This window comes from Amborella trichopoda, chromosome 4 (genome assembly GCF_054954075.1).
Source record: "Amborella trichopoda isolate Santa Cruz 75 chromosome 4, AtrichopodaSantaCruz75HAP2 v2.0, whole genome shotgun sequence".
Taxonomy (NCBI): Eukaryota; Viridiplantae; Streptophyta; class Magnoliopsida; order Amborellales; family Amborellaceae; genus Amborella; species Amborella trichopoda.
Genome location: NC_142339.1, coordinates 55,824,054 through 55,886,374, shown reverse-complemented (window position 1 = coordinate 55,886,374; position 62,321 = coordinate 55,824,054). Strand labels below are relative to the sequence as shown.

Genomic DNA, 62,321 nt, shown 5'->3' with positions numbered 1-62,321 from the left:
ATGTGCCTATGCAATTTCTATTTTACTTGATCTCATGTGGTCTTGATGATTCTCTAAAATACTTTGTACCTATGTGGCCATAGTATATGCAAAGTGAAATAAAGAATCAGGGGAGAAATTCTGGTTTTTGGTTCTTTCTCTTAATTCTCTTTTGTGTTTGTTAATGAAATGTGCACATTGAGAACACCACTTATTTGGCACAGTACCTTGACACAAATCCAGCCGTCAAATGTCAACAATAATGGCCTACGGGGATCCTTGTTGACATCTAATAGCTAGGGATCTATCATGGGACTGTACAAGAAATGTAAGCCTCTTAACTGTTTACGACTCAAACTTAATGACCCTCAAGCTTATGTATATGGAAAAATGCAATAGCCCCAGGTGGAGAGATACTTACATTTTGTTTGTGCTTATTTTTTAAAGTAGTGAGAAAGAATAAATGACAGCAAGGGAGATTATGATTTTGGGAAGCAGGGAGAAATAAAATAAACGAGAGAGAGATATATATATATATTATTAGGAAAGCACGAACCGGGAATGGAACCTGGCCCGGGTGAGTATCCAGGACAGGGTTTGAGTAACACAGCCCCAACGGACAGGCAGTCAAAAAGCGTTTAAAAATGTATAAAAAAAAAAAAAATTCAAAAGATATAAAAATATGTTTAAAATAAAATTAAACAAAACATATCCTAAGTTAAAAAGTAGTGAAAAAAATGGATTTTGAAATATCAATTTGTGGCTACAGGTATTTTAGAAATGAAAAAGTATAGAATGAGACATTCAAGGTGGTCACATCAATGGATGTGAACTTGGGTGGATGCAATTATTCTATTGACCAAGCTCAAATATTAAAAGAAATTTTTTCCGACTTTATGACACATCCAAGTTATCAAATTTCACATCAAATGGTATGGTTGTAAAGAATTGTGACCACCTTGTATCAAAAATAAATGGAAAAAGTTTATATAAAGCCAAGGCTCTAAACAATCAAATTAGAGCCCACCTCAAAAATTTCATTGGAAGAGAATGTTTTGATGCCCAAATATCCTCAAATTGATCATCGCAACATCTAGATGCATAGACATGAGAAAAAAATAAATTTCAAGTTTAAAAAATAATGTATCTTCTAACACATTTTTGAACAGTCAATTTTTCAAAATTTTCAAGTTTTCATAAATCTGCACTATTTTGGAAGCTTTAAATTTTATAATTAAAGATGAAAATATATTTTAACACTATAACAAAGATTTCTAGTATTGAAACCATATTTTTTTACACTATTTGATGGTGCGCTTTACTTTGATTGTTTAGAGCCTTGGCTCTATACGAACCACACCAAAGGTAATTGGCCTCATTGTATACAATCCTTCTGAAATAATCTTAAAAGAATGGAAAATGTAAAAATAGGTATTTATAGCCAAAACATTTTTCAATCTTTTGCTAAAATGATAGAAAATATAAAAATACATTACAAATCAATTTCTTCTTTTTATTTTTTTTTATTTTTTTTAAGATCCCACCTCCAAACACGGGATGTAATTCAACTAACAGGCCGGGTTAAAGGAAACTCGGCCATGTAGTAGGAAAAAAAATGCCTGGAGTAGGAGGCCTTAGGGAGTCCAAATTAGACCCCCTAAACCAGCTCGCCTAGTTGGCAAGTCCGGGTAACCCAGACAGGTCCAGTTCGACCCGGCCGGATTTTCCTAGACTGGATATTATATTGTTTGCGCGGAGAAAGTGAGATCTCTCACTCTAAAGCATAACGGCAAGGTCTCCTCGGTCTCTATCTCCTTGGAGTTCTTCGTCTTGCTCATAAAACCCTAGATTTTGTCCTCGACTTCCAGGATGGATGGAAACCGCAATGTTTTTGGTCTATCTCGACATCGAGGGTTTCTCGGTTCACTTTGCCATCTAGGGTTGCTTCATCCTTTTCAAAATTTAGTCTCTCTTCATATCCCCCGTGAGAAATGGTCTAATTTTCTCAATTTTTTTGAAAAGTTTCATCAAAAATTGACTCACCCACAAGATCTCATTTTTCATCATACATCGAACCAAGCACGGGATCGAAGAAAGGTGTGGCACCTATATCAAACCTATAGGTGTGACACTAATAGGCGATAAGATGAAAGACAATAGGTAGGCTAACTATGTATGGCATCGAGAATAGACTTAAGTGGGTTGACCATGCGTGGTGTCGACCAAATACAACACCTGTTAGGGAGTGCAAGTTAATTCAAGTAGATTAATGAAAAACAGCAAAAAGTAAATCTAAAAGGATTTAATTAATTGGAAAAAGGCTATAATGATGATAATCGAATAAGTACAGAATCGAAAAAGATCGTGACTTAAACTAAAAATTGGAAGACATGCCTGCAATCAAAGTTTCCTTATGAGACTCTTAATCAAAAATAGGATCTTGAATGGTATTTCAATTGATCTCTCTAAAAAATCGGCGCAAATCCGAACGTAAACACCTCCCCATCCTATTCTAGCGATCATCACACAAAATTGCTGCATATCAGGCGCTTTGAGAGATACAACCTCCTCTACCAACTAATGTAGTGGAAAATTAAAGAAAGAGCCTACAAACCAAGCTTCAATGACCCTACAATCTGCATTGGTTAAACAAAAAACACAAAAGAACCACATAACTCCAAAAAACACAAAACTGAAAACCCTTATTTTCTCTCACTCACATACCTCCCTCCTTGATTTCTAAAATTTTTGGATTCCTTTCACTTAACATCCATGCACCTCCCTAAGACTCACCTTTGAATTCTCGAACTTTCTCTACCAAATCCCATCAAATAGAAAACCCTATTAAAATAGGAATCCTAAAAATATTTCTGAAAATAAGGTAATAAAGATTGTACTACCATGTCCCATTACAACAAATTGAAACCCATATTAGTCCTCCTACACATTTGATCCCTAAATTAGCCAATCAAAACAACAAAAAATATCCTAATATATATATAATCAAATAAATAAAAATAATTAAAAAAATGGGTTGATTGCTCTTGCACCATTGCATTCTCTGATATAGCATCACTGCCTCATGGTTTGTCATTTCGAGTAAACCTGGAAATTACAGCAGCACAAGGAATAGAGTTTGAAGCTTGTAATCCAGAGAAAATGTACTGGCACTACACTTCTTTTAAAAAATAGGGTTTGCAAAGCTATGCCTTATTTTATCAGCCATCCATGGAGTTGATCCTCTATCATAAGCCTCAAATTAGTAGTCAATATACAAACCACATACTGACAGATAAACGCATATCTCAAAGACTTAAAACAGGGTTGGAAGCCTCTAATACCTGGGTTTATACAAATACATAGAAAATGAAATCATATACAGATAGATCTATAAAAATCAGCAATTCGCAATTTAGACACAGAGACACTTACATCATATTCGCCATTGAAGTTTTGCTCTTAAAAATCCATGTTCCTATGTGTACTCCAAAACTTTGTCATGCCAAAGAACTTCAAAACTCTCATTTCAAACTCCAACAGCCACAAAATTAAGCCTCTTTACTTCAAAGCTAATAAGAGTTTAATCAAATTCAGCACCTATCCCTATGTGATGAAGCTATTCATCTCAATCAGTAGATTTCAGAGCAAAATCCCATGCTTCTTCAGTTAAAAAAAAAAAAAATCCAATCCAATCAAATAGTCATACTACATAATCAACCTTTCCGTCACCGATCAGCAAAGATTTTAGGCTAATATCACAGAACAAATATAATACAAATACACTTATATCACCGATAAAACCATATTGGTAGCACCATTAGCAAGGACACTTTAAGTAACTCTCATATTGTTAGTTATTTTTAGCATCCCCCCTAAATCTGTCTCCAGAACATTCAAATGTTTCTTACCATATTTTGTTGGCCTAAATCTCTGCACTTTGTTAAATAATGGACACTTTACCACACAAGTGCACATGTAAACTTTATATTCGAAACTCACTCTCTATGATATAATGGTTTGTAACAATATTGGCTTTCTTTCATCTAAATAGTCCTAGCAATAGGGAATTTGTGACAGACCTCAGTTGCAGAAACCATGGAAATAACATGGACAATACCCCCATTCTGAGACTAATGGTTCCATAGCAATACCTAGGAAATCCTGAAACCTTTCTTCACTTACTTCCATTCAATAACTGGTTTTAATAACTACAGACCAGAAATTTTGTTTTAAGGTAGAATGATAAAATATGATTCCTAGGTTGTTACTGATGTATGAAATCCTACAATTTCTTCCCAATTTGAGACCAAGTATTTATGTCAGCCATTGACAACAACAGTAGATACATGAAATTATCTTCCATGGAGCAAAACAATCATCAACATGACTTTGATCGGAGGTAACAATGGCAGTCCATGTTGCTTTATAAATGTAATCATTCTGTGAGAGTATGTATGGCAACTCAACTGAGATATGTTACACTTCTAAGGAACTCAACTCCTAAGGAAGAGGTTGCCAACACTTGCAGAAGAGAAGTCTCATTCAAAGAAGTCTTTTTTCCAAAAATTACTCATCCACCTACATTGAAGACGCAGCACAAAACCCGGATCTTAGAGAATATTTCTCAGCAGAGACTTTCCACTTTGACAGAATTAAGAACATTAATCCTACATATTAATCATATAAAGAGAGATTTTCATGGTCTTATTAACATATTAGTTCTTCCAATTTCACGGTGGATAAAATCTTAGGAACTTGTCAAAATCAAATAATGAAATTCATGATGAAATGTTTCCATGTGCAGATGCAGCAATTCAGGTAATCCAATAAACACTAATATAAACTCTAGCTACTAGCAGATATTACAAAAAAAGAAAGAACCCATGAAGATGAATCAGTTTTTCCAGTTTGTTCCTTAAAAGAACCAAACAAAAACCTCTCCATAGGAAGCACACTTAAACTCCTACCAAAATTTCCACATGTTTGAGGTGAAGACCCAGAATCATGGCTCCAATGCCGGTTAACCTGAGCAAGAATTTCAGCAGTAGAGGGACATGAATCCATCAGCAATATGCCAAATTCCTGAAACACCATTTTTTTAAACCCGAACTCATCTTCTGGGATAAATAAACTGTCCAAGAGCCTTCTATGGACTGAACAACTAAAGCTCTTTGACATTAGATATTTATCCTCTTTTACTTCAGTATCATCTTTGTAAAAACTAACCTGCAAATTTCAACCTCTCAGACAGTTTAGGAGAAAGAGGAGATCAAGATAAAGGAGGCAAGGCAGCCTCGCCGAAAGCTACAGCCATAGCCCCATTCTTGAACTCACCTTGATTGTCTTCTAATAGTTAGATAAAGTGAGACCCTTAGTTTCAAGGAAAGGACTAACAATGAACAAGTGAGGGTCTAGTTGTATTGCTATCGTATATGTGGCTCCATTGGTGATCTCTCTTATTGTTCATCATATTGGGGTATCAGGATAGTTTACCCCATCACTATGATTGGAGTCCTTATAATCAAATCATGCTCTGGTGAAATTCCTATCTGGCATTTTTAGGGTTTCCCCTCCAATGGTGGTGCCTAACTCATCACCCTCAGAAGTATCTGGACTAACATCGCACTAAGTGGGGACAAAATTCGTTTCTGACTTGTGAACAAATCAAACTGGCCAAATTATCCAAATGACCAAAAAGTAATCTGATACATTGAGAAACCTCATTCTGATACTATTGTCAAAACCCGGGACACTTGAAGTAGGCAATTGAATACTTTGCCTCTCTTTAAATCCTACTTTCTTCGCAACCATGTGTGGAACCTCAAGACCAAAGTTCTTGAGTATATTAAACCTTCTGTACCTTTTAGTAATTCTACAGTGGATTTTCGAAGAAGAGCAGGAAACCCTTGACTTTGTACAGATAACCCTGCCATCCTATCACCCATATCTATTGGTTCAATCCATCCAAATGATAGATACTTATACCACCATATTGTAATGGTATCAAAACAAAATTATAAGCTTCATACCAAATTCAAAACATTCCAAAAAGAAAATGATCATTTATCGTTTTCCCAATTTACTTCATAGAGGCCAAATAAAATGAAAGAAAAAGAATGGCAATTAGAAATTGCCACTAATCAAAAGCAAAAAAACAAAGCAAAGTTTTGAATTCCAATTTTTATTTTTTTGACTCAAAAATGAGGACTCTCCTTCCTGCAAGTTGTATACAAAACAAAACAAAAAAAAAGTACAAATAAAATGAAATAAAAAATCATAAATAAATAGAGAGAACTCATTATAAGACAATAGTTGCAATTTTAATGATTGTTGAGAAATACTCTAGAAATAGACAGACGAAGACATTGCAGTAGAGAGAGAGAGAGGGGGGACGAAAATATAATACTCTTAGTATCAAAAAATTTTAAGAGAGAGAAAATGGACACCTTCTGAGAGATAGAGATACGGTCCAAACTCCAAACCGTAACTAGTTACAAGAATTTGCTAAACCTTCACAAATGCAACTACAATATTTTTCAATATTCTAGACACGGTTTTAAGAAGGAAAACGAACCTTATACTCAGAGAAGCCATAGATATCCATAACGAAACCGTCATGAATGTCTAAATAGAGCTAGCGAGACATTTCATATTTAAAAAAAAATCCTTTGCAACTTCTAAAAAAAGAAAACTTCAAAGAGAGAGAGACAGAGACAACCTGCAATCGATGGGGGAACAGCAAGTGGCAAGGTGAATGAAGAAAGCAAAATCATTTTTGCAGAGGGAAAAGCAGGAAAATTCTGCCAGAAGATCGAAAGAGAAAATCCATACTCATACTCAAGAAATTGTTGTGTCGAGCTTTCAGTGATTCTGTTTTCATGCACCTAAAAAAGATAGACTCCATGTGTTCTCTACCCTGCATATACGCTTATCATCATCATCATCAAGGCTTTTTCGCAACTAATTGGGGATATATGCTTATATCAGCACTATAAAAAGAGGGAACCAATATTCTGTAGTAAGAACTCAATACACAGCCAAGATTGAGAAGGGGCTCTAACAATGAACCTGTGCCCAACCACCAAAGACAATTGTTAGCTGACACATGGTTCCAAAGGGAACTCATGCATTATATAAGAGTGTAGATTGTCAAATACTTTAAAGAATTGTCAATTTGAGTAAACCTCAAGTTCCATTTTATACTTGGATTTCCATAACGAACACCATTGAGAAATCCTTGCAATCACGAGTTCAGAATGACCACCCTATTACAAAATGTTCTGAAATTTTTGCCCATCCATGTGTGTGTGTGTGTTCTTTGATTCATTATTTGTCAAAACGTTTGGTTGCATCTCATTACAATCCAAATATTTCCAAAATCTTAAAATTGCGAATATTTTTCCAAAATATCAAGCCTCACTTTTCATGCACCCACAAGGTTTCCAATGATCAAAGCCTCACACTATGCATCCACATTAAAAGAAATCCAAGAAATTATTAGACACAGAGTGCTTGAAACTAGAAACATATATCAGCGTCTGTTTTCATCATATGTGCACAAAATTATTCCAAACACAGTCACAATAAAAGTCAGTTTAGTGAAATGCATCAACATCATTTGCATGACTATCTACTGCTGCTTGACAAATCAGCAGAGAAAAACCATTTGAGGAATTAGTGGAAGCAAATCCGTAAGTGCTTGGACAAACAGATTCACAGCCCAAAGCCCACCATAAAAAAGGCTTCAAAAAAACGAATGCTATATGAGGGAGAGTTTTCATCCTGTTCATGAGCAGGTTGTATGTACTGCTCAGTATTAGTGACATTAGACAAAAGAAGATCAAAGGGGGAGTGTTGTTATCAAAATGGGGATTTTGTGTTTTGGATGGAAGTAAATGAGTAAGTCAAATGCATGCATCTTGTGTGTGAGACCCACGAAATCTGGCACAGACAGTTCATCAATAAAAGGGTGTGCAGTGGGAAGAGAAAGGGAAGACAACAGAGCCTTTGAGAGAGTCAGCGATACACAGACTGATACATGGAGAGCACATATAACCAATCCCACGAAATTAAATAAATGCCCAGTCCACAAACTAGCCTAACGGTGATTCAATAAGAGAGATAGAATCTCAAAAGAAACCAGAATATTTTTTTTTGTGTGTGTGTGTGTGTGTGTTCTGCACAAGAAAGTGAAAATCCTGCCAAAAAGGTCCAGTAAGAACAGTGGAGTATGGAAGGCAGAGCAAGTGGTCAACTCCATAGAGACATACTTGGACATTGCACAAACATATATACATACATACATACATATGTATACGAGCCTCCTAGAGAAAACAGAAATTCAGCAGGTAAAGCTCCCAAAGAAAATAAAAAAAAGCAAGGACTGCAAGAGAATATGAAAATCCTTCCAAAAAGGCCAAGTAAGAACAGTTGAGTATGGAAGCAGAGCTTGTGGTCAATTCCATAGATAAAAACTTATATATATATATATATATATATATATATATATATATATAGGAAGAGCCTTCCAGAGAAAACAGAAATTCAGCTGGTACAGCTCCCACCCCACCCCAAAAAAAAAGGAAAAAAAGAAAAGCAAGATCTTGACAAGAAAGTGAAAATCCAGTCAAAAAATCCCAGTAAGAAGAGTTAAGTATAGAAGGCAGAGTAAGTGGTCAACTCCACAGACATACTTTAGCTTCAATTTAGAAATTTTAAGAAAATTGGACACTAATAACCAGTCGTACTCTAAACAGATTCAAAAAATGTTATTCACTCCTTGTAGTGTTGAATTATTCCCCAATGCCATATAAAAAGTATCTCTTCTAAATCTGGCATTGTACAGAGGCAAATCCTCTCATTGTGATGTTATGCTTCAAGCAGAATGCTACTGTGCCTAGCATTAACACCACCAAAAAAACTATCATTGGAGAGTTCACAACAACAAGTACATAACATGCAACAATAAGTTATGAGATCGACAATGAAACTTGGTACTTAAAGCATTGATATAAGTAATCAGAAAAAATCATATTTAAAGTGACAAGTCATTTCTTATGCCAAACTCACAATTTCCTTTCTGTGATCCAAAAGATGGTGTCTCTGACAATCTCATAATCCGGCTAATGTTTCTGAATCCCCTTTAAAATCCAATAAACCTTAGCATCCAAGTTCTTCCTTTTGCCTCAATAAGTTACACCAATTCATTTTCAAGATCTATTTTTGTATGTTGCTGTACAGAAAAAACAAAAGTAACTCCAATAAAAGTGATCCTCATTCTCCTAAGAGGATAACAGGTCCTAACATACCATACAGCAAAAAAATAGAATAACACTAAGGCAGTAGAAGAATAATAACAAGATGAATTTCATAATTTAATTCACTATAATTTGTAAAACAATACACGGCATTGCCTACTAGAGAGAAACAGTGTGCCTGTAAAGCATCTCGTCATCACTCTCTTCTCCTTCATCCTCAGAAGCAAAATCCATTCCGGGCATCTCCAATGGCCCACCCATACAAAATGATGGCCCCACACTCTCAGTTTCAATAAAATCAGCCTGCACTCTCTCCTCAAATCTCCTATCACTGCAATTCAGGAACCAATCCAAGCTACACCGGATCCCCTTAGTCACTAACCTATTGTACCGGGGCTTAATCCTTGACTCTAAACTGTATGTAAAGTATGAAGGAAACTGAACCAGCTCTTGAACTGGTCGCTTCATCTCACTCTTGAAGAAGTAATAACTATTCTTCATCAGCTCAACTCTACAAGCCAATATTTGAGGGCAAGCAACTACCATCTTTGCCACATCTTCAGTTGATATACCACGACCCCTAAGAAACTCCACGGGCTTCAAAATCACTGATTGGTTAAGGCTCACAACCTGAGGCATCTTCTCTACGACCCGAGCAAACCCTTCAGGATCAACGTTAAGCTTTAGTTTGAAGAAATATTGTTGAGAAGAAAGCTTCACCTTTAATGGAAGCCCCAAAATTTGTGGGTATTGCGCAATCACAGTAGCAAGACACTCTCGATGAACCCCAAAACTTAACAAGCTTTCCACATTGGGTTTCATTGATTCCTCCAAATCATAGCCAAGAATATAAGCTCTTTTCTCAAACATTCTTGCTAGAACTTTCTTGGGTAGACCCAAAGAGACCAAATAATCAACAATTGGCTTGATCATGGTGCCTACTCTCATTCCCAATATATATGGGAATTGGGTCATCATAGGACCTATATCCCTTGGACTAACACCTATGCTAACCAAGTAAGCAACCGAAGTACTCATCGTTCCTTCTAGCTTGAATCCAAGAAGCTCCGGATACTTCTGCAAAACATAAGGTATATCTTGTCTCTCTATATCGAGGCCCCGAAGGAATTTGACCACAGGTACAAGCTCCACTACAACACTGGCAAGAAGGACTTGTGGGTAGTTCTTCACCAATTCCCCAAGTTTCGATCTCTGGATCCCAATCTTTTCCAAATAACCCAATACTGGGATCATGTTTTTTCTCATACTACAACCAAGCATAAGTGGATAGGCGTTTATATCATCAATTGTGAGGCCAAGTTGTTGAAGAAATTCAACCCGTTCTCTCATCACTTCAACAGTGGATGGAAGCTCCAGGTGCTCTAATTCATCAGGGATAATACCTAAAGACTTTAGATAGTCGCAAATTATGACCCGAGAGACTAATTTCTCTTTGCGCCCTTGGATCACACCCCATGTCACAGATGGCATTTCATATTCCGGGAATTTACCAGACTGAGTTGACATCGTTCTTCTATGAAGGGGAAAGAGGGAGATTTTCGGTATCCATTGAGCTGCAGATGAGAGAACCCTGACTCTTAACTGCTCCTTTACCGGGTCCTCAGTGCACGAATGGGTTATTCCCCTTGTTGCAGAAATCATTCCATGTTTGGGAAACTGTTGTGAATGCAAAGACAGTGGTTGCAAAGAAATGGAAGTTTTCTGATTCAATTGAGAAAGTGAAGAAAAAGCCCTAATTTTTGAGAAAGCCTTTACCAGCTTCCCATCAACCCCCTGACTACAACCCGGTTTCATTGGTGCCAGTTCGAGGATGAGGAACTTACCAGACTGTGTCCACAAATTCTTTGTGGAATGGTAAACCAAAAACTTATTTATATTCAAATGAGGCAGGGAAGAGAACACCCTAATTTTTGACAGACCCAACGTGAATAAACCATCTCTAAACCATGGGCTTAAGAGCTTTAACACTGAATTAGAGTCTGCTAAATTTGGAGCTTCTCTAACTGACATTGTTGTGACATAAAAGTTGTTCGAGTGGAGATTGAGACCAGGTTTCAAATGAGAAGTTAGGGTTTTTCTTCTAACAAAGGTCGAAACCATTGCAGAAACCCTAGATGATGAGATGAAGTATCAGCAGGGGAAAATAAAGGCCTAGCATTGCAAAGAAATGAAGAGAGGAAAAGATAGGAGAAAAATTAGGGTTTCGATTTGCACCTGAAGAGCAGAGAAAGAGAGAGAGCTCTCTTCAAACTCGGCTCGAGTCATGGGCATGGTGTTCCAGTCCCAATACATTTCACCGAGAGTAAGCACTCTGTTCCCGTTCTAACAACGGTCTAAAGTTTAGTCCCGCGAGTTCAAACTGTACACAACATGAGCGTACTCCCCCTCTCGATTGAACGAATTTAATGTAATGTGAGGATGCTCCGCGCTCTCTCTCATTCATTAGCAAGTCGGGGCATAATAATACATGGGTAGCAAATCGGTTTTGTTTTAGAAAGTCTAAGGAAAAAATGGGACAAAAATAGGAATCACCCAAAAAAAAAAAAGAAAGATAAATTACAAAATTTTGGGATTTATCTCAAAAAAAAATAGAGTGAAAAAAATTAGATATGTAAAGATGGCGTAATACAAGATTATGATTACATTGTTGCCGCAATGCCAAACATATTACAAATTTATTAGGGGCATAAAATGGAACAAAAATAATAATACTTAATGGGAAAAGTTTATATAACATTACAACCTTAAAATGCAGAATCACAGATGTACCTGAAAAATCTATCGGAAATGTTGTTTTAATGTTGAATAAACCCTCTAATCGATCATCTCGACATTGAGATGTATGAATATGAAGAAAAAAAAAGTTTTTGAGTTCCAGAAATATTGCATTTTGTAAAACATTATCTAGACCGTCCATTTTCAAGATTTTCATATATCTATAGATCTACTTGATTTTAACCATTTTTGGAATTTAAAATTTTCTAATTAGGTATGAAAATAGATTTTAAGATAATACTAAGAATTTTTTATAACAAAATTACATGTTATTATAAAATTTTAAGGTGCACCTTAATTAGATTGCATCCATACTTAATACAAGAAGTATATTAGTAAAGGAAAAAATTTATATAAGGTTGCAAACTAAAAATGTAGAATTACAGATGCACCTCAAAAATCCATTGGAAATATTTGTTTTAATATTGAAAAACCCTCTATGGATCATCCCGATATCGAGATGCTTTAATACGAAAAAAAAAAAAAAAGATTTTGAGTCCCCAAAGTAGTGCATCTTGCAATATATTATCTAGACCGGCCATTTTTAAGATTTTGATATGCTCATAGATCTACTTGATTTTAACCATTTTTTGTGTTCAAAATTTTATAATTAGATATAAAAATATATTTTAAGATAATCTTATTAACTTTTTACTCCAAAATTATATATTATGATAAAATTTGGAGGTGTGTCTTACTTGGATTGTTTAAAGTTGAAACTGCACCCATTAGTGAATGACAAGAGCTGTAATTATTCAAAAACATGAAATGGAACTGAAGATGTCAAGTTGGGACACCCAGCACTCCAACCACCTATGCCTTGAGTCCATTCATGAGATAAGGCATTTGGTAATAAAAACACATAAATCATTGTAAAACACAATTAAATTCCACATCCCTAATTTTTATACATTGTCTCCACAAATTTTTATATTTTTTGTTTTTTTATTTTTAATATGCTCGAGTTGTGCCCAAGTACTAGGCTCAGCCAAGGGCCGACTCCAAGTAACTCGTTTGAATCCAAATGGTCCAATACTAAATACCAGCATTTCGAGACTCGACCAAGAGCTCAGGCCTGGGCCGAGTACCTAGCCCGAGGTGAGTCTCGAAATGCTGATGGCAAAAGTACAATTTTTCTTTCTTTCTTTTTCTTGGAGGGATAAATTTGCTGCCCTTTTTTGGTTATTGAAGTTAGAAATTCTCTACCGTTTTTATTTTGGTTTTGCTTATTTGATGAAGGTGAATTTATTACTTGCTTTCCATTTGCAGGAGGAGGTGCTTCTGAGGAACCTAGTTGCATTGGGTAAAGAGTGTGAGAGAGATTTTGGATTTCTTTTGGTCCCACTGTTTCTCTCCTTTCTCTCACTTAAATGAGGCCAATAATTGTTCCTCTGAATTCTCTTCATACTGGGTTAATCCTTTTCTCCCTTTGCCTGTTTTCATAGATTATGAATGTGATAGGAACTGAAATTTCTGTGTGTTACCATGAAGCCAAGAGAGAAGAGGCCTCCCTCTTTCTCTCTCTAAGAGGCCTCTCTCTCTCTCTCTCTCACTCTCTCTCTCTCTCTCTCTCTGAGGTGGGAATGGCAGTTTACTGAAGAATTATGATGAAGCCCACAATGAGTTACTACTCTTGCTGGTTGGATAGAATGTTGGCTTCTGGATCATCCTCATTTACTCAACCCCAATTTTGGGTAGTGACCAAAATGCCACCCAGTACCATGACTGAACAGTAGGGTGTATCATATAGGCTTATGGTGTAAGATAAGGCACAGACATCACTTTGGTGGAGATTCACCTGAACACACTCATCACAGTTATAGTTAATCTCGACCATTCATCATCACGAATGGAGGGTGGCTCTCCCAGTGGTGTAGCACTTATCATAGACCGGTGTACTTTGGACAAAAGAGACTAAGTTATGAAATGACCAAAATACCCTACAATCAGTTTGTCTGATTTGTGGGGTTTCTTGAAATCCTCGCCTCTGTGTTAACGGGTCGGGTCAGGTACGTTATGAAGGGTTGCACTGGAATCCTTGCCAATTCCTACATTTTTCTATGTATGGTGTCTCAAAACAAGTCTGGTAGATTCAGCCGATCTACAAAAAAAAAATTGAAAACTACTCATATTGTGTCCTTCCGATGGTTTTGATTCAAGCTACATGTCAAGTCCAAGTACTTCACCCAGGGGTGGCATTCAAGTTGGGTTGACTAGCCAACCCAACCCGCTAGGTCCTGGTCTGAACCCAGAGGTTGAACCCCATTGATCAAGTCGGGGGACCATTGGAGTCATTTCACTTAAACCTAAACCAGGTGGGTAGGATTTGAGTCTAGATCCATCTTGGCTCTTATCAAGTTAGTCGAGTCCTAGTCAAGGTTTAGGTCCGATGACCTAGATTGGACCACTAGGTTGAAGTTGGGTCTAAGTCAACCCCACCTGAGTCTAAGTCAAAGCCACCATAATTTTATTATTATTTATTTATTTAGATACTAAAACTTCACTAGTGGGCATACATTAAAAATGGGTGAAGGATGCTTTGTTCATTTCAACTATATTGCAAGGGTATTACTGTCATTTCATATTTAGGGCACTCACGTGCGAGGGTTGTAACCATTTATATGGGCTTCCATTAATGCAAGGAAGGTCTCACTCACGCCTTGTTTCTTCTTCTGGTTTTCAAATTTAATGAGAACTGGTCTCCATTCAAATTTCGAAAATAAGTAAATAAAAAAATTGAAACACTTCTCTCTTCAAATTTTAAAAATAATTAACTAAAAATAAATTAATAAATTTAAAAATGCTTTCTGCCGTGTGTAAATGCCCACACGTGTTCTCGTGATTTCATGTGAATCCTTTACATGGTCATCGTCTTTCATGTGATCACATGACCCCAATAATTAATACCCATTTTCAGCATTTATATTTCATTTAATGCCCCCCTCATTCTTACAATCTTCCTTCTATATATATGTGAGTATACAGATGTTTGGCTTGCTTCTCCTCACAAAGCTACTTGCCCTGTTTTTCTCTTATTTTGAAAAGATAAAAGGAGGTTTTTTTTTCCTTGTCAAAAAGGAAAAGGAGTTTTCCTTGAAAATAAATACATTTTGGGTTGAAAAAATAATGAAGCATTTTATCATGGTTAAATTTTCCATGACTCTGATCGTGTCGATTCTTCTACCTTTCTCAGCCGGAAGAAGTGTGCACAAGAATGCAGGTAAATATTGATTATTTTTTTGCTTTTTTCCTTTTTTTTTGCAAAAATTGTTTCGGGATTATCTTTTTATTTTTTTATTTTTTTTGGGGGGGGAATTAACCATTTGTTTTCCATGTTTATTTGGCAGATATCCCTTTTGTTGGTAATGTAAGACATGGCACCGAGACTACAAAGGTCTTAAACAAATGCTTTATGTTATTCTGTAATGAAAAAGGTTTATATAACGCGGAACTATTCGCAGAAGTATGCCCTCTCTCTAGTTCAGTCGGAATGAAATAGATAGTGTAAAACATTACAATCTTATTTTTACAAACAAGATTTCAGCCTTATACGATCCATACATTGTTCTATTATGTTAAAAATAAATACATACATAGATACTTGTGTCATGTTGAATGACCCTAGCAAGTCCCTACCCCAAATGACCTCAAGTAGACTTGGGCCGGGACAACTCTAGCCTATGTTTGGCCCGGACAAGGCCAAAGAGGCTGCGGCCCAAACCCAACTCCATCCTAGTTAGGCCAGGCTAGGTCAAATACAATAAAACTAAAAAAAAGGAAAAGATAAGAAAAAAAAAAAGGGTCAGGCTGTTGTTGACCTGACCCTATCCTCGAGTCGTGGTGTTCAACCCCTCGAGCCACTTTTTGCGGCAAGACCCTAGGTTTTAGTGCCGAGCCAGGGCAGTGCCAACTGTAATCTCCGGGGCAGGAGACCGTAGCTACTCGCAACCCAAATCCTTGAATACACTGATACTGTCTTCATGTGTGAATTATACAGGGAAGTGGATTAGAAGAAAGGAAGGTGAAAGAAAGCATAGAAATAGATGCTTCAGGTTCTAGCCTACCGGATTGCTCTCATGCATGTGGAGCTTGTTTCCCTTGCAAAAGGGTGATGGTGAGCTTCAAGTGCGCCATCGCAGAGTCATGCCCCATTGTGTACAGGTGCATGTGCAAAGGAAGATACTTCCATGTCCCCTCTCACTGACATAACATGCATCCCCCTTTTTCATTGCCATGCACCTGCCTTCATCACATCAAGAGAAGGCCCTCCTCTCTCTCTCTCTCTTTTTTGTTCATTTTTTCCTCTTTCTGTACTTCTTTTCTTTTGAAGACTGTGTACTATAATCCGGGAATTTTGGTTATTTTGAAGTACTCGCAAGTTTATGTATAAAGCTCAGTTTGAATGGAGATTCTCTTTCTCTCTCTTCTTTCTTCTTATTTTCATTAAAAGTCGGGGTGTTGGGCTACCTTTTATTCTACAATTAAAGTTGGTCCTACACTTCAAGTGCCACACGCAGCTTCGGTTTTATAATTCAGGACAATGTGATACATGGAGTATTGAATTGGCCTCGTCATTTATGCAAACTTTTTAAAAAATAATTAATCCAACGTTCCAAGTGCCAGACCGATCTTATCCTCTAAAAAACATTTTAAATGAACTCTCGTCTGGTACTCAAGTGTCTTACAAGCCTAACCTTCCGAAAAAAAGCTTCTTTGAAAACAAGGCTGCAAGGTTCTTGACCACATGCATTTATTCATCAAAAACTAGCCTATATTCTTCCTTGGGGCTGGCTGCATAAAAATACGATAAATGGGTTATTTGTGTGATTGAGGAAGTATTGGGGGCCTATGCCTATGGTCCAAAGGAGGAAATGTAAAATTCCCTAAAAATAAAGGGTACGTTTGGTTTGACAGGAATCTCTCTCTATCTCTCTATGGAGAAAAGTAAAAATAAGAGAGTATGCTTGGTTCCATAAAAATCTATCTCCAAGAGAGAGATTTGTCATTTGTAAGGTCCACCCATGTGAAGCAATTTCATACTATAATAGTTATGAAACTGATTTTTCATATTTATACATTGTTGAGATGTTAGATAGGAAAGTGATTTCCCATGGCAGTTTGCTTTCCCATAGTCTCGTATTTCAAAACTTGGATCGGTGGAGCGGATTGTACATACTTAGATAAATGTCGAATTGGTAGATTGTTGATCTAGATCGCGACTGCCGAGTCACTGGTCCAAAAAATATCAATTAATAAATAAAACAAAATAGAAAATAAAATTATTGGGTGGTATTTAAGGGGAACCAGTCCAGTTCTAACTTATTCCCATCCGAATCAACAATTTGGATAAAAAATCGCTAGATTTGGAAAGACTGACATGAAAATCTGGTCGTCGGCTGGCAACTCTTTTTCGGATAAATATTTCGCACAAACCACCTGTACCCAAAAAGATAATATGCTTGGGATATAAGGGTGAGGCTCTAAACAATCAAATTAAGACGCACTTCAAAAATTTAGTAGAAGGAATGGTTTCGAGGTTAAAAAAACCCTTAATTCAATCATTTCGATCTCAAGATGTATAAATATGAGAAAACATATGTTTTAAGTCTTGAAAACAATGCATCTTGTAACATATTATCTAGACCGCCAGTTTTTAAAATTTTCAAGTGTTCATAGATCAGCTTAGTCTCTATGATTTTTGCATTTGTAAATTTAATAATTAGATATGAAATAAATTTTTAAGTATAAAGATTTATGATGCTAAAAGAATATATTTTGGTACTATTTAAAGGTGAGTCGTATTTTGCTTGTTTAGGGCCTCGGCCTTATACAAACCCCACCCAATTTGCATATCCCCCCAATTATAGAGTGGAGAGTTTTCACAGATCCGAGGTCATTGCAAATTTAAAAATTATGGAAGTGCCCCTAAGAAAAGAGAAATACTCCTACGCAATCGAAGTTTGGGCTGGTAATGAGTCGGGCCTGGACTGGCCCCGCTAGCCATGGCTTTGGGCTGACCTTGGTCCTTATAGCATTTACCCGAGCCCGTCTAAGACTAGGATGAGGCAGCCCTAGGGTTAGGGCTGGCAATGAGTTGGGCCTTGACTAGCCGGGCTAGCCTTGGCTTTAGCCCGACCTTGGTCACTACAACATTTACTCGAGCCCGCTGCTGAGGCGACCCTAGGGCATGCTAAGCGTTTGGGTTGGCTTGGCTGGGTCTAATACAACCAAATAAGATAAAGATAAAAAAAAAAGGGGAACAGATGCATTTTAATCTTTTTTATACAAATCATTTTAAGCTAAAATTTTAAGCATATATACTTGACACCACAACGCACCATATAAAACTTTAAAAAATATTTTTGAAGGGCATTTTGGTTATTTTTAATTTTAAAAAAATATTTTTTATATATAGAAAAAAGCTATCAATAGGTTGTAGCTATAATGAATATATGTGGATTCACAAACGTCGGATCTTTGATCAGATGGTTTAAAATTTACATCACTATTTACATTTTAACTTTTTTTACAAATCACATCAAGATGTCACTTTGAGCGTATGTATTAAAAATAGGGCTCACAAGAAAACGGTATAAACAAATATTTAAATTTTAAAATGATTAAAATAATCTTGAAAATAATGGGTGTAATTTAGTTATTTTAAATTTTTAAAAATATATTTTTTAAACATAGCGTGCTATGGTGTCAAATATATCCACCTAAAGGAAAGGAAAGGAAGATCTTTCATTAGAGGTGTAATGATGAAGTATTCTTCCACTATGCAACCTATAGGTAGCATTGTATATAGTATTTTTTAGGTCCCTTTAATTCCCACCTAATAAATTCTTATTTAAATTTTATTTTATTATATTTATTTTTATATATTTTTTAGACCACCCATTCAGACCGATCCAATCCCAATTTAGATAAACGATCCAATCATTCAACACAGATTTGTAGGCGAACAATCCATTCCATTGATCGAGGTTTTAAAACATTGCTACTGCAAAACCTAATGGAAGCGATAACGCGATTGTAAAAATAATTTGTTGCTCTCCAATGAACCAAAAGGCATACCTAAACAATACAGCTAGTAAAAATATGAAAAACCCAATGGCAATTGTTTAGTTGAAATCATTGATACAAGTTGCAGCTAGAATCAAAACTCAAAAAGTTATGGATTAAAACCCAGTTTACTATGATCCACTCCGAGGCTCATTTCTTCCTTTTTATTATTATTATTATTATTTATTTATTGACAGTAAAATGGTATTCGTTGAAACTTGTAAGAAAATCAATGGTTCACTTCTTATTTCCCTAGTCAATATTTGGATACGAGATCACCACGTATAAAGGTGAACAATAAAAGCGTAGTAATTGTTTTGTTTTTGGAATTGTTTAAAATTTAATGTCTTCATGTATTTAATCAAAAGGATCCGTGGCGCAATGGTAGCGCGTCTGACTCCAGATCAGAAGGTTGCGTGTTCGATTCACGTCGGGTTCAAATTGTTTTTTGTCCATTTTCGTTTAAGGCGCAAAAATATTTTATTTTCGTTTCTTTATTGTTTAAGGCCCAAAAAGATTTTATGCTCCTTTGGGATCATATTGTCTCTACGATCTCTCGTATATTTCTATTAACTCTCTATGGTAACTTTTAATTTAAAAACAAGTTTAGAATCCATTTGATTCTCCACCAAATTTTAATTTGAAGTCTTTTAAAATAGGACATGGTTTCTACGAGTCCCCAAAGGGCCCAAACTCATATGTGGACATGTGGGATCCATTTTTGAAATAAAATTTGACCATAATTCTAAAGGAATATACAATCTCTAACATAAAGATCATTATTTTGTAAAAAAAAAAAGAAAAAATTTTAAAACTAAAAATGATATATTATTACGAAAAATTATAGGCACCTACCCTTGAACCTACTTTGTTAGGATGCCACCCCCAAATATTTTGTAAACCAATCTCCTAAACCCTAAATTTGTTATGTTCACGGCCACCCCCAAAGGAAAAAAATAAGTTTTCTTTGGACTAAATAATCATCTTTTTAGGCCATGTTTTTCACTTCCTCTCTCTATCATCTACTATCCGGTACAGAATATGCCAGTCCGGCAACTTGATATAGAGCCGGGCTGACACATTTTTTTTTTTTTAGGTCTTATGCCTCTAATTTTTTGTCTTTGATAATTTTTATATTGACTTTTTTTAGTTCTTTCTTTTTTGTGGGTTTAGACTGATCTTCTTGTGATGATTTTGGTTTACAATAGTTTAAAAAAATAAATACTACATTCCATCTTACTCAACAACTGTTTTTTTATTACTACTTTATAAAAAACCCATTGCTTGATGCTGATTCAAAGAGCATTTGATGCAAAATGCTGTTCATATGGTCCATTATTTCTGATATCTAGATATAACATGTTGCTTATATAGTATTTGAAGATGATGATGAAATGATACATTCAAGGAATCAAACAATAAAATTTGAGTAAAACAGCTGGCATGAATTTGAGAAAAGAAGCATGGCGATCTTTATATACTTTCCCTTTTTTATCTTGAGGTTAAGATGGAGGTTTTTTAACTTCAAAACACTCTTTTCTATTAGATATTTACGGTGCACTTTACTTCAAGAATATAAGTTAACATTATTGTATGAACTTTTTTAAAAAAAATAAAATAAAAAAAAATTTATATATACCCTAAAATTGTATTTTTTAGGCATACGTTCCCCCAACACCTCCCCTTTCTTTCCCAAAATATTTTTAATATTACACTGTCAATCTCAAAACTATTTAGTTTTAAATCCACCCCTCAAGATAAAAAAATGATTTTGTTTTTTACCAAAATACCTTCATTTTAACCCACATTCTTTCTCCCATAATGTGATGACCGGCTTTTGATCTTTAAAATGTGTTGAAGTGGTTTAGATTAAAATTGTGACGGTACATCACAAAATGTGCCAAACCAGTTTCTATATTTAAATTGTGCTGGTCCAACATATTTTGTGTCGGACCGGATTGGTTTAAAAAGAAAAAGTGGGAGCTTGATACGAAAAAGAGAGGGGTTCAAATGTCAATATTTGGGTCTTAAAAAAAGCAACTCTTTTACGTAGTGGATGCAAGAATAGTGTAGTAGAATCGTACTGGAGTTAATAGCAAGTGGGGCTGCCAACTCGACCAGCCCGAGAGTTCTGGCCCGACATGAGGCTCGGGAAGCCCGAATTTGGCTCGGGCTGGCCCCATAAGGCTTGGCTTGGAAATATGCCCAGTAAGAGCCGGCGTGACAAAACCTCAAATTTTGTACAAAAGTCAGGCCTGCCCTGGGTAAGGCCCAAAAATGCCCAAAAGGGTATGCAGAAGCCCGGCCGGGATTGTAAAGTCCTCGTCATGCCTATTGGGCCAGGCCCGGCCCAAACCAAGCCTGGGCTTTTTTCTTTTTTTTAAATCTTTGTCCCCAGAATTTTTTTATTTGAAGTACGGAAAAAAATTGCTAATTAATTTAAAATAAAATTAAAACCCCTTTAAAGCATTGACAAAAAAAAATACTACAAAAAAAGAAACAGTTGAGTACAGACCTTTTTGGCGTTTCTCTCTCATAGTTCAATTTTCGGTTTTCAGTTTTCTCTCTCATCAACATGACATCAAGCCCCATCACTTTTTCTCTCTCAAAATCCATTCTCTTTCTCAAAACCTATTTTCTAATTTATTTGGTATGAAAATCCATTATCTTTCTAAAAACCCATTTTCTAGTTTATTTGGTCTCTCCAAAACTCATTTCAAGAAGAGAAGGGCAAGAATGTTTTCAGGCCTTTTGGACCAGCCCTTTAAAAGCCCGATAATCGTAGTCCTCATGACATTGAAAGAGGCTAGAAGTACATATTCAAGCTAGCCACAAAAAGAGAGACTCATAAATATATATCCCAAATATTCACAAAAAGATCTCCTTATACATCAAAAAGAGTACAAAAAAAAAAAAACAAAATGAGAGAGAGAGAGAGAGAGAGCTCTAATGGACCGGACTTTATTTCGGCCGGGCTGTGACATATTCTGCTTTACTGGCCAACCCAACCCGTTGTGTTAAAAAGGGAGTTTTCCGTGCCACACGTTAAAAGCCCGGCTCGGTCCAATAGCCATTTTACTCTATGCGTTCGCTCAGCCCGATCCATTAACACAACTAATAAGAAAGTATCAAACAACTTCAATAAAAAAATTCCTAATTGCAATATCTAAGCACTTTTTTAAAAAGAAAATATCTCGATTGAATAGGAACCATCCAAATTTTAGATAGTAAGATCTAAGTGTTCGAAAACTCAAACTTCAAATTTGTTTTTTTGTTTATAATAATCATAAATAGCTTCCAAATTTTCAAATTAAAAAACACAGAGTACACGTGCTCGAAAGCCAAGGGGTTACATGTTAAGGTATTTATTGTCCGTCCGATTTCATCCCACGAAAATGGGTGGGCGGCCTACATTGTGCTATTCATCGGTTGAGGTCACTCACCAAAACCAGTAAAGGGACGTTTGATAACGGTGAATATTTTGGGAAAGTCCCCGACTTCTCATCAACTATATAGCTTTCCCTAGTTTGAAAACAGAAAAAAAATTCGAAAGTCGAAGCCACCATATTCCCCAAAATGCTGTTTCAAATGGGAAAGTTGCGGAACATGGGTAACCCGGCTCTACAACTTTCACGGAAAGTTAAACGGGCAAGAACTCATCCGGGCGGGAAAACGTTCATCAACGCCGGGGACCCTGGTTCCATCTCTCTAACCCTTTCTCACTCAAAACCCTAGCAACTCAATAGTCCATTGCCACTCGCCCCAACGAAGGTCAACCCTCCCGCAACTCCTGTCCTCCTCGTCTCAGGTCTATTCCCCTCATCGCCCCTATTGCTGCAAGCTAAGAGCGCAGAGAAAGCTACAGTGAGTCCTTTTAGTTTTTTAATTTTTTAGAGCTCAACAAATACAATCCCAGATCTAAATGAGATTTTATTTCTGATTTACGTTCTTGCTTTTCTGATTAATCTCAAACAAGATTAATCCCAAGCCTACAGAGAGATTTTTTATTTGATTTTTTATTTATTTATTTTTTAAAACTGGTTACACACAGAGAAGAATACCCCCATATTCGCAGAGTTTATTTATCATTTATGTTTTATTTTTCTAGTTTGTCACATAAATTTTGATGTGGGTTTTCTGTTTATTGAGAAGTACCATTTGGGGCTCGAGAGTTTGATTAGTTTGATTTTGTATCTACTATGTAAAATTTTTTGGGCTTTAGGTGTTTGATTAATTGATCTTTGTTGCTATCATTGTTAATGTTGTTTTTGTGGTGTGTCATTGAACTAATTTTCATTTGGTTTTATGAGTTAATAATCTAAGTATTCTTTTATTCTTTTTATTTTTATTTATTGATGAAAGCTTATTTAGGAGGTTGTAAAACCGGGTTCTGTTTTATTGTCATTTGCTTATATAATTTATGGGGTGTTTTCTGTTATTTGGTTTTTGTACTTATTGGGTTGAAAGTTATGGAGGAATATCTTTTGCAGAATGATATATTCTTGGGTTTTTCCAGTTACTTTTGCTATGGGTTTTAATTTTGTTATGCTGTTGTTGAATGACATTATCTCTCACTGGGTAATAGAAAGCTGTGAAATTGAAATTTTTAACTGTGTTTACTTAATTATGTATGTGACAAGATCATTCTAGATTGAACTGGGATGTTTGTCATATAATTCAATTTGGAAGTTGTAAGTTTGAACACAACAGCAAAACAAAAAAGAAGTTGTAAGTTTGATAATACATATTATTCGGTACATACAATGTTGTGTTATGCTTGTATACCAAGCATTCAAAGTTTTGAGATTAGTATATTTAGCTATGCAATTTATTGATGTTGTTCTTGTAGTAAAATTATTTGTAATACTTCTCTAATTTTAACCCGCCCGGATCATGTAAAATATCGAGGCTTAAGAATTCTCTAATTTATTGATGTTTTTCTTGCTTTGTAATATTCATAAGCAATTTAGTTCTTTTAGTCTCTATATTATTTTTCATGTCTCTTGCTCGTTGATTTCACATATATAAAAATTGCGGAAGTATCATGATTGGGAACATACTTTTAGTTTCACTTGGCTTAAGAATTCTGTGTGATTAACTCCACCTCTCTGGTTCCTTATACTTGTTGCAATTTTATTGAGGCTATTTCTTAAGTTACATAGATGTGAGATTAAATTTCAATTTTAACCATACATTGTAAGAAATGCATTAGTTAGGTAGTAGCAAGAAAATCTTATTAATGTATTCTTATTAAAAAATATACATTACACACATCATCAAATAATGGAAATTCATAATGAACGGTTAAATCAGGCTGTTTCGTGCTTCCCAGCATCAACATTACCAAACACTCGAAAATAGCAGCATCGCAGTTTATGAAACAAGGTTCCCAGCTTTCAGACCAATTCTCACTTTCTCCCAGATTCGAGGAAAGTTAGCTGCTAGAAGAATCCCAGGGAAACTGCAGAGAAAGTTATCAAACACACCCTAAAAGTCATGGACATTTTGCACTTTTTATTTTAACTCTTATTCTTCTTTTAGAGAAGATTTACATTGTCTTTTCCTTTGAAAAGAACGATATATTTTATTTCTACGCTTTTCAGGACCTATTTAGTAATGGCAATGCCTAGTTTTGCTCTAAAGCCGTAAAAATAGCAGCGGATTAGTGGCTAGACACTCTGGTTCAACATATTATTGAAAACCCACTTCCCTTTTTCTCAACTACTTGTTATATTTGAATGATTGAGTTCGGCTGCTGATTCAGTTGATTTTACTGGTAAGACCCACTTCCTTTCATTTTTAAATTCTTGGCTATCCTCTTGAGGAATAGTGATTTTATGTCTGCTTTTAATAAATGGTCGTTTTCTTTTTGTTTTTAATTTTTTTTTGGTTGAGTTTTGGTATGTAGATTTGATGGTGAATTTGAATCGACACTGGCTTTAGGCCTATCCTCTTGAGAAATAGTTAGTTTGGTTTTCTTTTTAGTATTAAGGCGAGCTTTTGTAGTATTATTTTATTTTTTAATTTATAGCTTTGGTGGTGGACTCGAAAGAAAATGAGTTCAGAGCAGATGTTTATTTGGCCTGGAAACCTGGATGTTATGCCATCTATATACCCTTTAAAGAAAAATATCGAAAACGTAATTCATGGATAACTAGTTAACTGTTTGTGTTAAGATGTGAATTCAAGGGTGTTTCAGTTTCATTTGGTTTGTGAAATGATTCTATCAATTGGGTCGTCACCTATGCAGAAATTAGAAGCTGAAATTCAAAAAACAAAGAGACAACCCAAGGTGGAGAAATCAGAGAAATGATAAAGACTATAGTTGTACATTTATAGAAAGAAATAGTTTTTCTATTAAGATTTTTTATCAGTTTACAACACTGGGTAGCTCCCAATGAATGAATGTCCGTTTTGGATTGATTAGTTTAAGATGACTTCCTTTGAGGCGCATTGGTTCTGTTTCTATATTGAATGGATCAACCATTATGTAGAAGTCTCCTCAAAAACTATTATGTAGAATTTTCAGTAAATATGAGCAATGGGCCTGAACCGAGTTATGTTTCTTACAAGTTTCAGCCTGATTTATTTTTCTAGGCCTGCTCTATGGATACAAGGAATGGTCCTGATGCTACACCAGATACTTTTGTTCAATCCTTTTTTGATTCAGCACCACCTTTAAAAGACAGCCACCGTGTGGCTCAATCGATAAAGGAATTTATTGATAGGAATTCCATATGTGCAGGCAAGTAGGGTTGTATTCGTATACACCCTTGATTATCGAGATAATAATTGAGTGACTGTGTCTAAACCATAGATTTGATTATTTTTATATAATTTACAGTGAATGGAAGAATAAGAAGGGTGGTTTGTGTTACTTCTGGGGGTACCACTGTTCCTTTGGAGCAGCGGTGTGTTCGTTACATTGACAATTTTAGTTCAGGTCACCGAGGAGCTTCATCTACTGAGTATGTTTCTTTATCTCTTTTCCCAAAAAAGAAAGGGTTTTGCTATGGGTATTCTTCTTTGATAACTATGCCGTATGGGTCTGATTCACCTAATTTTTCAAAATGCTAAATTGTGTGTGAACTTCCAGATACTTTGTGAAGGCTGGATATGCAATCATCTTCCTTCATAGAAGGTGAGAAAAATGCATGTGTGCCACTATGTCATCTTGTTAATATATGGTTCATTTTAGATGCATGGTGGTCAGTTATATTTCTTTTGCATTCTTATGCAGGGGAACTTATCAGCCTTATCGTAGATCTCTACCGGAGGATACACTTTTGGATTGTTTTGAGCTCACCTCTGGGTCGCAAATTCAAGGTCTCTACAGTCTCAATAATCTTCAATATCACAACTCAGAAGCTATTTATATCCTGGTGATTTTATAGTGTTTCTTTTTATTATACTCTCAAAAGGAATGGTTATGGTGTTTTTTTTTTTTCTTCTCCCTAAAGGAATGGTTATCGGTCCAAATTCCAAAAGTTTCTAGCAGGCTGATTGGTGAACAGCACTTGAAATTATTCCATTTCTACTGTAGCTCTGTGTCACCTATGATCGCAGAGACCCTTCAGTTTAAGGCTTTGCCAATAAGTGTTGATTTTTTGCAGTACTTTCTCAACTATCCACTCTTTGCCTTGCACCTGGGGTTTTCACTGAACTCTGTTTTGTATTTCAGCACGTTCATCTCATGCTGAAGGATTGGAGAGGGCAATAAGAGATCACCAGGCTGTATGCAGCATACCTTTTATTCTTTTTGTTTATCACACATTGACTACGTCTAATGAATACTTTTTTTAGGTTTCTAATGTTTCGATGTTTCATTTGCTGACCCATTTGCATTAGAATCTATGTGTTTGTTGGAGGAGAAAAAAATCATTAGGGAGTTTCTTCTGATGCAGGCAGTGGAAGCAGGGTGTTTACTAAGGATTACTTTTACCACTATCTTTGAGTATCTTCAGGTAGTCAGATTTCCATGACATGTTTCAAGTTGCTAAGGCCGTATATTGAGAAATTTGATATTGATCATAATGTGTATCAAAATTCAAACTAAGGCTGTACATTGAGATATTTGATGTGGATTATTACTTAATGCATTTCAGGTATTTGTCAGTGAAATTATGTTCTTTTCCAATTGTGCATAAAATATCTCTTGAACCATTCCCGTCTTAAAGCAAAAATATATGTAAAATGAATGGATTGTCTCTATTGCAGGATATAACCCTCCAAAATCTTCAAGTATTTCATAGATACACTTATGTTGTGTCTTAGCTTTTAATTTGATTGGTTTGTGTATTAGTCTGATGAAGTCAGTATTGATTACCCACTTCCAGTGATTTATAGTCAGGAAGTCCAAAACTTTACAGCCCATGCACATGCACACATATGTGTGCGTATGCATGACAAACATACACTCATAGTGCTTATATGAGCTTTAGATTTGTGGAACGACCATGGGTGCTACACCTAGCTGCTTCTAGCTTAAATCAAATATGAGGAAACCTTGGATACATTCACCTTTTTTACCATGACTTCCCTACTAGATTTAATTTGTTAAATGATCCAATGGTTTTTGCAGTGATATCTTCTTTATCAGCCTATCCAGCTTTAGAACATACTTAATTTAAGAAAATCACTTGGCCGTATCCCACTTAATGCATATGCATCAGCAATTATGAATGCATTTACCTTATTATTGTTTAGTTGGTTTTAAAGTTTGATTGACTAATGTATTGTGTATTCGTTCTTTTTGGGTAAGTTGGTTGGTGGATTGCATTATGTGCATATATCACTTTAAGCTTCAAATTTTTTTTTTTCACTCTAAAGTTAATACGACGTATATATATTTTAGCCAGACCATCTGATAAATTGAATGAGCTCTTTTCTAATGCAAGAAAGAATTTCCCTTATTTCAGATTTTACGCATGGTTGCAACATCAATGAACAGTCTTGGGACACATGGAATGTTTTATCTTGCTGCAGCGGTGTCCGACTTCTATGTTCCTTGGGATTCCATGGTAGGAGAGATTGTCTTTTAGATATATGATCGAGGAAAGTAAACTATAACTCGATGAGATTGGTAAAATGGCATCTTCTTGGAGAAACATGTTACCTAAAATTTTTCAATCATGAGAAGGAAAAATATTGTACAATGGTCTTAACAATACTATTTGTGACATCTTGTAGTCTCTCTATTATCCTTACAAAAGAAAGACATAGGATTTTTTATGATTTCTGATTTATGTGTAGGCAGAGCATAAAATACAGTCTGGAGCTGGTCCTTTGGATATGAGCCTGGCTCCAGTCCCAAAAATGCTCTCAATGTTGAGGAAAGAATGGGCTCCAATGGCCTTCTGTATCTCCTTCAAGGTTACCCCTTCCCCAACCACCACCCATCTTATTGAATTGTTTTTGGTTAATGCTCTCTCTCTCTCTCTCAGTTCTGTGTTTTTGGTTAATGAATTTTTCCGTTTTAGGAATATTGATTTTGCCTGAATTACTTGTTCCCAGCTCTATGTTTTCTGAGAGATAATGTTTACAAATGTTGGTTACTGGTAAATCCTGGAATGCGTCTGATTTTTACTTGTGTAATGACATCATGGAAACTTGATTCTATTTGTTTGTTTCTTCATTGGCCTTTCAGCTAGAGACAGATGCTAAGATTTTGTTAGAGAAAGCCAACATAGCGTTGAGGAAGTACAAAGTGCATATGGTTGTGGCCAATGAGCTCTCGACTCGTAAAGAGCAAGTCATAGTCATCACCGGCAATGATGTGATCACTGTTCAGAGAGAGAATCCCCACTCCGATGTGGAGAAGCCACTCGTGGACCTCATTGTGGAGCGACACATGGCGCACACTCAGCAGTCAAGTGATTTGAGCTCTATCTAGTCAGTCCCTTGTGCCAAAGCTACAAAATTAAAATCAGATTCTTTTTATTTCTTTTCTTTGTCCAAATAAAATGGTCAAGTGGAAATAATTGACCTGTTCATGAAAATGTATAAAATGTTCAAATTTTCCTATAGATGTTGGGAAATTTTGTGCGCAGCGCAACTTTACCCTAGTGGTTCTTTGTAATATTTTGGCAAAGCTGAATAATTCTTTGTAATTGAAGAACAGAGAAGCTACAGCAGTTTTCACTAGCTTCCGATCATACTCACACATGATCGCATATATTCTGCCCCTTTGTTGCTTCCAGTGAAGTGATTGGAGCTTTCTCAAGTACTGGCTCAACCAGTCAGTAGAAAACAAACATGAAAGGAAAATTGTTTCATGCGGGTTGGACCGCATTTTTACATATGCCGTCCAAAAAGTGTAAAGCATCTATTTTAAAGATGGATGCAAGTAGGTGTTCTATCTAAACACAATGGAAACTAATGGTCCAGATGTTTTCTTACTAGAATTATTATTTTTAGTTTTTAAAATTTATTTATTTATTTGTATTCATGATCTCCATATTAAAGATTACATGTCCTTAAAATTAAGTCTTAAAATCCATCTCAAAAATAGATTTATTAAGGGGTACAGTTGGCATACGGATGCATTTGTAGCTGTAGAGGTAAGGTGCACTTTCATATTTTATAATGGTATATAATTTTGATGTAAAATGTTCTTAGGATTATCTCAAAATCTATTTTTATATCTAGTTATAAAATTTTAAATTTGAAAAATGGTTGAAATCAAGTAGATCTATGAACATATGAAAATCTTGAAAATGGACAGTGTAGATAATATATTGTAAACTATACTATTTATGAGATTTAAAATCTTTTTATTTTTCATGGTTATACAACTCGATGGCGGGATGATCAAAGGGTTTTTCAACATTAAAACTACTTTTCCGATGGATTTTTGAGGTGCATCCGTAGTTCTACATTACAAGGTTGCATCCTTATATAAACTTTTTCTTTTATTAAGAGACCTGCATTTCCTACATTGTGGGCTTGCCCGCATAGAAACTGGGTCCAACCAGAAATGCAGCATAACCAACAAAAAGCGTCCCTAGGAACTTTTATTTCCATTGAATGGGTAGTTCTCATCTTGAGATCCATCATAAACTAGTTGCATATTACTCTTATTGGTAATCACTGGTTAATTAGAGGCAGAATTATTTTTCTAAAGCCGAGTTTCTTATCATAATCTCGGAGTAATAAATTTCGGTTTATAGTTTAACCATGATTCATGAGAAACTTGTTTGAGTCTTTCGAATGGGAGGTTCTCATCTTGATTGTGGTTATTGATAATCAATATTTAATTAGAGCAGGATTGATTTTTTCCAAATCGAAGTATCTTGTCATAATTTATAGAGATAAATTTTCTGTTTAGGGTTTGGTGCTGGTTTATGAGAGTTGGTTAATGTTAAAGATAGTTTTATTTAGCAAATTTTTATAATCACTTCTGTTTGACAATGCCATAGATCATTATGTGTAAAGTCAGTGTTTACAAATTTGAAGACTCGGCTCAGGACTCATCAGAATTGGCTTGGCTCTGAGCCTTGGGAGTCCTAGGCGAAACCTCGACACCCAGGAGTCCCCCATTTTTGAAAGAAATTACTAAGCTCTTTGTTTAAAAATTACCTGCCGGAATCGATACTCGTCTGTGTCGGACTGGATGACTTATGATTGGGACCTTGACAAGTCCCAGCCCAAGCCCTTGTTTTTTGAAACTAATCGAAAGGCTAACGAGTTTCTAAATCATAGCGCTGCATTGATGGAAATGACATTCTCAACTCAACCAGCTCAAAGAGTCGATGAATCAAACTCAAAACAGTCGAGGATCATATCCCATTTATGCATGGGCAGGGATAAGTGATTTCACCACGATCTAATTCCTAAATATATGTATATAACAATCTATAGGGGAAGTTTATCACAACAATATCAAATAGTACATCAATTGCATACTTAACCGTCTGTTGTCAATAATGGTGGATGGTTGAATATGGATTTAGCACACTTCACATAACTAGGGATAAGCGGTTTGGTATGCATTTAGCAAATTGATGGTATGCCAAGTTCCAATTTTTCTTTCTTATATCTTTCTGTTTGGTAGGAGGTAAATGCAATATCCTTTAGAATGCTCACTGCCAGTGTTTTAAAACCCATCCATTTGGATCGGGGTTCGCCAATAAGGACCGGGAATAGGCTGGACAAAACCGATTCAGGGAAGATAGTGGCCCTAGCTTGTCCCTCCCTAAAACCCCCTGTTTCATTTTTATTTTATTTTAAGCTTATGTAATGTTTTCTAAGGACTTGCCTAAATCCCTACCCCATAAACGCATATTTTAATTTTTATTTTGTTGTTTTCTATCTTCTAATATTTTCAGGTATGCCATTTTAGACTGATCCATACTGATCTGGATTGGCAATTTGATGATCTTACACAGGTCTGTGGGGTGGATGCTGATCTGGGTTTTAAAACACTGCTCACAACATATACATGCTCATGTTGATTTTCTATTTTCTATTTTTTTTCCAGATATTTTTTAAGGTAAACTCAGAAGGCTAGCTCAAGTTTGGATTTTTTGGGACAAACTTTTTAGCATTCGAACCCTTGACCGCCCTCACGGAAATCGATATTTCTGCCACTAAGTCGAAGCCTTAAGGCAAACAAATTCTTATAACAAGGTTTAATGGTTTGTACTTTTGTAAGATGCTGAATAAGAGTTTCTCTCATTCATTAGTGAAATCGATATTTTAGCATTCGAACCCTTGACCGCCCTCACCGAAATCGATATTTCTGCCACTAAGTCGAAGCCTTAAGGCAAACAAATTCTTATAACAAGGTTTAATGGTTTGTACTTTTGTAAGATGCTGAATAAGAGTTTCTCTCATTCATTAGTGAAACCAAATACAATAATAATGAGGATCAATACCATACAAAAGCAAAGCTTCAGTATATCATTTCCATATATTTACATGGGCCCGAGCCTGACCATCTTCTCTCTACATTATAGTCCCCTGAAAACCTCGAAAGGACCATATAGCAGCTTTTGATGCAAGAAGGTTCCAATGGAGTGGTTTACTCTTCACTTCCAAGAGCCAAAGGATACATAAGTTGTGTATAATAAATTTCTGCCCTTGCTTTACTCTGATACATTGGTTTATGCTCCATCTTCACCTTCGTTCTCAAGTTCGAGGCCTTCAGCAGCAAGAAGCTGATCGATAACCTTCTTCTGATCTTGATTGGCCCTTCTTCTCATTATATCCCTTTTCTTCAGGACAAGAGTGTGCCTTTTCAAAGTATTTGAGAAGTTCTCCATGGATGCCTTCTTCTCTCTGGCCAATATCCTCCTCTCTTCCTCTGGGTCAATCTGAAAAAGCAATAAGTAATATGAATTCGAGTCTCATGGGTTCACTCAGTTTGGGCCTGACGTGTTTACTTCAGACCAAATGCCATTGCTTGGTGTGACAAACATTATCAAAATGGCAAGTACGTCTATGGGTAAGAACTGTTGCAGTGGTCCAAAATGTTATTTTCTTTTTATTAATATTATATTTTTTGTTATTAATAGGGGTTCCAAAAAATCATAATGATGCAGTGGTTCCTTTATGATTATTATTATTTCAGAAAAATCCAATTTATCACCTCATATATTTGATTTCATAAACGTAATGCATACATTTTCCCAACTATTCATAACCCCAGGATAGAATTAATACAATCAAGCATGAGGACCTGCCTAAATTCAAAGAATAGTTCCTTCCAATTTTGGCTTTGAAAGGTTTCTCATCGAGAACTCAATTAGTAACTATACAAGAAGGACGTCCAACAATTTCTCCCATCAGATAGAAAATGCAACAAGTAGTAACTATACAAGAAGGACGTCCAACAATTTCAAGGAGATCTTGTCAGAATAAATAGCATATAACTAGAGTTTATTCACAAAGACAGGATCCATGATATTTGAAATCTAAAGGAAAGAAAATTTCAAACATAGTCCTTTTTATTTTATTCCTGACATGATATTGAAATTTCAAAAGTCCGCATAAGATGTCGCAATGACACAGAGCTTGTTCAGTTGTACCTTTGATCGGGAGAGACGGCGCACACGAAGGTTCATTTCACGCTGCTGCTGCTCTGCCCAAGCAGCAACAGCCATGTCACCTCGCTGATCAAATGCTTTTCGCTTTTTTATCAGCCACTCCATCCATGCTTCAGAAGCCTGAAGGAAAGATCACAAATAAAAAGGATGTTCCCCTTGCCTACTTAAAGTCTTAAACAACAAGCTTTATGAAAATCAACCAGGAGTCACAGTACAAGAGAATTTACTTCACTGTAGTTCTTCCATATTGATGTTCGAAGATGATTTTGACAGTAGAAACATATAATCCTAACTTTCTGCGTACAAGCATGCAGACCCAAAGCCTAAGATCTTGCTTCTCTTTTCTGTCTTAAATCTAAAAGATTCAACGCACTACTATTAATTCTGATGAGTTTCTACATCCATCCTAGACTCTGGAGTCAATGCTTGTACCCGATAAGGTAAAACCTGAAGCAAGTTAGTATGACTTGCAGCTGGCATACACTTCAAAGGTTCAAACCCTTGACCTCCCTAAGGCTCACGGATGTCTACCACTAAACCACAGCCTAAGGGGCAAATTCTGACAAGATAAATCATTATATTTTCAAAAAAAAAAATCAGTATCTGGTGCAAATACTATTGCCTAGGGGTCTCTGACATTTTTTAACAAGGAATTTTTTCTTTTTCTTTGTTTAATAGAATGTAACAAGGACGTTTTCAATCTAGTGATTGTCCATTATAAAATCCCTAGAAGGTAACCTGAAACTAAATTGTCAGCAGCTTTATGAATGAAAAAGTGCATAAGATCGAAAAATGGAACAATATTATGTATGAAGGTGGGGGAGAATTTACTTTCTGTTTCTTTCAAACCATAAACCAGCTGAACCACTAAATGTAAACAAGAATATGTACTATAGACAACTAATTACATCAAAACTACCCTAATGGCAGGTCAGCTCGACACAAATGTTAACTTGTTTTGTCATGCTTACCTGAACTATCCAACATACCAATCATGTGGAAGTACAGCTACTTTTCCATTCTTAAGGTAAACAATCAATTTTCCATTGTCATTCTACTACTTTAGTGAATAGCGAGAAAAGAGAAAAACAGGAAGCAAAACCAATGGAAGCATAGAATGTAGTAATATCTCCCACATGCTTCTTACCAACTAACAGGGAATATCACATTAGACTTCAAATATACCTGAAATATTTTAAAAACTAGCCAATATATGCACATGTTTAGGTATGCAATGCAATAGTATTATAGCTAAACTTGATTGGATAAAGCAGGCAGTGGTGTTTCTTAATGATACTTAAAAACAAACTTGCGATATTTAATAAGATTTATTTGGTTATGCCTTCATAGGATTGACGCGATGCTCATTATCATATTGTTGCCTCTTCTCCTCATCTATGAGTAGTTCATAGGCAGCCTGTATCTTGATGAAGCGTGCTTCCGCTGTTTCCCCTTCCTCCAGGGTCCCCCTACCATCATATACTAAAACAACAGAAAAGAAACAATTAATTTCCTAACATGATGCCTTCACCAAAATGAAATCCATGGATAAAAGTACACAAATCTTACCATGAATTATCAGGTTTATTTATTTCTTTAAGATGAAGAATGCAGACCAAAAGATATTTATTTCCAGAACCCAATCAACATGAAGCAACCGTAAACATGCACCATGAGGCTAGCCCATTAAACTTTCATAGTAATGCATGGACTTATGGTTATGCTAACATGCGTATTATATAAGATAATGTTTTAGAGAAAATAAAAAAATGTATATTTTTTGTTGATCGGTTCAAAGCTGACCCCAATTAGTTGGGAAAAGGTTTTGAAGATGATGATGTTTTTGATTGGTTCAAGTGGATGGCTCAAAAAAGTTAAAGGGATAAGCCCAAAAGGATGAGGTTGGAAGTGGTGAGAAAAGATATGGGGACTAAAGGTCTCACTGAGGGTATGGCCCTCAATAGAGCAGAATGGCGGATCAAGATTGGTGTAACTACCCCAAATAGTTGGAAAAAGGCTCTGATAATGATGATGACAATGATTTTGTTTTTGATTGGTAATTGTGTTTTATTCAACAAAATTGATTTACATGTGTAATCAGCATGTACAAAATTGAGTCTATGTACTACTGCTACATCAGACTCTATAAACTAAGAAAGAGGTCAAAATTCACAACCCAAAATGATTTGGAGACACTCGCTCTAGCAAGCGGGTTAGCCCCTCCATTCGCTTCCAAACATGTGTGAATTCAGCATTCAATTATCCAACTCATTTGATTGACAACTGTAAGAGACAGAATTGCTTGCCACCCAAAAACATAACTTTTCACATGTTGTGATTGAGTTGTTTCCATGCTAACACTCTTTTATATACCTAGTATCTGTCATTACACAGATCAACTCTGTATAAAATGAAGGATTATTAGAAAAAAAGAAAGAAAGAAAACTCAGAATGTGGTGTGGTTGAGGACATTGTTTTTCTGATGGGTACTTATAGACCAAGATTTTGTTTACCAGTTATATACCAATATTGCAGAAACATTATTCTGATCAAATAATTTTTTGTTTGAGAAATTGTTAGTTCGTGTGAGAGAGCGTGCATTATTTTCCCTCACTTTGGAGCTAGATATGTTCCAGAATAAAAATGCCAGTCCGGTCTATCAGAAGTTGTCTTGTCTTTGTATTTCCTCGGCCAAGGGTAATTGCTTCTTCCAAATCATCATATTCTGTTCATCGTTGTGCTTCATTCCCCCACATGAAAACTTGGATAAATCCTGTACTTCTTAGGGGTCATTTGTAATCATTACAAGTAGGTAGTGAATCTAGAGACAAAATTACTCATCCCATATGCCCAGAAATGAGACCAATGTGAAAAAAATGTTTTTTTTTGCTAAGCCATGCAAAAAGAAGTCCTTATTAGTAAATCATATATACAATAGGACTCCCCAGACTAAAAGAGAATCGGAACTTTCTCCATCTACCAAGAACATCTCTCTTGAGACATTAAGCTGAACGTACACGTTATCACTTAATGAAACAGATCGGTGTAATATCCATCGACTGAACCAACAACGCCTTAAGGCGAGTCAGGTGCTGAGAACCAAATGAAGAACAATTAATATATTTTACAAGAATTAAGATACATTTGACAACTTACTCCTAACTTTGTAGAAACGAAAAGGCTTCCCTTTGCCTTTAAGCAAAAGAAACAAAAGTAGAAGAACACTAACATAATCCCGAACATAGGTATACATAATGAGTCTAAATGTGATGTAATGATCCAAATACAGGAGGAAATGAGGAATTTTTACATAGACAAAATGTGGGCTCTTGTCATAGCCTAGTATGTGGAGTCCTTTATCTCAATCTCTAGGTTGCAGGTACAAGTCCTAGTTACCAATAAAAAGACAAAGAACAGGTAGAAGACGATTTCATTAGCAGCTCAATGAAAGTATCAAACACCAGCACCACATCATCACCAATTGTAGTATATGAACCAATTACCGAAACAACAGCCTCATCTATAATATATGATTATGTATTAATCTCAGAACTTAAACAGGCATGGATGGAGATCCAAACCATCAGGATGGTAATATTTCGCCAAGCGTCTATATGCAAACTTTATTGCTTCCTCATCAGCATTTCTTTCCAATTCTGTTCAATGACACAAGAAAAAACAGAACAAGAGAAAAAGAAGGCATTTATTACTTCTTGAAAATATATGAAAATCACCGAAGAATGAACCATAACCAACTTTCAATGCAAACAAGAGATAACACAGATAATTCTTCTAATATCTACTTCGCTTTGTCGATTATTTGAAAATTCATCTATGACAAAACAGTTACTGAATCTAATCATTCAAGGCAAATAAAAGAAACAAAAAATATTTCTTGAAACACTTGAATTAGCCTCTAAATTTAACTAGCTCAGCAACATAAGCCACAAAACAAAACAAAACAAAACTTCAAAAACTCGTTCTCTAACATATTTCCAGAGTAATTCCAGTTGAATTAACCTGGAATTTAATTTCAGGACTCTGTGCAAAGGTAAAAACTTCACAAACCATAAATTTACAAATCATTCTGAAAATTGACAAGAAATTCACCTAGGGTTTCATAGGGGGATTTATCAGAGCTCCATTTTGATGCCCTAGCCACCATTCTCCGCGAACCCACACTGAAACCACTAAATCTAAGTCCTCCATTACAATCAACAGTGCTTGGAGTACATATAGAAGAAGAAGAAGAAGAAAGCAGCGAATTTTTGTTAGGAAGACAGAAAGCAAATTGGTTTAGGTCTCTACAAAAAATGAAGGAAGAAGAGAGAGAAACGATGTGAATGGGGCGATAAAAGGATCTCAAATTGTTCATCATCCTTCGAGAATCACAGAAAAAACCAGGCTACAAACGCAATACGAATCCTCATTTTCGTAAAACGAGGGATCTTTTTCCTTCCAAATTTTCTATTTTTTAATAATTTTCTTTTTTGTGATTTGTAATTTGTGCAGAAGGAGGGTTAATATGGTATTTTGTTAAAAGTTAGCTGATTAGGGCACGTTTTATTTTAGTAATCCACCCAAGGCGGAGCGGGTGTCCTTGCTTGAAAACAATGATTTAAAAAACGGATCGGTGATCGCGATTAGGCACCCAAAAACCTGATCCGGATCGGAGAATCGGCGATCTTGATCGAGAATATGGTGAATCGGTTAGAATAAAGCTCCAAAAAAATCCAAAAAAACTATTAAAATTTATTATAAATATTTTTTTTAGGAATTCAATAAGAAATGAGGGTACTCCATTAAGAATTTTCATGTTTTTGAATGAACATGCGAATATTAATATGTTCTTTCCCTGCATGAACCGCCATTCAGCATTTAATTTACATCACACAAAAGGATAAACATAGAATTATCATGGAATAAGTATATCAATATACATGGACTACAATAAAGCATAAAATTAGTAACATATGATCTAAAAATAAAATGATAGATGACGTTATTGTTCTTCTTGGTCACACTGGTACCATTGATTGAATTCGTTTAACAATTCATCGATGCGATCTAAAAACGAATCATCGATATTAGCAGGCGTCTGACTATTCCCAAATCCTTGAGTGTTAGTGTTTTGTTGTATTCCCACTCTAAAATCTCCGAAGCTTGTCTATCTTTCATGCTCACCTGCACTGTCGTGCTCATCCGTACACTGTTGCTGTTGGGACTCGATATGTGAATAATATGGTTGGGATATGGTGGCCGCAGAATCATCATCTATCTCATTTTCTCTTTGAATAATATGGATTAAAAAAAAAAAATAACAAATTTTCAAAAAAATCGATCATGGATTAAAAAAAAAAAATCACAAATTTTCAAAATATTCTATCATGGATTACAAAAAAAAATTCGATCATGGATTAAAAAAAAAAAATCACAAATTTTAAAAAAATTCTATCATGGATTACAAAAAAAAATTCGACCATGGATTAAAAAAAAAAAATCACAAATTTTCAAAAAATTCAATCATGGATTACAAAAAATTCGTTCATGGATTACAAAAAATTCGATCATGGATTACATAAAATTCGATCATGGATTACGTAAAATTCAATCATGGATTACAAAAAAAAAAAAACATAAAAAAACAAAAAATTCCATCGTGGATTACAAAAAAAGAAAAAAACAATTCGATCATGGATTACAAAAAATTCAATCATGGATTACAAAAAATTCTATCATGGGTTACAAAAAAAAAACAAAAAACAAAAAATTCGATCATGGATTACAAGAAAAAAAAACAAACATTTCGATCATGGATTACAAAAAATTCGATCATGGATTACAAAATTTTTTATCATGGATTAAAAAAAATTCGATCATGGATTACATAAAATTCGATCATGGATTACATAAAATTCGATCATGGATTACAAAAAAAAACAAAAAATTCGATCGTGGATTACAAAAAAAGAAAAAAACAATTCGATCATGGATTACAAAAAATTCAATCATGGATTACAAAAAACTCTATCATGGGTTACAAAAAAAACAAAAAACAAAAAATTCGATCATGGATTACAAAAAAAAAAACAAACATTTCGATCATGGATTACAAAAAAAAAACAAACATTTCGATCATGGATTACAAAACATTCGATCATGGATTACAAAAAATTCTATCATGGGTTACAAAAAAAACAAAAAATTTGATCATGGAATACAAGAAAAAAAAACAGACATTTCGATCATGGATTACAAAAAATTCGATCATGGATTACAAAAAATTCTATCATGGGTTACAAAAAAAAAAAAAAACAAAAAATTCGATCATGGATTACAAAAAAAAAAAAAAAACAATTCGATCATGGATTACAAAAAAATCGATCAAGTATTACAAAAAAATCTATCATGGATTACAAAAAAAAAAAAAAAAAAAAAAAAAAAAAAAAAAAAAAAAAAAAAAAAAAAAAAAAAAAAAAAAAAAAAAAAAAAAAAAACAAACCGTACGAGACTCGCCGATTCACTGTACGGGGACTCGCCGATTCCGTACAGTGAATCAGCGAGTCACTGTGCAGAATCGTCCGGTTCTCTCTAGAACCGGACGATTCCCGTTTTTTCACCGATTCGATCCGTCCATGGCGATTCCCGAGTCGAACGGGGCGAGTCCGGTTCGACTCAGCGTTTTTTTAAACACTGCTTGAAAAGTGTAATCGGCGTTTCACTTCAGCGTCTTCGGTGTAAAAAACTCGGCCAATTTACAGGCGGACTTTAAAAAATTAATATTAATAAAGTATATATTTATATATATATATATATATATATAAATCAATAATAAAAAAAAACACAATGCTATGCTCTAGCCGAAGCTTCAATCGAAGAGGCGACTCACACTGAAGCAGGTCGTAGAACAGAATTGCTTTTTTAAGAGACAAATTTGTGATTATGCGAGGAGGTTGCATCGGATCGAAGTGTGCCGAACCAACCTGAAGCAAGCCTAAGAGAATGCACTAGAGCTTCTCCTCAGTCCAGGCCAAAAATCTGACCAAGAGCTTCGTTTAAGGGAATGCACTAAAGCGAACTGAATCTGGCAACATTGATTAGCATAAGCTACGATTAAAGTTGGCAATTGGATTAGAGGCGTATGGGTCAAGTATTCGACACGGTGGATTGAGTCTAGGTCCAAATGACTTGATGTGACTTGAAGTCAGGTCTGGGTCCATTCTAGACGTTATCGGATCAGGTTAGGTTTAGGTCAAGGTCGACTTAACTTGGTATTTTTATGTAATACACGTGTGTTTATGAAACATTATAGAAGTGTCTAAATTTTATTGAGTATAATGATAAATTACTCTATAGTGTAAGCACCTTAACATAACCCATATACCGATCTGATAATCACAGATGTACGATAGTGTTTGAATTTTCATTTTTTTTTACAAATCCAAATTACTTGAAATTTGAAGCGTGTGTACATCAAAAATAGCGAATCTTCAAAAAATATCAAAAAAATATTTTACATGAAATAAATTGACCAAAATACCTCCGAAAAATTTCAGGGGTATTTTGATCCAAAAAAATTTAGAATTCTTTTTATATATATTTTTATTAGGTGCGGCTTGATGAGAAGAACACACATCTAAAATTTCAAGTGATTTGGATTTGTAGAAAAAAAATTAAAATTCAAATACTATCAGACATCCGTGTTCGTCAAATCAACACAGATTCAATCAAGACCGTTGAGCTTATACTATTCCATGAACTACTGGGTTCCCCAAAGCTTTTTCATATATATATATATATATATATATATAAGCATCTACAAAACGCCTATAAGTGAAATTCTACCGTACTTCATGTATATCTCATCACACGAGTTAGTAGTATTTAAATTTTTATAATTTTTGTACTTATTAGATTTATCTAAAATTTGGGATGTGTGTACATATGACCAAGTTTTATCAAAATAAAATATTTAAAAAATAATAGTCATAAAATAAAATGATAAAATTACCCATGAAAATTTATAGGGGTATTTTATGTAATATTTATCATTCAAATTATTTGTTTTATATTTTATTCATGTGCATCTCACTAAGTTGCACACACCTTCAGTTCATAATAATTTGTAAAAAAAATATTAAATTCAAACACTATCAGACATCTGTGAACGTGTGATAAACTTTGAACGGTAATAAAGCCATAGGTGAAGTACTGTAGAACTTCACCTATAGGCATTTTGTAGTATATATATCCAAATTTTATCGCGCGATCATGATTGTCTGGTAGTGTTTTATTTTTCATTTTTTTTCTACAAATCAGAATGACTTGAAATTTGGAGGGTATGTACATTTTATTGAGAAATACAAATATAAAAACAATTATCGGTAAAAAAAATTGACCAAAATACCCTTGAAACTTTTCGGGGGTATTTTGGTCAATTTTTTTATGTAAAATATTTTTTTATATATTTTTCGAAGATTTTCATATTTTTTATGAATATACGCTCCAAATTTCAGGTCATTCAGATTTATAAAAAAAATTGAAAAATGAAACACTGCTGGACAATCGTGACCGCACGATGAACTTTTGACGGTTATGGGGGTAGGCGAAATCACTGTTCAATTTTGCCTATAGGCATTGCGTGCGTAGTGTTTTCCATATATATATATATATATATATATATATATATATATATATATAGAGAGAGAGAGAGAGAGAGAGAGGGGGTGCGATTTGCATAGAACCGAGGCTCTAAACAATCAAATTTGAGCCCACCTTCAAATAGTGTCGAGAAATATAGTTTCGATGCCATATAGTTTCATTTTTACTTACTAAATTTAAAGCTTAAAAAATAATGTAGCTCGATCAGATCTATGAAAACTTGAAAATCTTAAAAATTAACGGTCGAAAAATGCATTACAAGATGCCCTATTTCTAAGACTTGAAATTCATTTTTTTCTCATTCCATGCATCTTGATGTCGAGATTATCAATTTGATGATATTTGGGATCAAAACGACCTATTCTAACCAATGTTTGGAAGTAGGCTCTAATTTGATTGTTTAGAGCCTAGGTTCTATAAAATTTTCGGATATATATATATATATATATATATATATATATATATATATATATATATATATGGCTTTCTATGCTTCCCTTATAACATAAAATTTATATACCTCCCCTTCTCCAATCGTTCATTCTGAATGGATGGCTAAGATTGCCCCAAATCACGATGTCACGTCTCTACACTATTTTATTTTTATTTTTTTGTATAAACTATTTTGACACCAAATTTTGGACGTCCAATCCTCTATTAAACTCACACTAGCGAAAAATATAAAACACATGTTTTCAATAAAATAAAATTACCAAAATACCCCTAAAATATTCAAAGGGTATTTTGGTCATTATATTTTATGGAAAATTTATTTTTAATATTTTTTTATAGGTGCGCCCCAATGAGAAGATTCCATGTACCAAATTGCATATTCATACGATTCGTATGAAAAAAACTAAAAATAAAATCCTTTGAGACGTCGGATCTAAGCTCAAACAGTGAGCGGCTCTCTTCATCAAAATTGGATGGCTGGATGGTAGGGGAAGAATAGATCTTCTATGTTGTAGGGGAATTATAGAAACGTTTTCCCCATATATATATATATATATATATATATATATATATATATATATATATATATATATATATATATATATATATATATGTTATGTTAGGGTGCTCGCACTATGGAGTAATTTATCATTGTACTCAACAAATTTGAATACTTCTATACCTTTGTTTTGTACATAGAGTCTTTTTTAGTGAGGGTATTTTTTGTCGCTAAAAAGACGTGACGTCATCTACATGGAGCATTAAATACCACTGATATACTCCATGTGGGTGTGACATCACACTCCTCTTAATTACTAAAAAAACTCCATGTACAAAACAACGACATAGAAATGTCCAAAATTTGTAGTCATTAAGAAGACGTGACGTCATCTACATGGAGTATTAAATGTCACTAATGTACTCCATGTGGGTGTGACGTCGCCCTCCTCTTAATTACTAAAAAAGACTCCATGTACAAAACAAGGGCATAGAAGTGTTCAAAATTTGTTGAGTATATTGAAAAATTACTCCGTAATGTGAGCACTCTAACATAACTCTATATATATAGGAAAAAGCTAACAATAGCTAGGCGCCTATAATGAATAGCAATATAGGTGAAATCTCAACCGTAAGATCGTCATCATGTGGTTCAGAATGTATATCATTATATAAATTTTAATATTTTTTTAAAAAATCAGATCATAGCGAAATTTTAGATGTGCATACTAAAAAAAAGGGTGCACAATTAAAAAACATAAAAAATATTTCTCAAAATATAAAATGATTGAAATACCTCGAAAAAATGACAGGGATAATTTGGTGATTTTAAATTATTGAAAATAATTTCTTTATATTTTTATATGGTGCGCAATAGTGTTAGTTATATAAAATCAAAATTTCATCTTAATCAGATTTATAGAAAAAAAATTAAAATTAAAATAGTGATATAGTTTGAACTACTCAATGAAGATCTGACGGTTGGGATTTCACCTATATTACTTTTCATTATAGCTCCCCACCCATTGTAAGCTTTGCTTTTCTATATATACATATATATAGGAAAAGTCTCCCAATGTCTATAGGCGAAAATGAACAGTGATTTCGCCTATGCTCATCACCGTCCAAAGTTTATCGCATGGTCATGATTGTCTAGTAGTATTTGAATTTCTTTTTCTTTTTTTATATAAACCGGAATGATCTGAAATTTGGAGCGTGTGTATATATTAGTAAAGCGCACCTAATAAAAATATGAAAACATATTTTGTAAAATATAAATTTATCAAAATACCCCTTTAAATTTCAATTTATATTTTGTGAATTATAATATTTATATTTTTATTAAATTTTTCTATTATTTATGAACATACGCTCCAAATTTCAGATCATTCCAATTTGTAGAAAAAAAAATGAAAAATGAAACACTACCAGACAACTATGACCGTGCGATGAACTTTGGACAATGATGAGCATAGGCGAAATCACTGTTCATTTTCGCCTATATGCATTGCATAGTATTGCGATGAACTTTGGACGGTGATGAGTATAGGCAAAATTACAGTTTATTTTCGCCTATAGGCATTGGGTAGTGTTTTATATATATATATATATATATATATATATATATATATATATATATATATATATAAAGTCTTCCCAACGCCTATAGGTGAAAAGGAACCCTACCCTGATCGCCATCAAAAGTTCATCGCACAGTCACGATTGTCTAGTAGTGCTTTATTTTTCATTTTTTCTATAAATAGGAATGACCTGAAATTTAGAGCGCATATACATCTTAGTGAGGTGCACCTAATAAAAATATAAAAAATAATAATTTGTGAAAAATAAATTAATCAAAATACCCCCAAAATGTTTCGGGGGTATTTTGGTTAATTTTTTTCACATAAATTTTTTTTTTTGATATTTTTTAAAGATTCGCTTATTTTTATGAACACACACTCCAAATTTTAGATCATTCTAATTTGTAGAAACAAATAAAAAATAAAATACTACCGGACAATCGTGACCATACGATGAACTTTGGACGGTGATGAGGGAGGCGACATAACTGTTCACTTTTGCTTATAGGCATTTTGTAGTATCTTCCATATATATATATATATATATATATATAGATATATATATATATATATATATATATATATATATATATATGGAAGATATATAGACATATACATATATATATATATGTCTATAAGTGAAGTTCTACAGTGCATCACCTATACCTTATCACTATCAAAAGTTCATCACATGGTCACTGTTGCCCGGTACTATTTGAATTTTAATAATTATTTTACAAATCAATTTTATCTAAAATTTGGGGCGTGTGTACATATGACCAATTCGCACCAAAATAAAATATTAAAAAATAATAGTCATAAAATGCAATGATAAAATTGCCCCTGAAACTTCATAGGGGTATTTTAAGTCACTTTTATCATCCAAATTATTTGTTTTATATTTTATTCAGGTGCGCCTCATTATGCTTTACACACCTACCAAATTTTAGATCATTATGATTTGTCAAACAACTATTAAAATTCAAAATACTATCAAGCATCTATGGCCGTGTGATGAACTTTGGATAGTGATAAAGCTGTAGGTGAAGTACTATAGAACTTCACCTGTAGGCGTTTTGAAGTGTTTTCATATATATATATATATATAGGATATTCTAAACTTCACAACGCTTCAAATTACAAAGGTTCAATCTAGAAAGAGTCGTGAAGGGTGGATTTATTAATTTTGTAGTCTATTTTTTTAAAAAAGTTACTTTTGTGGGATAATTTTGTAAATATTACTACAAGACAAAAGGTACTTTTGTCTTCTCCATAAGGAGTAAAATTGAAATTTTAACTAAGAGACAATAGCACTCTACAAATAGAGTTTGAGGACACTAACTTTCAAAATGCCATTGTATTTTTATGAAAATTTCAAATTTACTCTTGCTTAATAGTAAAGTTACCTATTTAAATAATTTTTTAATAAAAAAGTAATGATTGCTTTGATAAATACACCATCACAACCCCTTCTAACTTGAACATTTATATTTTATGGGGTTGTTAACTCTAGACAAACCCTATATATATATATATATATATATATATATATATATATATATATATATATATATATATATATATATATATATATATATATATATATATATATATATATATATATATATATATATATATATATATAGGGGAATGCTTTTATGCAACGGTTGTATAGTAGTATAATGCAACCATCTTCAAAAACCATGTTAGAGACATTTGTTTGACACAAATTTTTAAATGTACACTCTTTTCATTTTGAAGAACAATCACAAAAAAGAAAATTTTGAAAAAATGCTCTAGAAAGTTTTATTCTAGCTTAATTAATATAAGCCGTCCATTTTATTGAAATGGTTAGATATAGGCCTTAGAAGGATTTTTTTATTCTCAAAATTTTTATATAACGTTATCATCATTAGATTAATAATGCTAAAAAGAAAAAGTGATTTTGAATTTGTTAAGGCCTAGATCACCAAATAAATGGTCGAGATTCATTGTTAGATGAGTACTAATTTTTACCATATCCAGGGTGCAAATTGAATTTTTTTTCTTCGTAGGATTAATTATGAGGATGAAGAGAATGTGTGTGCAAAATTCAGGGTCATACAAAAGCCAAAAATATGGTTTTCTAGAGGTATGGTTGCATTATACTACTATACAACCGTTGCATTCGATTATTTTCTATATATATATATATATATATATATATATATGGAAAAATCTGGGATTAGTCCAGTAGCACATATGAACATATGAGCCCAACGGCCCATATTAAATCTGGGCTGATCTGACGATCACGGATGTCCGGTAATGTTTGAATTTTAATTTGTTATCTACAAATCCAAATAATTTAAAATTTTAGGATTTTGTTCATCAAATAATATTTTCATCATCTAAAAATATCAAAAAAAAAATTTAACATGAAATAAATTGATAAAAATACCCCTTAAAAGTTTCAGGGATATTTTGGTCATTTTATTTTTCTAAATAATTTTTTTATATTTTTATTAGGTGTGTCTTGATGAGAAGAACACACGCCTAAAATTTCAAGTGATTTGGATTTTTAGAAAAAAAATTAAAATTCAAACACGAAATAAGGTCGTGTCTATCAGATCGGCCCAAATACAATCTAGGCCGTTGCGCTCCTATGTTCATATGAGCTAGTGTGCTAATCCCATCTTTTTCCTATATATATTTTTATATATAGGAAAATGATCATGTGAGCCAGTGGGCTCACAAGAAAAAATTAGCCCAACAGCCCAGATTGAATTTGGGCCGATCTGACAATCACGAATGCTCGATAGTGTTTGAATTTTAATTTTTTTTCTACAAATCCAAATCATTTGATATTTTAGGCATGTGTTCATAAAAAATAGATGAATCGTTGAAAAATATCAAAAAAGTATTTTATATGAAAAACATTGACCAAAATACCCCCGAATTATTATTTTTATATATTTTTATTACTTGTGGCTTGATGAGAATAACACACGACTAAAATTTCAAGTGATTTGGATTCGTAGAAAAAAAATTATAATTTCAAACACTATCGAGCATCCGTGATTATCAGATCGGCTCAGATTCAATCTGGGCCTACTCTTGAGCTTACTAGCGCACATGATCATTTTCCATATATATATATATGGGTGCGGTTTGTATAGAGCCTAGGCTCTAAATAATTAAATTAGAGCCTACATTCAAATAGTATCGAGAACTGTGGTTTCAAAACTGGAAATCTTTTTGATAGCCTTCAAATATATTTTCATCTTTATTTATAAAGTTTAAAGCTTCAAAAATAGTGTAGATCGAGAGATCTATGAAAACTTGAAAATCTTGAAAATTGACGATCCAAAAGTGCATTACAAAATACATTATTTCCAAAACTTGAAATCCATTTTTTTTCGTCCATGCATCTTGATGTCGAGCTAATGAATTTGAGGATATTTGGGCATCAAAACAATCTCGTTTAGTCAAATTTTTGAGGTAGGCTCGAATTTGATTGTTTAGAGCCTCGGCTCTATATAAACTTCTCTCTCTCTCTGTCTCTCTCTCTGTCTCTCTCTCTCTCTCTCTCTCTCTCTATATATATATATATATATATATATATATATATATATATATATATATATATATATATATATATATATATATATATATATATATAAAGAAAACTCTTCCCAACGCTTATAGGTGAAAATGTGATCAGCCTCATGTAGATAAGTTAAATGTGCCAACGGCCAAGATTGAATTTGGGCCGATCTGACTATCACGGATGTCCGATAGTATTTGAATTTTAATTTTTTTTAATACAAATCCAAATTACTTGAAATTTTTTGTGTGATTTTTTCAAAAATATGCGAATCTACAAAAAATATTAAAAAAATATTTTACATGAAAAAAATTGACCAAAATACCCCTGAAAATTTGTGGGGCTATTATGGTCAAATTTTTTATGTAAAATATTTTATCGTAGATTCACCTATTTTTTTAGAACACACGCCTAAAATTTCAAATAATTTGGATTTGTAAAAAAAAATTAAAATTCAAACACTATGGGACACTACCGGACATCCATGATCGTCAGATCGGCTCAGATTCAATATGGGTCATTGGCGTATTTTGCTTATCGACATGAGGCAGATGACCATATATTTTTCCTTGATATATATCATTTATCTTTGATACAAGGTGTCACAATTAATTACAACTATACAATGTGAAATTTGATAGTTTGGATGTATCACAAAGTTCGAGAAAATTTCTTTTGAAGTTTGAGTTTGGTCAATGGATTAATTGCAACCATCTGATTGCATACAATGAGACCATTTACCTTTGATTCAATGTGATCACAATTACTTACACTATTTAATGTGAAATCTGATAGCTTGGGTGTGTCACAAAGTTCGAAAAAACTTCTTTTGAACTTTGAGCTTGATCAATGAAATAAACGCCACCATCCAATTTTACATCCAAAGGTCAAGATACCTAATTAAGATGGATCTAGGACGGTTGCACTGGACCCAACCCGACCCATTAACAGCCCTAACCTTGGTTGTACTTTGAAAAAGTAGAACCACACCTCCAAAACTCGTCATGAAATTCGTTTAGAAAATCTTATTTCCTCAACAGGTCCAAGAATGATGTGGATCTAGTAGATATGTAAGCACTTAATATGAATTGTCCAGATGCGTTACAAGATACTCATTTAGGAGTTGAAATTATTCTTCTCAAGATTGATAATGATATACCAAATTGAGAAGTTTTGGCAGGGTTTTGAGTCTGAATTCTTTGAATGGATTTGACCAGGACTCGGCAGGCACGTGCAAATAATTATGCTCAAATGCAAGAAGAAGCCGAGTTTGGCAGCTCCTACTCAACTCGCAAAACCGGTTCCTACTTGAACTCAACAGGACCGCTTACTACTTGAACCCGGCAACTTTGGTGAGACCAAGTGGACTCGAGCAAATTTTAGAACATTGGTCATATCTGTCCATGAAAAGATGGATGACAATAGTAAGAGTATCATAAAGAACATGAGATTCACCATGTGGTATGTCCACTCTCCCTCCATCACCGTCTACTAATTTATTAAACGGGGATGAGATTTACAACCATTTGATGGGGTTCATTTTGAATCCTAAAGAGTGTCCTCTGAAAGATGGGAAATCCACATTTCCTACTTTTTGGGTAATTTCAGAAAATCAAGCCGGCAAGTCCGCATAAAGGGTAAGTCAATGGGAAAAGGTGATATGCTAATGGGGATTTGGGCCTCTATCCTTTTGGTGAGTATTACAAAAGGCGCAAAAAATTCATTAAAAAAAATGATGTTTTTGATGCAACAGTATTTTTCAAACAAGCAGACTTTCTAGTTGCAATAATAGCCCAAGGTTGGAGTATTACATTAGGCCATTTCCATGGCCATTGCCTCTGACCTAACTTTTCACATAGTGACCATCATAGGACATAACTGGTTAACGTTACATAACCTAAAAATTAGGTTGGCAAGGCCAATTTTTCATGGACGTCGACACAAGTGTCAGGGATCAACAATTGTCTTAATAGCATAGTATTTTTGTTTAAAAAGTCAATACATCTAGATATGTACATACAATTTTTTATTAAAAATAAATATAATGATTGCTAATATGTATAGTAGAATTGAATTCACATCATTCAGTAACGGTTGGGAGCTTACTGCCAAAAAGCTATGCGATGATATGAAAATCTTTTGTTACCCTCCAACTATGAAATTCAAAGCAAACACATCTACAAACATTTAAAAATCTTGAAAATAGACGGTTCAGATAATACGTTTTAAGATGAACTATTTCCATATGACTTGAAATCATCTTTTTATTTATTTTTTACATTCATATATCTCAAGATTGAGATGACCAATTTGAGGGTCAAGCATCAGAACAACTTTTTTCTATGGTTTTTTAAGGTGTACCTTACATAGTCGTTTTCCTTTTAGAAATGCTTACTGGTTTTCAACATTGATTATGTGGAAACAAATTTTATGAAATTTGCCAAGGACATGCGTTTTGGTGTGTCTTAGTTAATCCTGCTGGTGTCAATTGGTTTTCAGTTATGTTGGAAATGGGTTCTAAAGAAATTTTCCTGTACTCATGAATGGTGTGATTTTAAGCACCCTTTCGGTATGAGTTGGTTTTGGCTTTGTGTTTTGAGGCAAACTCTATAAATATACACCAACTAATATGCGAAATTAATAATTCAACTTTTTTTGGTATCTAAATGCAGCTGTTATTAAGTCTGGTAAATGAGAGAAAAACGATTTTTCAAAAAAGAAAAGGTGGTTTTTGAGACATTGGAGTAGACCCCATAAACGGTAAGAAACAAATATGAAATTTGGAATTTTGAATTTATTTATTTGTGATTCACTAATTTGTTATAGGCGAGCCAAATACCTAGGGTGGGCAATCGGGTCGGCTCGATCCGATCCGGGTTTGCATTTGGGTCTAAGTTTTGGACCCAATGGATCAGGTTTGATTCCAAAACCCTGGACTTGAGTCGGATCCAAGTCAGGTCCGGGTCCAAGTCGACCCGACCCAGACCCAACCCGTATATATATATAAACACACACACACAAATACAGATATATATTTACACACACACACTACGCAACTTGATTGGAGGGTGGAGGATATAGCGGGCTAGGCTGCATATTTTTTTTTATAAATCCAAATCACTTGAAATTCTGGGCATGTATTCTTTAAAAATTGGAGAATCTAAAAAACAATCAAAAAAATAATTTATAAAAAATAAATTGATCAAAATACCCCTAAACTTTTCAAGCGTATTTTGATCAATTTATATTTTTAGATTATATTTTAATATTTTTATTAGGTGCATCCTGATGAGATTAATAGACATCTAAAATTTCAAGTGATTTGGATTTATAAAATAAATAAAAATAGAAATACAGAATAAGATTATGACCGTCAGAGCGGCCTAGATTGAATCTAGGCCGTTGGGCTTAGATAGATATCTAAGCAGCGTGGTTGTTTCTATCATTTTTCATATATATATGGGAAAGTATAGAATGAGACCATTTACTTTTGATACAAGGTGGTCACATTAATCTTGACTGTTGGATGTGAAAATAGGTGGGCACAATTATTCCATTGACTAAGCTCAAATTTTAAAGAATTTTTCTCGAACTTTGTTATACATCCAAGTTATCAAATTTCATATCAAATGGTTGTAAGGAATTGTGACCACCTTGTATCAAAGGTAAATGGTCTCATTGTATACAATCTATATATATATTTATGTGTGTGTTTGTGGGGGCGGGGGGGGGGGGGGGGGAGAAGTTTATATAAGAGCAAGGCTCCTAAGGCACACCTCAAATATTCATTAAAAATGTTATTTTGATGCTGAAAACCCTCAATTCGATCATCTCAACATCAAGATATATGGACATGAGAAAAAATAATTTTCAAATATTGAAAATAGTGCATATTGCAATATACTATCTAGACCGTCAATTTTTAAGATATTCAAGTGTTCATAAATCTGCTCGATCAACACTATTTTTTAACTTTAGTTTTATTATTGGAGATGAAAATAAATTTTTAGGCCATCATAATGATTTCTAATATTAAAATAACATATTTCGACATTATTTAAAGGTGCGCCCTATTTTGTTTGTTTAGAGCCTCGGCATTATACAAACCACACCTAATATATATATATATATATATATGCAGCCACTACGCAATGCCTATAGGCAAAAATGAACAATGTTTTCACCCATAGCATCGGCGCAGTTGAAGGTGGAGCGCTCCCGTATGTTGATAATTTTTTAGATCTAATGGATCTGATTCTGATTCCCATCAAAATAAATTAGTTAAATTAGTTTTAATTAATTTTATGATATATGATTTTTAGAATATTTATTTGAATTTTTGTCATTTAGATTTATAAATTAAGATAAATTAATTTTCTAATGTTTTAAATAAAATATAAGATTTAAAATTTCTAAATACAAAATAAAATATTTTCTAAAATTATATGGACCTTTCGTAAATATGGGCCCAACTCTCTTTCGCTTCTCGATGGGACGTTCAAGCTAAGGTTAGTTGTGGTGGTTTGATTTTTGGGTAGCAAAGGGATGATCGCTTGCTAGTTGATCATTTGCTAATCGGTGTGGGGTCTATTAAGCGTGGTTGAAGTAATATCTCACAATTTTACTTCTTTAAATCTTTATTTGTGATTTGATATTCTCTTCCCATAAAGCAATGAGTTAATATTTTGATTTAAAGAATTGTACTCAACAGTGTTAACAAGTGAGAACCATGTTTATTTTCTTTTATTTATTTGTTTCAAGAGTTATTTATTTGTAACTGAATATTATGAGTGTTCTTGCTGGTATGAAAATAAGAAAAATTTTAATTTATATACACCGTCCAACTTTCAATAACATGTCATTAAGAGCAAGAGAAGTTATTTGCCAAAAAAAAAAAAAATGCTAAACTCATAGGGAAAAGTTTTAGTGGTCCCAAGGGGACCAAAGTGCACATTGGAACCCACTGCCACCATGTTTGATGGTCCGTTTGAATTTACTAAAAAAAAAAATGGTCTGATTGACCTCAAAGATGAAATCATTTTTATTCATCTGTTTCTTGTTTTGTTTAAAACGATACGGATATTAGAAATTGTTTAAACCACTTCCAAATGCGATATGGACTTTGGACCCTCCACTGTGGTAGGATCTTTAAATAGTTTCAAAAACTCTAATGAAAAATCCAAAAGATAAGAAATTTGTTTGTAATATATTTTTTTATGTTTTTTATCATTTTGGCAGAAATTAGGGAGTGTTTTGGCCATGAATAATAAATTTTTACATTTTTCCCTTCTTGGATTATTGCTAAAAAAAAAAACCGGGCCACAAATTTATTTTTCAAAATCAATCTTTTTCACTATTGTTTTAACTTCATTTAGATACGATAATCTAAAAAAGAAAAAAAAACAAAAATATATTCAATATAAAAATAGGTACGGAATCGTTTTCTAGATAACAACCCTATTTTTTAGTATTTCTCCCTATTTGTATTTATTTTAATAGAGAGACGAACATGACCATTATCACCATAACATCTAATAATAATAGTTTTATCACTGTGCTAAATGAATAGAAGATAACATATAATCCAACCACATTTCTAATTGAAGCAGAATCCCTCTCTCATTATTTCAACTTTTATTTAGTTCTCTCTCCTCTTTTATCCTTTAACTGTTTCAACTTTATTGTTCTTTTGAGACCTTATTAAAGCTTATAATTCTCTCTCTTGTTTTTCTATTTATCTCTTTCTGTCTTGCAGTCGCCCTGTTTTTCTCTTTATTAACTCTTCTCCCCAACCAGTCTCCGTCGCTTCGACCAATATAAGATTAAAATTCATTCTCACATGTTACCCATCCCGCGAAAATATTAGCCACCTACTTATTAAACTCATCATTAAACAAAAAGTTACGAAAGAGATGAGTTAAATGACAGATGGCCATAATATTTTGATTCCAGGTCGTTTTTTTAGCAATGAAAAAAAGAAGATGATTAATGATTTCGACTGTTCAAAACATGGCAACAACCGTAAAAGACGTCATCTCTCTTGTCCAAAGGCAAGCCAGCAGCATCATGTTTGGTGCAGCTGAGGCAGTCCGTGCTAATTTCAGTGAGCCCCAAGAATTACGTTTCACTAATTTGTTCATGGTGAATGATGAAGCCGGAGACTTAAAATCGGAGATTTTGGGGAGCTTCGCATCTCAAATTCAAAATAAGCTCAAGATTCAAAATAAGCTCGAGAATTCTCTTCGAGTACAAGCCTCTTTGGTGGAGTGCTTTGAGTTAGTAGAAGCAATTGAGACAAAAGAAGATGTATGGGAAATGCCTTGTTTGCATCAATATCATGAAGACTGGATGTGCAAGTGGCTCGAGTGCAATAAATCGTGAGCAATTTACCGACTTGCGCTCAAAGTAACTTTATGCATAAACAAGATGAAGATATCAATTGTTTTATTTTTACAAAATTCCTAGTATGTAGATGAATACTCTCGTAATATAAGATTGAATGCTCTACATTTTTTAATATAAGATTGAGTGATCTACATTTTTTTCTTGTTTTATTTAGTACAGATACTCCTTTTTATGAACCATTGGTTTGGGAACCAATTTCATCTACGTTCGATGCAAAAGTGTGAATTTTGTGGCAATCTTGGATAAGTTTGCTCTCGTGGTCGATTGGATCAAACTATTATGAGTGACTTAGGTATGGATTCTTAAATTTCTCCGAAATCCTCCATTTATAGATAGAAATTACAAAGGAAGTCGGTCAACCTAGTTTTTTTATTTTTTCAAAAGTTCCCCTTAATCTGAGGACATCCTCTGACAAATTTTTTTTTATTTTTTTAGTTTTTTCATTAGTCGGACACTACTCTAAAGCTTGGGAAACTGCCCTAGTAACAAAAAAATTGGATTTTTTTATTTTTGAAATTAGGATCGAGGATTCCATCCTCAGACTGAAGGCTGATTTTGAAAAAAATAAAATAAAAATGTAAGTTGAACGATCTTCTTCATAATTTATGCGTATAAGTGGAGCTTTTTGTATTTTAGAATAAATTTTATGATCTGTGTGTAAATCATTAAATTATTATTCTTATTTAGCAAAGAACATTTTGACAATCGCATACTTCTTGGAGAAATATTTTATGGAAGAACCCTAGTAATATCAAATAAAAGAACGCATGATTAAGATCAGCTGAAGTTGCTTAAAATCATGGGGGAATGTTCTAATGGTCCTGGTGCTCTTACAAAAAAAAAAAAAAAAAAAAAAAAGAATAGAGAGAGAGAGAAAGAAAACGGTCCTGAGAGGAACCAATTTGTACATTGGAACATACAACAAAACCACCATGTTAGATGGTGAGTTTCACCTCAAAGCTGAAATCATTTTTATTCATCAGATTGTTTTGGTTTTAAAATAATACGGATTTTATAAATTGTTTAAACGAGTTCCATATGTGATATTGACTTTGGACCTTCCATCTAATATGTCTGATCAATTATGGGGTTGAAGAGCTCAAAATTAGTTTTTTTTTTTTTTTTCCTTTTCTCTAAATTGATCACAAGGTGAATTAGAGATAATTCAAAAATTCTATTTAATAAAAAATTTCTTACACCCCCTCCCCCCCAAAAAAAAAAAAAAAAAAAGGGAAAAATCTTATATAAGGTTTCAACCTTTAAGCGTAGAATTACAAATGCACCTTAAAAATCTATCGGAAAGGTTGTTTGAATATTGAAAAACCCTATAATTGATCATCTCGACATCCAGATGTATAAATATGAAAAAAAAAAAAAAAAGCTTTTGAGTCCTATAAATAGTCCATCTTGAAGCACATTATCTAGACAATCAATTTTCAAGATTTTTACATGCTTATTGGTCTACTTGATTTTAACCATTTTTGGAGTGTACAATTTTTTAATTTGAAATGAAAATAGATTTAATATTATCCTAAAGAATTTTTTACAACAAAATTACATGTTAAGATAAAATTTGGAGGTGGGCCTTAATTGGATTGTTTAAGGTTGTAACGTTACATAAACCACACCCAAAGATAGGAAGCTTGAATGCAGACCGAATGTCCATTTTGGTCCTGGGTGGCCACTACGTGGAAATATTAAGAATTACTCGTGCTCAACCTGTCCATGGTAAAGGCCCAACCAATCATGTTATATACAATGTTTTAGCTTTTCGCTTTTTAAACTCATACAAATTATTTTTCATATAAGAAAAATTCTATAATTACAAAATTGAGAAAAGTAGCATCACTTTCATTAATTTTATACAAAAAAAGAAATTTAAGATAATTAAGAGAAATTTAAGAATTCACTAAAAATAGCACTTTCGTATGAGGATTTAGACTAAAAATATATACTTAGAAAATCTAAAAATTAAGGAAGTATTACATTATCTTTTAAAAATATAGCAACAAGAAAATTAGTCCAACAGAAGCCAAAAATATTCTACTCATTTGGGGGTAAACGGTCCATTTACTCCCCTAATAAAACCCCACCTAGGATTAATTTTAGGACCTCAATTTTTGGAAATATACCTCTTTAACACATAGATTAACATCACTAAAAAAATTTTCCTAATTGCATCCTCTAAACATATATATAAAAAAATGTCTTAAGATCGAATAGAAACCGTCCAATTTTTGAAAATATTACACTGATTGTGACTTCTATGTGTAAAAAATAAATGGTCTCTTTGTAGACAATCCCACATTAAAAAAATAAATTTTATTTAAAATAAGCATATGACATTTTTAAAATGGACCCAAATATTTCAAAAGAACGAGAAAAAAATATTTTGCGTGAGAGAACAAGTGTATTGTGCTCTTCTAACAAAACTAAAAGAGAAAACATTTAAATATTTAAAGGGCAAGCTTTCTATGCGTTCCTACAACATAAAACTTCTATACTTCCCCTTATCTAACCATCTATTCTAAATGGAGAGCTAAGAGTGCCCCCTTTTGTATTTTTAATTTTTAATAAAATATTTTGGTACCAACTTTTGGGTGTCCAATCCTCTATTTTGCTTGCACTGGTAAAAAATATTCCCAATAAAATACAATGACTAAAATACCCTTGAAATTTTCAAGGGGTATTTTGGTCATTATATTTTATCAAAAAATTATTTTTTAATATTTTTTGTAGGTGCACCCCAAAGAGAAGATGGCACTACCAAATTTTATATTCATACAATTTGTATAAAAAAATTAAGAATAAAATACTATGAAGCATCGGATATAAGATCTGAGTGGCTCACTTGATCAAAATTGGACAGTTGGATGGTAGGGGAAGCACAAATCTTCTACGTTGTAGGAGAAGTATAGAAACCTCTCCCATCCATAAGAGGAGAGAAAACAGTTTAAATACAAACTCGCCACTCTAGGAAAGAAATAAGAGTATTTTTAGCTTGGGGAATTGTGTGGACTTCTTTTGATCTCAAATTCTGTAGATTGCTTCGTTTTCAAGAAATAAAATTTTTTTAAGGATAATTAAAATGAATTATGAGTTCTTGAAGGCCTTAATCCAACAACTCGAACTAGAAGGCCTTTGCTTAATGAGTTCGATAAAAAGATTTTTATGGGGCTTTCCCAAATTTTGTTTAATAGGCCTCTTTGTAGGGTCCAAAAGAATTTTTGCACCAAATTTGGGATTTATTATTCTATTTCTTCTTTTACATCTATTACATGGATTTTAGATAAAGAATAGAAAACTTTTAGAACAATTACAATCACTCTTATCCATCAAATTTCAAATCATGTATTTGTATGTCATTAACTAGACTCAGAGTTCAAAGAAAACTTTATTGAACTTTATACAAGTGTCTAAATTGACATATAATGGTTAGAAGTACCTTGTAATAAAGATAAACGATCTCGTAACATATAATTGCAAAATTTTATTAGTGGGGAAATGACAAAATGGAAATTAAAAAAGAATCCTTTTTTTTATTTTGAAATTGAAGGAACAATCATATATTATGTATTTTACATTAAAAGTGAATGGTCTTTTTGTATACTTTTTCATAAAATAAAGTACAATAATTTAAAAAAAAAAAAAAAAAAATTGGGTTTTAAGAGCTCAAAACAATTTATGTTTTTTTATATAGTTGGTCACAAGGTGACTGAAAAATGACTTGAAAATTTCATGGTCATAAAAATCCCTCAAACTAGGCGTCTTGCATGTCGGACCAAATGTTCAATTTGATCCCGCGAAGCCAATCTGTAGGCACAATATGATCTAAAGTCGAGCCAGAGAAAGGCGATCCCCCTTGGGAATGCAGTAGACCAAGAATTATACATTAAAAAAAAAAAAATACATTCATCGTCTTTGCAACCCACAGGCACAAGATCATATTAAAAACAATTTAAACTGATGAAAATTATTTTTAATATATAATAAAATTTATAATTGAAAAATTAAAAAAGTACCGTATTATAAAGATAAAAAAAGTAAGGTAATTGAGAGAAATTTAAGAACTTAGTAAGCCTTAGTTAATAGGACGCTTTTAAGTAAGGATAGAATATTTCCTTAGCCCTATTTTTAATTGAAAAAATAGACAATAAAATATTTTAATAATTAAAAAAGTGTGATAATTGGTTTTAAAAATAAAAATTAAAAGGCTTAGAGTTTAATTTAGTGATACAACTTAAGAAACTTTTTCGAGTCCCAATAAACAAAATTCAAAGGATAAAGTTTGTGTAGGGTGTAGGCTTTATAAAAACTAACTCAAGTCTCACCTCAAATCCTAATTTGAAAAGCACTTTTGGCATCAGAAATCTCCATGGTGGATCTAAATCATAAAATTTGAAACTAAAGAAAGAGTACAAATCTTGTATATCTATAAATACTCAATTTTAGGATGACATGGACGGTCTATATAATTTTTTATAATATACATATTTTTAGAGTTGAAAATCATAAGTTTTTTTTCACAACTATTATGTTCAAGTCGAGATTATCCATGTAAAAGTTTTCCAATGCTTGAATTGTAATTTTTGGTGAATTATGAGGTGAGGCTTTATTTATTTTAATAAAGCTACAGCCCTATCGAACCATTTTCCATTTTTAAAACATTAAAAAAAATCCAATATAGAGAACAGCAAGAAATAAATAGCTCATTAGAAATCAACTTTCTAAAAATAATTAGGAGGTGTATAAATCTTGATTTAGCAATAATTCAATCTTAAATCGGTTTTTCTACGTGTCCCTAATCCCTATCTCGATCTACTTCTTGATCTCTCTCCTATAAAATGCTACTCTTTCAAAAACGCTCTAATTTCGTCTATCTTATTATCTCTTTAACATTACAAATCCTCAGCAGCTTTCGATCCGGCCAATAAAGAGAGAAGAAAATCTCTTTCTCCATCAAAAGTTGAGACACCTCTTTTTCTCTCTCAAAAACGAGGAATTATCTCCCTCTCTTTTCAAATGCTAATTTATGTTTATCTTGTCCTTATCATACAAATCAAATCAAGAAAGAAAGGAACCCTCTCTCATCTCATCAACCAAACCAAATCTATATATCAAGAACAAATCAAGAAAGAAGGAAGCCTCTCTCTCTCATCTCATCAACCAAACCAAATCTATATATCAGGAAAGAAGAAAAGGAAATCCCTCCTTCTCTTTTGTCGCAGGTGCTCCCCCTCTTCTTATTACTTTCTCCTTTTTCCAGACAATCCTTGTCTTTCCATGTTTTTTTTATCTTATCAATCCTATCTCTCCTTCTTTTCCTCTCTTCTTTTTTAACAACGCATTACAAACCTCTCTCATTATTTCAACTTTATTTAATTCTCTCTCGTGTTTCAAAATCACGTTCTTCTCCCTTGCTTTCTCTTCTCAAAGCCCTAACTGTATCAACTTTATTCGTACTTTGGCTGCCATCTCTCTATTTCATCTCCCTTGTTTCTGTCTTGGTAGCCATGCCTTCCTCTTTCTTAACTCTACTGCCCAACTACAGCAGAACCGCTTCGGCTGATGTAAGACTAAAACTCACTTTCACCTGCTACCTACCCCGCGAAAACACTCACCACTTACTTATAAAACTCATCATTAGACTAAGAGTTGCAATGAAGGAAAAAAGATGTTTCATGGTTTCCACTGCCCAAAACATGTCGATAACCTTAGAAGATGCCATCTCCTTCATGCATGAAGAACTCAAATCGGTAATACCTAACCTAGGTAAAATAGCAGCAACTTACATGTTTGGTTGAGCAGATGCAAGTCGTGCTAATCCCAATGGCCCCAAAAAAAAATTGAGTTTCACTAATTTGTTGAGGGTGAATGATGAAGCGGTTGACTTGGAACCGCAGATTTTGGAGAACTTCGTATCTAAAATTCGAAATAAGTTCAAGAATTTTCTTCGACCACGGACCTCTTTGGTAGAGTCGTTTAAGCTAGTAGAAGCGACAGAGAAAAAGGAAGATGTACATGCCGTATACACCTTTTCGACTACGGGCCTCTTTGGTAGAGTCGTTTAAGCTAGTAGAAGCAACAGAGAAAAAGGAAGATGTATATGCCGTATGCATGTCCGAGTTTAGCAATGGCACCAGTAATGTGAGGGAAATACTTTGTTTCTATCAATATCATGCAGACCGCATTGGCGACATAGCTTGCGCTCAGAGTAACTTCGTGCATGAACAAAATGAAGATATCAGTGATTTTATTTTTCTCTTTTTTTTCTTTTCTACCATCATAGATGAAGATTCATATCAACAAAAAAACAAAATCCCAACTATGTGGACGATTACTCTAATAATATAAGATTGAGTCTTCTGGATTTTGCCACAGTTTTTTTGTCTTTTATTTAGTCCAGATGCTCCAATTCATGATTTGGGTGCTCAGTTGCTCCTTTTCACTATTTATGTAAGAATATATGGATTCTTTTCTTCCTAAAATTTCTTCGAAAATATGAAATTCCTCCTAAAATATGATACAAAGGTCTCTAAAATTTCTCCTAAAATATGAAATTTCTCCTAAAATATGATACGGCAACTTTGTTTTTTTTTTTTTTTCAAAAGTGCCTCTTAGTCTGAGGACATCCTCGAACCTATTTTTATTTGAATTTCTGTGTGTAAATCACTAAATTATTATTCTTAGCAGATAATTCAAAAATTCTATTTAAATAAAAAATTTCTTACCCACCCCACCCAAAAAAAAAAAAGAATAAGATATAAGGTTTGAGAAAAAAAAAATTTAATTGCAGGTTCAAGGATAGAAATTTTGAGAAAAAAAAATTTCGGGTTGACCAATTTTTCTTGTAATTTTCAAATATAACTGGATCATTTGGTATTTTTCAAAAAAAATAAATAAATGCCGTTCAAGGATGGCAATTTTGAGAAAAAAAAAATTACGAATTGACCAACTTTCTTTGTAATTTTCAAATATAATCGGATCATTTGACATTTTTCATAATTGTTTTGGGTACGTACCTAGTTTACTCATTATTTTATATCCATATTTAAATTACCCATAATCTCAATTCAAATTTACGAGGTGTCCCTATTCGGATCTCTCTTTCAAAACGCTATAGTTTACTGTGATCTTATCATCTCTCTTACGTAACAAGAAAGAGAGAAGAAAGTATCACTCACGCCTCTCTCTCATCAATAGTGCAGACACCTCTTTCTCTCTCTCAACAAGAAAAAAAAAACTCAAGAAACAAGAAACCCATCTTTTTCTCTCAAAACGATAATTTTTGTTTATCATGTAAACCGCATCTGATATCAAGAACGTTAATTTATATTTATCTTGTCCTTATAAACCAAATCAAGATATCAAGAAAATGAAGTCTACATATCAGGAAAGAAAGATACATACGCAGGTACTCTTCCTCCTCGTATTACTTTCTTTCTTTTCAAGTTTAAGACAATCCTTATCCAGCTTTCCTTGTTTCTTCTATCTTATCAATCCCATTTCTCATTGTTTCTCTCTCTTGTTCAATGCAGCACCATGTCTTCCTCTGTCACGACGCTTCTGAACTTCCACCCAGCCACCGCGGCCACTTCCAAAGATATTGGCCTATCACTCACTGACCTGCAACCCACCCTGTGAAAACGTGCACCTCGTCATCAGTGAAAGAATCGCGGCAGAGACAAGTTCAGGAACAGATTGTCCTAAAGCCTTTGATTCGATCTCGAATATCCTTAACAATAAAGCATACAAGATGTTCCATCCTTTCCACTACCCAAAACTAGAAGATGTCATCTCCCTGCTATGCCAAAAACCACGAATTATACCCTTCGATGCCTAATATAGGTAATCTCGTAGCATATTATATATTTGTTGCAGCCTAAGCACTTCATGTTAATCCCAGCTGAGCAATGGCAGCAGCAATATGAGAGACATGTCTTGTCTGCATCAATATCATGAAGAATGCGTAACCAACTGGCTCGAGTACATGCAT

At 33.8% G+C, this 62,321-nt stretch overlaps 4 protein-coding genes and 1 non-coding gene across 7 annotated transcripts; 3 read left to right on the top strand and 2 right to left on the bottom strand.

The window, feature by feature from the left end:
• Positions 1–9,157: 9,157 nt before the first annotated feature.
• Positions 9,158–11,514, bottom strand: LOC18422190 (Mitochondrial transcription termination factor family protein). The gene has a single exon (XM_006827003.4). The coding sequence runs from the start codon at positions 11,355–11,357 to the stop codon at positions 9,396–9,398; it is 1,962 nt and encodes a 653-aa protein (XP_006827066.1). The 5' UTR covers positions 11,358–11,514; the 3' UTR covers positions 9,158–9,395.
• A 3,515-nt stretch (positions 11,515–15,029) lies between these two features.
• Positions 15,030–16,436, top strand: LOC110007085 (protein EPIDERMAL PATTERNING FACTOR 2). Of its 3 annotated transcripts, none has more exons than XM_020666071.2 (3): positions 15,030–15,252; positions 15,380–15,426; positions 16,030–16,436. In XM_020666071.2, exons 1-3 carry the CDS (start codon positions 15,159–15,161, stop codon positions 16,234–16,236), a joined length of 348 nt encoding a protein of 115 aa, XP_020521730.1. In that variant the 5' UTR covers positions 15,030–15,158; the 3' UTR covers positions 16,237–16,436. The 3 variants fall into 3 exon arrangements, with proteins under 3 accessions (XP_020521730.1, XP_020521736.1, XP_020521726.1); XM_020666077.2 differs by having other exon boundaries at positions 15,035–15,252; positions 15,380–15,399; XM_020666067.2 differs by having other exon boundaries at positions 15,035–15,252; positions 15,380–15,495.
• A 3,028-nt stretch (positions 16,437–19,464) lies between these two features.
• Positions 19,465–19,536, top strand: TRNAW-CCA (transfer RNA tryptophan (anticodon CCA)). The gene has a single exon. It is a non-coding gene; the product is annotated as a tRNA-Trp (tRNA).
• Positions 19,537–22,488: 2,952 nt separating this feature from the next.
• Positions 22,489–29,240, top strand: LOC18422188 (phosphopantothenate--cysteine ligase 2). The gene is made up of 10 exons (XM_020664504.2): positions 22,489–22,961; positions 25,695–25,842; positions 25,942–26,065; positions 26,194–26,238; positions 26,338–26,423; positions 26,779–26,831; positions 27,002–27,061; positions 28,016–28,117; positions 28,350–28,469; positions 28,744–29,240. Exons 2-10 carry the CDS (start codon positions 25,704–25,706, stop codon positions 28,987–28,989), a joined length of 975 nt encoding a protein of 324 aa, XP_020520163.2. The 5' UTR covers positions 22,489–22,961; positions 25,695–25,703; the 3' UTR covers positions 28,990–29,240.
• Positions 29,241–31,898: 2,658 nt separating this feature from the next.
• On the bottom strand, positions 31,899–37,586 carry LOC18422187 (Chaperone DnaJ-domain superfamily protein). Its single transcript, XM_088865855.1, has 5 exons — positions 37,253–37,586; positions 36,724–36,798; positions 34,485–34,624; positions 33,125–33,262; positions 31,899–32,410 (listed from the first exon to the last, which is right to left on the bottom strand). Exons 1-5 carry the CDS (start codon positions 37,518–37,520, stop codon positions 32,201–32,203), a joined length of 831 nt encoding a protein of 276 aa, XP_088721981.1. The 5' UTR covers positions 37,521–37,586; the 3' UTR covers positions 31,899–32,200.
• Positions 37,587–62,321: the final 24,735 nt, after the last annotated feature.

Excerpts from the sequence above, each read along its gene's own strand:
- LOC18422190 (XM_006827003.4), bottom strand. The coding sequence starts at position 11,357 with ATGGTTTCGACCTTTGTTAGAAGAAAAACCCTAACTTCTCATTTGAAA.
- LOC110007085 (XM_020666067.2), top strand. The coding sequence starts at position 15,159 with ATGAAGCATTTTATCATGGTTAAATTTTCCATGACTCTGATCGTGTCG. Across the intron at positions 15,253-15,379 it reads AAGTGTGCACAAGAATGCAG|ATATCCCTTTTGTTGGTAAT; the intron begins GTAAATATTGAT and ends TTTATTTGGCAG. Across the intron at positions 15,496-16,029 it reads ACGCGGAACTATTCGCAGAA|GGAAGTGGATTAGAAGAAAG; the intron begins GTATGCCCTCTC and ends TGAATTATACAG.
- LOC18422188 (XM_020664504.2), top strand. The coding sequence starts at position 25,704 with ATGGATACAAGGAATGGTCCTGATGCTACACCAGATACTTTTGTTCAA. Across the intron at positions 25,843-25,941 it reads TAGGAATTCCATATGTGCAG|TGAATGGAAGAATAAGAAGG; the intron begins GCAAGTAGGGTT and ends TATAATTTACAG. Across the intron at positions 26,424-26,778 it reads CTCTGGGTCGCAAATTCAAG|CACGTTCATCTCATGCTGAA; the intron begins GTCTCTACAGTC and ends TTTGTATTTCAG.
- LOC18422187 (XM_088865855.1), bottom strand. The coding sequence starts at position 37,520 with ATGATGAACAATTTGAGATCCTTTTATCGCCCCATTCACATCGTTTCT. Across the intron at positions 36,799-37,252 it reads ATCCCCCTATGAAACCCTAG|AATTGGAAAGAAATGCTGAT; the intron begins GTGAATTTCTTG and ends GTCATTGAACAG. Across the intron at positions 33,263-34,484 it reads ATCGCGTCAATCCTATGAAG|GCTTCTGAAGCATGGATGGA; the intron begins GCATAACCAAAT and ends TCTTTCCTTCAG.